The sequence below is a fragment of the Cetorhinus maximus genome, chromosome 33 (genome assembly GCF_964194155.1).
Source record: "Cetorhinus maximus chromosome 33, sCetMax3.hap1.1, whole genome shotgun sequence".
NCBI classification, from domain to species: domain Eukaryota; kingdom Metazoa; phylum Chordata; class Chondrichthyes; order Lamniformes; family Cetorhinidae; genus Cetorhinus; species Cetorhinus maximus.
Genome location: NC_135911.1, coordinates 7885107 through 7957195, shown reverse-complemented (window position 1 = coordinate 7957195; position 72089 = coordinate 7885107). Strand labels below are relative to the sequence as shown.

At 45.7% G+C, this 72089-nt stretch overlaps 2 protein-coding genes across 3 annotated transcripts in view; one reads left to right on the top strand and one right to left on the bottom strand.

Annotated features, from left to right (window-relative positions):
- The window catches only part of LOC144671548 (uncharacterized), a 48781-nt gene extending 46618 nt beyond the window's left edge, over window positions 1-2163 (top strand). Inside the window, exon 17 of the mRNA XM_078533501.1 lies at window positions 2094-2163. Coding sequence (XP_078389627.1) covers window positions 2094-2163 — 70 coding nt within the window. The remainder of the gene's footprint in view (window positions 1-2093) is intronic.
- A 28453-nt stretch (window positions 2164-30616) lies between these two features.
- LOC144671642 (cell adhesion molecule CEACAM5-like) lies at window positions 30617-70218 on the bottom strand. Of its 2 annotated transcripts, none has more exons than XM_078533646.1 (10): window positions 69642-70218; window positions 69042-69362; window positions 55517-55795; window positions 53778-54041; window positions 46783-47061; window positions 44605-44868; window positions 40452-40727; window positions 35201-35464; window positions 34457-34564; window positions 30617-31167 (listed from the first exon to the last, which is right to left on the bottom strand). In XM_078533646.1, exons 1-10 carry the CDS (start codon window positions 69691-69693, stop codon window positions 31160-31162), a joined length of 2115 nt encoding a protein of 704 aa, XP_078389772.1. In that variant the 5' UTR covers window positions 69694-70218; the 3' UTR covers window positions 30617-31159. The 2 variants fall into 2 exon arrangements, with proteins under 2 accessions (XP_078389772.1, XP_078389771.1); XM_078533645.1 differs by having other exon boundaries at window positions 40452-40730; window positions 69642-70215.
- Between the last annotated feature and the right edge of the window lie 1871 nt (window positions 70219-72089).

Below are 72089 nucleotides of genomic sequence, written 5' to 3'. Positions count from 1 at the left end.
GACTAAAGTTCCAGTGTAAATCTAGGCTCCACCTTAGTGTGTGGCACACCATCTTTAACTTGTTAGCAAGACTTTGCTCTGGATGTTTCCAACAACTTGGCTTTGATCCGCAGTTGTATAACATACAGGAAACTGTAGTGAGGCTTAACATAAGACCAATACTGTGCTTAACTACAGTAAAAGACACTTCATTATGTAGCCATTCTGTATATCTGACATCATTCCAATTATGTTGGCACCGTGCCTAATGTTTAATGTCCTGTAACCAGGGATAAGACGGATGGGGAGGAGCAGATGTCTCAGTGAGGAATGGGGTTAATTGACTCCCACAGCTACCTCGACTGCAACTCCTCACACCCCGCTTCCTGTAAGGACTCCATGCCATTTTCTCAGTTCGTTCACCTCCATCGCATCTATTCCGATGATGCCACTTTCCAAAACAACGCTTCTATCATGTCTTCCTTCTTGGGCACTCCTTCTGTAGTTAAGCACAGTATTGGTCTTATATTAAGCCTCACTACAGTTTCCCCTATGTCCTGCAACTGCTGATCAAAGCCAGATTGTTGGAAATGTCCAGAACAAAGTCTTCCTTCTTCCTTGACCGAGGTTTCCCACCCACGGTGGTTGACAGGGCCCCCAACCGTGTTCGACCCATCTCCCACGCCTCTGCCCTCACACCTTCCTCTCCCTCCCAGAACCATGATAGGGTCCCCCCTTGTCCTCACTTTTCACCCCACCAGCCTCCGTATTCAAAGGATTATCCTCCGCTATTTCCGCCAACTCTAGCATGATGCCACCACCAAACACATCTTCCCTTCACCCCATCCCGTCAGCATTCTGTAGGGACCGTTCCCTCCAGGACACCCTGGTCCACTCCTCCATCACCCCCTACACCTCAACCCCCTCCCACGGCACCTTCGCATGCAATTGCAGAAGGTGCAACACCTGCCCCTTTACTTCCCCCCTCCTCACCATCCAAGGGCCCAAACACTCCTTTCAAGTGAAGCAGCATTTCACTTACACTTCCCTCGATTTAGTCCACTGCATTCGCTGCTCCCAATGCGGTTTCCTCTACATTGGAGAGACCAAACGCAGACTGGGTGACCGCTTTGCGGAACACCTTCGGTCTGTCTGCCAGCATGACCCAGACCTGCCTGTCGCTTGCCATTTCAACACTCCACCCTGCTCTCATGCCCACATGTCTGTCCTTAGCCTGCTGCAATGTTCCAGTGAAGCTCAACGCAAACTGGAGGAACAGCACCTCATCTTCCAACTAGGCACTTTACAGCCTTCCGGACTGAATATTGAGTTCAACAACTTCAGATCATGAACTTTCTCCTCCATCCTCACCCGTTTTTGATCCCCTTTTTTCAAATATTTATTTTATAATTTTTATATATACATGTTTTTCCCATCTAGTTCTATTATTATTTTTTAAATTTATTTCCATTCGTTGTTTTATCCCCACCTTTTAGCCTATTTTGATCCTTGCTCCCACACTGCCCCCACCCCCCACCCCACCCCCACTAGGGCTATCTGTCACTAGCTCATCCTGCTTTCTCCTCTTAATGTCACCATTAGCACCTCCTTTAGCCAGTATCACCACCATCAACACCCCTTCGACCTTTTGTTTATGACATCTTTTGCAACCTCTCCTTTGCCTCCACCTATCGCTGGCCTTCTATCCAGCTTCACCTGTCCCACCACCCACCCCCACCTCCCACCACCCCCCTTAAACAGTAAATATTTCACCACATTTCTACTTCCCTGTAGTTCTGAAAAAGAGTCACCTGGACTCAACACGTTAACTCTGTCTTTCTCCCCACAGATGCGGTCAGACCTGCTGAGATTTTCCAGTTGTGTCTTTGTTTCAGATTTCCAGCATCTGCAGCATTTTGCTTTTATCTCGGGGTTAAGTGAAGTGCCTGGACGGCCAAGACAGAACAAATACCGATAGGCTTAATCCAGGCTGGCTTTTGGAAAATTTATATTATGCTGCACAGGTTGAAATAACAATGTCAGCCAAATTTTGGATTTAATTTGTTGTGCCTTTTATAATGGCCCAATACAATGTTAATCTCTTTGTTTTTCAGCCAAGTGAACATGCCAGCCACCATTCAGACCCGCAACATCCAGACACTGGCTCCAACATCCCCAGAGTAGCTTCTCCCAAAAGTGCAGTGGCCTCTGCCTCTATGAAGTTGTAACCACCAGGACATGTTTGCCAGTCATTATTAGCGCCATTTCTCTGTTATACCTTTTCACCTCTGAGTTTGCGCAATACTCCATCACGACGAGATGCTCTTGACTTTGATGTGTGAATGTCACTGGTATTTGTTCATCAGCATCTGCCACACCCTTGCCCTAACTACGAATGCACATCTCTCTGTGGTTTCGATTCTATCCCTACTCAGGCTCTCTCCAAGCTTATTCTGTCTGAGGCCCATCTCCTGCTCTCTTGGTCCTACCTCCACTAAACAGCTGACCATCCAACTTCTCTTCCTGTCTCTAACGCTAGGTAACATTGTAACCAGTCCCTCCTCCCTTGCTGCTGACCCCTGACTTTTAAGTGGGTGGTTACCAGACAATTATGCGGCAATCCATCCTTGACCCCTCCACCCAGTCCCTAACTACCCCATTCCTCCCAAATCTTTGAATGCGTTGCCCCCCTCCCAACTCCGTGCCCACCCATCTTTGTTGCAACTTGAGTTTGAATCCTTTTAATCAGCCAGTGCGCTGAAATGACTCTAATCAGAAGCAAATGACTTCCTTTGTGTCTCTGTGTATGTGTGTGTGATCATTGCAGCACTCCCCATGCCATCCTGCCCCACGACTCCCCTTATCCTTCTCAATGCTTTACAGTTTTTCACGCGATTGACAACAGCATCCAGCTCCAACACCTATCCTCTATGGTGTTACTGAATGTGCTTGCCCTTGCCTGGCTCCACCCTTACCCCTCAGGTCGTAGCCAGAAAATCTCATGTGGCGGCTTCTCCTCCCGATTACCTCAGGAGCCCCATCAGGATCTATCCTTGCCTTGGTGCACTCTTATTTCTTACACGTTGTCTGTCAGTGGTATCATCTCACCTCAGGTTCCACATGTACACTGACAGCACTCAGCTCTACCTCAACCGCTCTGAATCCCTCCACCTCTGTGTCTGCATGCTGAGCTGCAATTTCCTCCACTTAAATATTGGGAAGACTGAAGCCATTGCCTTCTGAGCTTGCCATAAATTCTATCCCCCACCCTGCCCCTCCCACCCCGCCAAACCCTACTGATTCCATCCTCCTCCCTAGACTCAGGTCTCAGGGTGAAGCAGACTGTTTGCAACCTCTCGTATCCTACTTGACCCTGAACTCAGCCTCCAGCCCCAATACCCTGCATCACAAAGACTTCCACTTCTGTAATATAGCCTGTGCCTGCCTCTTCAACACCCAATCTACAGCTGGAACCTTCAACTCTTCTCTTACAACCTCCAGACTAGAGCATTCCCAGACTCGCATACTTGCCATCCACGCCACCCGCTAACCCATCTTCCACTTCCCACAATCTCGATGTGAGAATGGATGTTACTTTTTAAAAAAGTTTTGCGGAATATTGTGTTAATCTGTAAAGAAGACTGCGTGCCTGTGTGTGATTTTAATTAAGCTGGGCAAGAGTTTGATAGGAGAGGTTGTCTGGGGGTTTGGAAACATGAAAAGGATAGAGGTGTTAAGTTGAGGCACAAGTGAAAAGGTTAGATCCAACATTTGCATTTTTAGATAAGTTGGGAGGTTGTTTGAATATCAAAGGGGAGTCAGAGGTCACAAGAAAAATGTTTGCATCTTGCAGGAGTTCATCGGTAAACAAGCAGTGGAGATATGATATTTTACTGATCCAAAAGCAAAGACAAGATGGAAATACGAAATATCTTATATTTGGAAGGGTTTGAGTTTCAAAGCGGTGTGTGAGAAAACTGGGAATGAGATGAAAGGGAAAAAAGGTATGTTAGAGGTACTGTGGAGAGCTGGACATCTATTGAGTTGGATAGCTGTTAAGCTGGAGATGGCTGGAGCTGTTTGAGCTGGTGAGGTCACTGGAGCTCTGTGCTGGAAGACGAATGCAATTGGAATCACCTATCCACTCAAGCCAGAAAAGTCTTGGGCTGCAGCAAGCAGATTTATTCTGGAGTGGATGCCACCATAAAATAGAAGCAGGTAAAAGATCACATGGTACAGCTTAATCAAAGCTATAGCAGTTTGCCTTGTATAATATTACTGGATTTCTTTCATATTTATATGCATCTATAGGGAAGCTGTTTATTTGTGGGTTTGCCCAAGTAGAGAGATTTTTGGGGAATGTTTTGTAAGACTGACCTTAATTGTGTGACTGTAATCTTGTGTGCTTAAGTTTTCTTTTACTTATTTTGTTAATAAAACTTTTACTTTTGATTTTTAAAAACCAAAACGTGTCACTGGACCTCTTACTGCTGAGATTGGTACATCGTCTTCTCGTTATCAGAATACAAAAAAAAAAGCTTCTTTTTTTTGCCAAGTTTCCCTCTAGGAGTTGGTTTGAGCAGCAATTAACACCGGCTGTGGTCTTAACACTGATCGCACCCAAAGTTATGTCCCCTATATCCTAACCTGTACCCAAGTCCCGTTCACTCATCAGCCCTGTACTGCCTTACGTTGGCTCTTGGTTAATCAACGCCTCGATTTTAAAATTCTCATCCTTGTGTTCAGATCTCTCCCTGCTCTCATAACTCCCTACCTGTGACCTCATCTAACCCTGTCTCTGTTCCTCCAACTCTGGCCCCTTCAGCATACCCTTTGACTCATCAATGGCTGCCTTGACCTCAGGAAATTAAGAACAAAATCTAGTCCATTGTCTAGAACCAAAACTCGAGAATAAACCTTGCTGTATCCCTATCTCTCTAAAGCCCTCTACACCACCCTAACTCGTCCTTTATGATCCTCCTTAAGAAGACCTATCTGTTTTTAAGTTTTTATTTACTCCCCTTTAACGTCTCCTCCTTTAACTTTGCATCAGGTTTTATTTTTGGTCTAATTGTTGCACTTGAGGAAGGAAATTTGGCCTGAGCCCCAGGAGACCTCCCTGCACTTCCTTCCATTGCTGCTGTGGGACCTTTAAAGGGTCTGACTTTAACCTTGAAATCCAGAGGATGGTTGATTGACCTGGGCCGTGTGCCCCTCAGTGCTGCACTGATTTCTCAACGCAGGTTATTAGCCCCTGGCCTGAATGGGCACCCACACACCTCACCTGGTTCTCTCAGCTGCCGGATTGGGTTACAGCAATGTTTTGTGCAACCGTTCATCCCGATTGGACAATAACCTGCGTTTTTGTCCCACGCCCTATTTATACCTATGCCTGTGCGTGCTTATGTCTATTCCTTCTTAACTGGTGTGACCTAATCTCAAAAACGAGCAGGAAAAATGGGGGAATTAACTTTAAAACGAAAACTAGCACATTCAGTGAAAGTTACATTTCAAATAAACAATGGACAATGTCGTTACATCCTGTGTTCCATCCGTTTGAACCATATTCAAAAGAAAACTTGGAATTCAGTGTCGCTGGTAAATTCATTCCCCGTGGCCTAGTGCCATTAAGAAGGTGGTGACGGGTCTTCCTGAATGGTTGCAGTCCACAGGCTGAAAGTGCTTTCCGGGATTTCGATCCACCGGCTCAGCGAAACTTGGAGAAAGAAACACTTTCTAATCCAGTACAGTGATGTCAAAGCAGAAATCTACACAAAATTAGTCATTTGGGAGTGCAGGACTTGAGTATTGCTGACAAAAGAGACACATTGAAGCTTTTCGTCTTGCACTCATCAGGACACTTCGCAAACAACAACTTATACTGTATGAGGAGAGAGTGCTTATTGGCAAGTGGATGCTGATTGGTAGAGGCATTGCCATGGAGGCACCATCGCTGGTGCATTCTCCTGCTTGGCAGTTAACTGTCAGTCACCATCGCTGTTGCAATCTCCCTGGCAATGCCTGGACAATCAGAGTCCATCTGCCAACCAATCAGCTCATACAGTATAAATTCCTTTTTATATCGGTATTCTTGCAAAGTGCCCTGATGAGTACAAGATGGAAGGCTTTGACATGTCTCCTTTTTCAGCACTACGCACAACGCCGGGTTAAGAGGTTCAGGCCCAGGGTGTGTGTGTGTGTTTTTTTTTATATCTTGTTCGTTAATGATCTGTGTTAAGAGGTTTGCTCTGTGTTTGACAGGGGTCATGCAACAACTTTCTGAATAGGTATTCCCCACTGTCGGGCTTCACATCCAACAGAAAGCTATAACCATGAACACGTAACAGACAAACTGGAACTGAATATTTGTACCTTAGCAGTGCTGCAGAGAAATATAATACCCTAATTCACCCTGCATTCTGAGGATATAACTCTTATGTTCAGATAGATTTTATTTCCCCTTCTCGTTATGCCCTGATGTGATTCACATTAGGCCACCTATGCACATGAAAATGGGGCAAAAACTAGCCCATTGTCCGAACGCTTTGGGCAGTTTCCTCCCACAATCGGTGCCTTTACACCCACCCCATGCACATGTCATGTTCTCTCGACTCTTTCCCCAAGTTCCCGTGCATCTTTGCACCCAAACGCAGTACTAATGGGTTACACTTCCTGCAACATCAACATCAGCCTCTTGGGCCTAAGTTCACATTCAGCCTGAGTGGGGTGGAAGGGGAGGGATGGCGGGCAGGAGACCTCTCCCTCCATCCACCAAGGTGGCCCTGCTAGAAGCTTGGGCAAGCTCACAGCAGAAGCAAAGGACCCTGCATTTCAAATCAAAAGGAAGCCGTGCATTCATATGGCATCTTCCAGAGCCTCGGGAAGCCCCAAAGCAGTTTACGGCCAATCGTGTACCTTTTGTTACTTACTGGCCCACAGACCTTGAGCGAGATACTTGGCACGGGGGGGCTGCGGCTCTTGGGAATGTCCCTGCTACACTGAGCTCAAACACTTCCTGGTTTGTGAGCCAGATCACATCTTGTTCACAATAAACTGGCTTGTGTTCTTTGGTTAATGCCTAGCCCGCGACAAAGCCAATGTCGGACATTCAGTGACAGTAACAGTGAAGACCCCTGACTCAAGATGGAGGCGAAAAGTGTGAAGTCAATGCTTCCTTGTTTGTTTGGCACTCAAACCAGGTTAGTGTGTCGGAGGGGAATATTGGGGAAAGCAATAAAGCAGGAAGGCAAATTCCCCATAAGTCAATGGCCATGAGGTTGTGACAGAGCAAATGCTGTTCTGCATTTTCGATTTCCTGATACATCCTACCAGAGAGACTCTTTCCTCTGATGTAGGGGTAATGCCCACTTTCTCCCTCCATTCCTCACTGAATTAAACTGGCCGTTCAATTAGAAACAAGGCTATCAGTTGCCTTAGCGTTATCATTTCTTTTTCATGCTTTCACGGAATGTGAGAGCCGATGGTGAGACCAGCGTCTGTTCCCCATCCCTTCCTGCCCTTGAGAGGGTGGCAGTGAGTTGTGTTCTTGAACCGCTGCAGTCCATCTGGTGTAGGGCACACTCACAAGGCTGTTAGGAAGGGAATTCCACATTTTTTGACCCAGTGACATGAACAGAATGGTAATTTGGTTTCAGTATGTAGTGTAGGATGGTGTGTGGCTTGGAGGGGAACTTGCAAGTAGGCAGTGGTGTCCACATATGTTTGCTGTCCTTGCCCTCCTGGGTGGTAAAGATCACGGGTTTGAAAGGTGACATTGAAGGAGATTTGGCAAGTCGCTGCAGTGCATCTTGTAGATGGTACACACTGCTGCCACTGTGCATCAATGGTGGAGGGAGTAAATGTTTAAGGTGGTGGATATGTTGCTGATCACAAGGACTGCTTTGTCCTGGGTGGTGTTGAGCTTCTTGAGTGTTGTTGGAGCTGCACTCATCCAGGCGCTTGAAGAGTATTCCATCACACTCCTCACTTGTGCCTTGTGGATGATGGACAAGCTTGGGGAGTCAGGAGGCGAGTTACTCACCTTGGAAATCGCAGTCCCTGACCTGCCCTTGTAGCCACAGTATTCACAGTCCAGTTCAGTTTCTGGTCAATGGTAACCCCCAGGATGTTGATAGTGGGGTATTCAGTGGTGGTAATACTGTTGAATATCAAGGGCAGATGGTAAGATTCTCTCTTGTTCTAATTGGTCATTGCCCATCACTTGTGTGGCACGAATGTTACTTGACATTTATCAGCCTAAGCTTAAATGTTGGCCAGTTCTGTTCTGCTCTCTAGATAAACCTTTACCATGGGGGCCGAATTTGCATTACAGTCACTATTGTGACTCTGTGTAGTTTTAACAAGAGAAAAAATGGGTGTATGGACGCTGACACGGGTACATTAACTATGCTGGACAGCTCCCACTATCTGCCTTCTCCCTGTTTATAATGCAATTTTTAATTATTTCTTAACTGCTCTCATGAACAGCTCCAATACTATAGTTGAACTGGAGTCTTTGTACATCAATATTGCGACTCTCAGTTATTCTTCAGTTCCTTTCGGTTAGATAATACTGACTTAGACTCCTGGCCATGTTTGCTTGAGTTAATATTTAATCTTGTTCATTGATCAGGGATTTCTGGCTGGTTTATCTCTACAACGGGACCAGCATTGCTCTGTCAGGATGGAGAGGGTCCAGCTCACTGCCCTGATTGTTTGGATATTTCTACTTGCTGGTGAGAGTGGATTTCTCATGCTGGTGTTGGGGATTAAACAGGAAGGGAGGATAAGTTAAATAGAGCTTCACTCATGTTATTAATATTGATACTGATTTCACAGTCTGCACTTTCCTGTCTCCATCCAATTTTCATTTAAACAAATTGGCTGGATATTCACAAAGGTGTCTTAACTTTTTTCCCTTTTCTAGTTGAATCTCAAACTCTGACCATCTCGGTGAGCGAGGGTCCTGTACATGCAGCAGCGGGAGACCCTGTGACCCTGTCAGCCAGACCGTCCGTGGAGGTGAGGAGTGGGAGCTGGAGACACAATGGGAGGGATGTCATAATGTGGATCGGGTCGACTGTAGAAATAGCAGGTCGTTACGCAGGACAGGCAGAGTTAGTCCATAATGTCTCCCTCTTGCTCAAGTCAGTGACTGTTTCACACAGTGGAGAGTACATTGTCACCATGACCACATTCTCTAACACAGCAGCAAGTGCGAGAATCAATCTTCTTGTGTTCAGTAAGTAACAGCCATATTTTGATTGTCCAAATCACGAGGAAACGATTAACCATAAACTCCATGATCACAGGCTGCGCGGAAGAAGTGAATTCTTGGTGGGTCAAAGTAGTTACATCAGCGATGGGCAACCTGGGCTTGTGAGTGGGCCGCATGAATGGCCCTCCTTCATCTCAGTGAGCCGCAAGGTTGCAATTGGGCGTGTGCGCTAACCATGACCCCATGAATGAGATGTTTAGTACACGCCAAACATTTCACAGCGAGTTATAGAAAATGCTTAATCATTCACGTGAGAGGAATGGCGTTTTTCATAAAGTCCCTTAATGTTGTATTTTTTTGGAACTGATATCGCCTCATTGCAAATTAAGCAAAGCCCTGTCCAACAACAAAATAATCCAGCTCCCAACTCTCTCTTACCATCCTGCCCTCATTACTGGCTTTCCTCTTTTTGGCTACTTCCTCTTCCTCTGTACTTTGTGATTTTGTCCTTGATGCTCCTTCTTCATCACACTACTTGGACACAAAACGATCCATTATATAATTAGGGGCAAATTAAATTACCAGCAAAAGTAACATTAAAAAAGCGCAACCTCCCATGTCCATGGGTGTTGTAGCCAAGATAGTCTCCCGGCCGAGGGTAATTTTGCTAGCTGTGCTTGCGTACCTAGAGTTTGCGGGGTGCGCCAGTTGAACCAGCTTTGATTGGCTGCAGAGCCTGGCTCTCACAGTCAATGTTGTGCGCCATCAGCACACCCTTTGCTTCACGTGCCCTTGTGTTGCTTGCATATCGCTTTAGTAATACCACGTGGACAGGAACCAGCTGAATTTGACAACCCTGCGCGTGGGCATTGTGTCAACAAAATGTCTCGCACCCAGAGGCCTGATGGGCCACGTGGGGCCTGTGGGCCAGAGGTTGCCCACCACTGATTTACATCATGAATTTAGCAGGTCGGATTCTGACAGAGGGGGTGGGGCGACTGATAACGCACGTGTTGGTCCAAGTGTGGAGCAGAGTCCAAACGGAAATGGGATCAATGCTTCAGAATAAATGCTGGGCCAATGGGAAAAGGTAGGTGGAGTAATCTTACAAATTGGTTAAAGGGCCATTTCATGCTCCGAGGTAGAGCAAATGTGATTTACACACTTACCGCTGATATCTCCCAAAGATCAATCTTTGGCCTCTTCCTATTTCTCATCTATACGCTGCCCCTCAATGACATAAATAAAAGCAAAACATTGCTGATGCTGGAAATCGAAAATAACAATAGAAAATGCTGGAAAAACTCAGCAGGTCTGGCAGCATCTGCGGAGAAACACAGAGTTGACGTTTCGAGTCCGTATGACTCTTCATCGTCTGTCACAATCTGGAAACACAGCATCACAGTTTCCACATCTCTACCTGCCTTGACTTTTTTTCAAGTTGAGCTGGTATAAGACACAGGTTGAGAGAGCGGGTAATAAAGCAGACAGTATCCTGGGCTTTATTAATAGGGACAGAGAGTACAAGAGCAGGGAGGGTATGTTGAGCTGGTATAAGACACAGGTTGAGAGAGCGGGTAATAAAGCAGACAGTATCCTGGGCTTTATTAATAGGGACAGAGAGTACAAGAGCAGGGAGGGTGTGTTGAGCTGGTATAAGACAGGTTGAGAGAGCGGGTAATAATCTTACAAATTGCTGAGTGGTTAAAGGGCCATTTCATGCTCCAAGGTAGAGCAAATGTGATTTAAGTTCAAGTGAGGCCCCACATGACACTGAAGCACAATGCATTGAGACTCATTAGAGGGGACCTCGCCACTGCTCTGTGCCTGAGGCTCAGTTTGTATCTTAACACCAGGCCGAGTGGTGCCAGAGAGCAGAAGGACTGCAAATGTTACACCCCTGTTCGAAGAAAAGAAGGACAGATGAAGCTCATAAACTACAGTTCAACATCAGTCGTAGCAAAACTACTAGAGCCCATTGTCAATGACAAAAATGAATTTTAACTTGGAGAAACATGCTATAATAAGAGACAACCAGCAAGGGCTTTCTTAAGGGCAAATAATGCCCGACCAACCCGATTGAGTTATTTGACGATGTCACGGAGAGAGTTGATGAAGGTGGTGGCAGATGGGGTACATTTGGACTTGCACAAGGCGTTTAATAAAGTATCATAGCAGAGACATATTCGAAAAATAAAAGCACATGAGTTTAAATGGACAGCGGTAACTTGGATATGCTGGTTAAGTGATATGAAGTAGAGATTAGTGGTAACTGGATGGTTTTTGTTTTGACTGGAGAGATACATGGTATATTTCCCAGGGCTCAGTATTAGGGTCATTGTTTCTCTGGGTCAATATAAATGACCTGCTCTCGGGATTACAATCTTGAAGTTTACGAATGTTTACAAAACTTGGCAATAGAGTCAAAAGGGTAGCAGCAGGTTTGAGGCGGATTTGGATGAAGGGCTGAAATGGACAGATACATGCCAGATGCAATGTAGTGCGGATAAATATAACTGATACAATTTGAGATGAACATCATGGGGAGGTAGTATAACCTGAATGGCTGTATTTTTGGTGCAAGTACAGATGGGCCTGGGGTGCATATTCACATTGCATAGAACATGGCAGGGCAAGTTTCTAAGGTGGTTAAGGATACTCAGCTTTGTGAAAAGGGGCAATGAATAGATAAGAACAAAGAAACCATGCTAAACCTCTACAAATCACCCATTCTGCCTCAACTGGTGTATTGTGTACAATTCTAGGCATCATTTTTAGGAAGAATATCAAGAGCTTTCAGAGCGTTGCGAGGAAGTTTACTAGAATGGTACCAGGGATGAGAGGTTTTCAATTATGCAGAGAGATTGGAGAAGGTGGGACTTTTTTTAACTCTGGGGAGAGAAGGTAAAGGGAGACCTAATAGAGGGTTTCAAAATCTTGAGGTGTTTTGATAGAGCATGGAGTGAAGCAGAGTTTTTGAATATTTTATAAGGCAGAGGGAGATAGATTCCTGATAAAGCAAGGGGGTGAAAGGTTATCGAAAGGAGGCAGGAATGTGGAGTTGAGGTTCCAATCAGATCAGCCATGGTCTTATTGAATGGTGGAGCAGGCTCGAAGGGCCGAATGGCCTACTCCTGCTCCTAATTCATGTGTTTGTATGTTGGTGCAATGGGCTGAAAGGTCTCATTCTGTGTTGTAAGATTCAATGTTGCAGCACAAACCTGAGAGGTACCAAACATGCAATGCAAAATCTTAGTTTTGATACCACATGGTGTGGATTTGCTTATTGGTCTTAAAGTACTCAGATTTCATACCTTTCTGTGTTGTATTATATTATCAGAGCTCAACTATGAATTAGCAATTGGGTCTATGGGATCTTTATTTCCAAGTAACAGCCAGCTAGATATTAACTGGACATTGACTGAGTAGTGAAAGAAAATAGCGTTGAATCGCAGAGTAGGCCCGAGGACCCAAACAGCCTACTCCTGCTCCTAGTTCTTATGTTCCTATGTTCCAACACTGTAGCTTTGCCTCAGTACCTGTTAACCTAATGCCATTGGTCATTGCGAACAAAAGTTGCGAATTACCAACACGAATGCAGCTTGGAAAGTGATAGTCAAGGTAGCTTCAGATGGCGCAGAACCTGCTAATAATTCTTACATGAGCAGAATTATGGCTAATGTGATTGCATGAAGCCATTTAAAGCAAAATGGGGAGAGAGAATGCTCAATAGTCTTCAGCTAGCTTCTGGGTGAACTGGAGAAGGAGTAGGGAGAAACTGAAAAAGAGGGTCTTCCAATACGCAGAGATGGGCCTGTTAAAGACCGAATTCCTTAACACAGAAGAGAATTGCAGGCCAAGGATGTCAATGCAATTAAGAGCAAATCACCCCTATCACAAAGTTAATAAAATATTACAATACGCTCTGAATGACACTGTGACTTCCGGGCATAGTTAATTTCAGCAAACACATGCATGAGCAAATGTAAAGTTGGCAATTGTGGATCATTCTGTCTGTTGTACACATGACCTGATTTTTCATTTGTTCTGGTGGGAGTGAATATCAGGTGATTTCTATAACTGGCAGTTGATCCACAAGGTCAGGTTTTACACCAGCTGGCAAGCTGAAAATCTACCCCATGACATCCCTGAGTAAGAGGGACATTTAAAAGCTCATTAAGCAGTACTAGTCCAACTTTTAGAGAAATTAACATACTAGGTTGACATTTGTCATGTTACTGACAATGGACTTGTTAGTGTTGATAAAGCTCTTTATAAAAGGGCGCTACATGAGATGAACCCCATGGGACACCACCACCTGGAAGTTCCCCTTCAAGTCACTCACCATCCTGACTTGGAAATAGATCGCCGTTTGTTCACCGTCACCCGTTACATCACGGGTCAAAATCCTGGAACTCCCTCCCTAACAGCACTGTGGGTGTACCTACACCACATGGACTGCAGCGGTTCAAGAAGGCAGCTCACCACCACCTTCCCGAGGGTGACTAGGGATGGGCAATAATTGCTGGCCCAGCCAGCGACGCCCACACTCCGTGAATGAATGAGAAAAACTAGTCCTGGGTAAAAGTTAGAAGATGGTCAGATATCAGTCTCAAGAGGAAGCAGTCAATTCTAGTTAGGAAGTGATGTTGAACATGAACAAAACAGTGGAATGCCACAAGGAATTTTGCTGTAACGCCTCTTGTTCCCCATCTATACAGGTATCCTACATGCAAAAAAACTTGAAGACAGAGGAATGTAGTGAAGCAGTCCAGAAGTTGTAAGGTCCCAGAAGTCGCCAACAATCCATTGCTGATTTTTTAATTGTGATGGCTGGGCGAGTGAGGAAATGAAGCCAACACACATTCCTGTCCACTTTCACATTCATATGACTCCCATCAGCAGCGAAAGATGATGATCAATATCTCCGTCCATGTATGGTAACCCTTTTAGATTGACTTTCGCAGTTGTATGTCAGCTGATGGATTATCCACCATTTGGCACGTAGCAAAACTTTGCAGTGTAATCGATTGCAGAGTCTATGCGTCAGATTTTAATATTTTCGGTTGCTATCACATCACATTGCCACTAGAAATAACTGGCTCTTTAGCAGAAGCCAATCAGTGCGCTAAAGATATTGAAATGACTGAGGGGCTGGAAGATCAGGTGGAGTCAGAGGCTCATCTGTCTGGTGGAGAGAGTTTCTGTTATTCTGCAGATGTAACAACATTTTGCAGAACAGAGAGAGATCTGGATTGATATTTTCAAATGAGCAGAATTGTGGCTCCTGTAATAATGTGAAGACTTACCCATTGAAAGCAAAATGGGGAAAGAGATTGTTCAATAGCCTTCAGCTGGCTTCTGGGGTCCTGAGGGGCCTTGGCAGGGTGGATGTGGAGATGATGTTTCCTCTTGTGGGAGAATCTAGAACTAGGGGGTCACTGTTTAAAAATAAGGGGTTACTCATTGAAGATAGAGCTGAGGGGAATTTTTTTCTCTCAGAGGGTCGCGAGTCTTTGGGACTCTCTCCCTCAAAAGGTGGCAGAAGAAGAGCATTCGAATATTTTTAAGGCAGAGCTGGGTAGATTCTTGATTAACAAGGGGGTGAAAGGTTACCGGGGGTAGGCAGGAATGTGGGGTTAAGGTTACAATCAGATCAGCCATGATCTTATTATAAGGCAGAGCAGGCTCGAGGGGCTGATTGGCCTCCTCCTGCTCCTTGTTTGTATATGTTCATAGGGCAATTTTAGAGCTTTGGTAGTTATATTGCAGCCAGTGTAATGTCAAGAAAAGTGTGTATCTAGGGATGAGAGTGTAATATAGAAAATAACAAAGGAACACATAAGAAACCATTAACAGTTCCATAAAGGGAATGCAAATAAAACTTGCAACTAGCATAAAAGCCAATAGTGAAATATTTTATTAATTTATTAAGAGCAAGAGGCTGAGAATTTTGCAGAGAGTAACTCACCTCCTGACTCCCCAAAGCTTGTCCACCGTCTACAATGCACAAGTTAGGAGTGTGATGGAATACTCCCCACTTGCCTGGATGAGTGTAGCTCCAACAACACTCAAGAAGCTCAACACTGTCCAGGACAAAGCAGCCCATTTGATTGGCACCCCATCCACAAACATTCACTCCCTCCACCACTGACGCACAGTATCAGCTGCCAGGAAAAATATAATAATTTTCATAATATCATTGTGATTTATTGTAAAATTGGTTTAATGGTGAGATTTGGATTAGTTTCTGTGTGTGTTTGTGTGCTTTATGGGGGGGTGGGGGTTGGATTTAATTGAATTGGAGACATCTGGTCTGCAGCTTTTGAATTATCAAAAGGGAAGGTAGGTTTGAAATGCTAAATATGTAAACATGGCTGAAGTTTTACAATGTGAGGTGTGAGGAAGATTTGCATTTTTGGATAAATTAGGTTAGTTTAAATTTCAAAGTGATGGTAAGATGTTACACCTAGCCATAAGAAGCTAAGCCAAACAGTGTGTTTATTTTTCCCAAAGGTTATTGATAGTATGGGTACTATGAAAGATGTATATTATGAGAAAAGTAAAGTTGCAAAGATATATTGGAACAATGGGATTTGCATTAAAAAGGGGAAAACATGCATAAAGGAGATGAGGTTATGTGTAAGGGAGAAGACATCCTAAGATCTAACACAAGTGTGAAAAGCCTCCAGCCTCTATGCATTTGGGAACTGAAGCTGAGAAAACTCATTTTGAATTCTCCTATCAGGGTGTTGTGTTGCTTTGCCTGGGGCTTTTTAAATCTATTTGTTTTTTTTGCCATTGCCTTAACGTAGTTGTAACTGGGAATCAGATTAATTAGGGGAGTTAGCAATTAGTATAGTAGTAATTTGTAGATCTTTGTATGTACTTAAAATCTTTTCTTCTAATAGTGAATGTTTAATTTAGTTTTGTAAAAAACCTCTATGTCTCGGCAGACTTATTACTGCTGAATTCAAGGCAGGCATCTCCAAATAAAATACAAATTACAAAACAGTTGTGGCATCTGTTTCAAGTTTCCCTCTGGAATTTGAACAGCCCAGCATTTACCATCTGCTGTGCAGTGTGTACCATCTACAAGATGCATTGTAGCAACTTGCCAAGCCTCCTTCAACAGCACCTTCCAAACCCACGACCTCTAACACCTAGAAGGACAAGGGCAGCAGATGCATGGGAACACCACCACCTGCAAGTTCCCCTCCAAGCCACTCACCATTCTGACTTGGAACTATATGGCTGTTCCTTTACTGTCGCTGGGTCAAAATCCTGGAACTCCCTCCCTAAGGGCAATTAGGAAGGGGCAAAAAAAAAATGCTGGCCTAGTCAGCGATGCCCACGTCCCTTGAAAGAATAAAAAAAAGAGTGACTAAAGAAAAGGGCTCCGTAAAGACAGGCACAAGTAACACTGTAATAGAGAACAAGTTAACAACAGATTTCTTAAACAAATGCTTTCTTTATGCATTTACTAAGCAGAGTAAGAGGATAACGTCCATGTTGGAAACAAAACTAAAACACAAAAGGAAGTTATTGTACTCAATATTAGTTTAACAATGGTGATGGGGAAAATAATAGGGCTTATCATAGATAAACTTGCAGGCCCTAATGATTACCAGGTTGGGTACAAAGACAAGAAGGTGATCAAATTGAATAGCGTTTGTTACAGAAGTCCAAAACTCTCTTTGTTAGGGAATTGTGCCATTGCTCTGCAAAATGGCTATAGTCGCTCCACTTTTTCAAGAACAGTGGTACGTCAGAAGATTAAGTGAGTGGGCAAAACTATGACAAATAGACTTTAATATGGGCAAGTGTGGAGTCATTCCAGTTTGAACTACATAGAGATAAATCAGATTTATTTTCCAAATGATAAACTAAGAACTGTATAAATGCAAATAGATGTGGAAGTCCCAGTAGCCTTGGCCGAACACCTTCTGGAGTACTGCCTTCAGTTCTGGGCACTGCACAACATAGGTATTGACCTTAAAGAGGTGCAGCACCAATTCACCACAATGCTAGAGCTTAAGTTATGAGGACTGGTTGCCTTAACATGACTGGTATTCCCTTGAGTATAGAAGATTGATCTTGAACTGTATGATTCCCATTGAATGTGCAGGTTATCACAATTATATTGAAGCACCTCAGGGTGCAACATCATCTATGCAGACAGCTTAAATACCTTTGCACTTTCTGTCACGGCCATTCTGTAATGTTCCTTTGATTGTATTGAAGCACCTCAGGGTGCAACATGATCCACTTGGAAAACTTGAATATTATTGCACTGTCTGTGATGGCCATTTTGAAATGTTTTGTAATGTTCTTTCAGATCTTTTACGAATAAAGTGTATTTTTGCAAATGAAAAGAGTATAGAAGATTGAGGCACGAGCCATCAAATTGTTCGTCTGCCTTGGCGAATTTTGTTTTTATGGTTATAAAGATGAGCTGTTTCCTCTGATGGGGGATGGGGGGGTGGTTCAGGACAAGGGGACACGTTGTCAGATTGGAGTTAGGCCCACCCAGAAGTTAAGACAAGAAGGACCTCTTCACACAAAGGCTAGTGGGGATCGTAAACTCGCTCTGTCAACAAACCGGGGTTCAATAGTTATTTTCAAAAGTAGGAATGACAAACTTTGGTTTGGCAAGCGATCTGAGAGAAAGGCGGGTAAACGGAGTTGAGTTACAGACCAGACGTACCCTCATTCAGTGTCTCAGTTTGTGACCCCACCGGGGCGGGGGGGGCGTCGGGACCCACAATTTGGGAAGCCCGGCTCCAATTTAATGAAGGAACAGGCTCAAGGGGCTGAATGGGCCACTCCTGTCCCTGTACCCCTGAGTTTAATACGGGACTAAACACAACTCCTGGGTCACAATGGATCACCCTGTGCGGTAGCTGTGGAAACTGTCATCTCGTCGTCAATATTGGACAGTCCAATTCAAAGTGAGCAAGGGGGAATAATCAGCGCATCAATTTACGTGGGCCTAATGCCATTGTATGTTTTGTAGGCTCCACCCCAGATGCTGAAAGCTGCAATAGCAACAAATGGACAGCAACTGTGGCAGTTTTGGGAGCTATCTCAGCTGCAGCTCTGATCACTGTCAGCATTTTAGCCTTCAAAGTGCGGGAAATGGCACAAAACGAAGCATCAGGTGAGTTAACTGTGCAATAAAAAATGCTTTGTTCTCTCTGAGCACTGGGCACCTACTGATACTGATTGTGCCATCACTATCATCAGCTGGGGAGATCTTCAGGGAGGAAGGTGTTCGTCTGTTAGATAATTAAGTTCATCTATCAGATAGATACCCCTGTGCCTGGTAAGTCTGTATTCAATGCTCACGAAAGTTTCCTTTGTTCAGTAGTTCTGGGGAACAGTTTCCAATTGAAAATGTTTCAAGAGTTTCACTCATAAAGAGAGGGGATATTGCTGGTAATTTTCTACCTGTAAGCAGTCCACTACAGTGAACATAGCAATGGTTGTATAAATTATTAGAGAGCTCTACCAGCAACCTGGCCAAAACACTTACCAGGCTGCTACAGGTAAGTTTAAGTTTCGTCCTCTGTGTTCGTAAAACAGGACTCTTTAACGTGTTGTCAACTCCCCAAGCCTCCTTAGACAGCTCCTTCCAAACTCGCGACCTCTACCATCTTGAAGGACAAGGGCAGCAGACACATGGGAACACCACCACCTGGAAGATCCCCTCCAAGCCACTCACCATCCTGACTTGGAAGTATATCGGCCGTTCCTTCACTGTTGCTGGGTCAAAACCCTGGAACTCCCTCCCTGACAGCGCTGTGGGTGTACCTACACCACATGGACTGCAGCGGTTCAAGAAGGCAGCTCACCACCACCTTCTCAAGGGGCAACTAGGGATGGGCAATAAATGCTGGCCTAGCTAGCGACGCCCACATCCCATGAATGAATAAAAGAAAAACGACTGATCATCCCTGTTTGAACCATTAAATTCAAAAGGAGAAATATTGCACCAAACCCGGAGCACATTCATAATCTGCTGACATAAATCACAAATCCCAGGCTTCACAAAGCAAAGGAAGTTTTATTCCCAAACTCTCAAACTTCCTACTGAGTTTAATTGGCACCAGTTGAATTGTTTTGTGCAATGGCACATAATTTATACTCTGCTCGGTCTCATTTCGATTTCTTTAGCCTGCAGCATTGGCTACACTTGTTTAATGCTGAAATAACATTTGGGACAGTGGCCAAATTGGATGATGGTCTTTTTTGCACTCTTTCTAAAACAATACCTACTGAGCAGAGTTCAATCGGGACAGTTGGCACAGGACCCTTCTAGGCTGACGTGCACAATGTTATTTTGCAACTTTCGCTGTTGAAACAAACATGCGTGTCAGAGTCACAGGATGGCAGAACGGCTTCAGCACTGACGGAGGCCATTCGGCCCGTCGGGTCTGCGCCTGCTCTGCAAAAGAGCAATTCACCTCGTGCCACTCCCCTGCCTTCTCCCCGTATCCCTGCGCTTGCTTCCTTTTCATATAATCGCCCAATTCCCTTTTTGAAAGCCGCGATTGAGCCAGTTTCCGCAACGCCCTCAGGCAGTGCATTCCAGATCCCAATCGCTCGCCGCGGGAAGGTTTGTCCTCGTGCCGCGTTGCTTCTTTTTGCCGGCCGCCTTAAAGCGGTTGTCCCTGGTTTGTGACCTTTCCGCCAGTGGGAAGAGTTTCCCCCTCTATCTATTCTGTCCAGGCCCCCCCCCTGATGATGAGGTGTCAGCTGTGGCTCAGTTCATAGCACCCTCGCCTTTGAATCAGAAGGTTGTGGGTTCATGTCCCACTCCTGGAAAACCAAGAACTGTGAATGTACTCGAAAGAGTTACAATCTGTGACTGTTGATAACTCGAAAGAGTTACCCCTCGTGATGATTTTGAACACCCTTCTCAAATCTGAAGATCATTTCTTGTGTGTTTGATGCGATTTCAGAACACTTTGCTCTTGCTACCGTAAGCGATACACTCAACACTATGTCACCATATGAAAACTGGATGCCTTCAGTAAACGGAGAGGTAAGCACTTGTGTTAATCCTATTGTTCTTTGTATCTGTTGAACAAGGAAGGTTACAACTGCACTGTTGGCATCCCAAAAAAAATAATAAAATTAGACCTGTGGAAAAACTGTTTCCAATGGTAACGAAGGTCAGGCCAGACATTTTCTTTTTTTGCAAAAATATACTTTATTTATAAAATACCTGAAAGAACATTACAAAGCATTTCATCACAGAAAGTGCAATTATATTTAAGTTTTCTACCTAGATCATGTTGCACCCTGAGGTGCACCAAGACAATCAAAGGAACCTGACAGATGTTTCAAAATGGTCAATACAGACAGTCAGACAGTGCAATGGTATTTGTCTCTATAGATCATGTTGCACTCTGAGATGCTTCAAAATAATTGTGATACATGCGATGTTCGCCGCATGCATTCAGTGTGAGTCATACAGCCCGAGGGGGGTCTATACAATTCCCAGGCCCTAGGTACACTGTGGCAGAAAGGTCTTAGACAGCGACCATTCCCCATTGCACCTTTGTGTCGGCTGCCCCAAGCTTTAGTGCGTCCCTCAGCACGTAGTCCTGGACCTTGGAATGTGCCAGTCTGCAACACTCGGTCGGGGACAACTCTTTGTGTGGGCGGATGATCCGGAGGGATGGGGGTGGGCAGGGATGATTCCAGCGGACTGGTCTGATAATGATAGGCTGGTGTATTACAATAAGGTTCCCGACATCCAATGGAGGAGAACGCAACCCACCATCGGCAGGCTGAGCGGACGATCGCAAACTAGTTTCTCGCCATTGTGAAACCAATCGCGCCGTGTTGTCCACTCACGCCACTGAACGCGCCCGACACCGACGGGCAGGGAAAATCCCAGCCAATGAGTGTTTTTGAAGCCTCCGTGTCATGCATCCCAGGGGGAGTGGGCAGGGAAAGGCTGGTGTGCAAAACATGCCTAAGCAACAATACCATTGGGTGGGGTAAGTGGCAGAAAAACTTGTGAACCATGGAAAAGCAGCAGAGCGAGAGGTAGGACAGGTTAAATTCAACAATAGGAAAGCATAGCCACATGGTGCCTGAATTATTCCAGCTCATCCATTCTCCCACTGGACCCAGCTTGAATCCATCCCAGGCGGATGGGATTGAACATCAGTTTTCCTGTCATAATGGCACAGAAGGAGGCGCAGGGGGAGGTGGTGTAGTGGTATTGACACTGGACTAGTATTCCAATGACCCAGGGTAATCCTCTGACAAACCCCAGTTCAAATCCCACCATGTCAGATGGTGAAATTTAAGTTCAATAGAAATCTGAATGATTATGAAACCATTACCAGTTAATGTAAAAGCCCATCTGGTTCACTAGGAGAAGGAAATGTAACCCCATTTAACTAATAAACCTGGAATATAAAATTAGTCTCAGTAGTGGTGACCATGCCAACTGTAAGTGCTTTGTGAAAACCCCATTCTAGTTCACTTAATGCCCTTTAAGAGAAATCTGGCCTACATGTGACTGTAGACCTACTGCACTGTGAGCAAGCCACTCAGATCAAGGGCACATAGTGATGGGCAGAAAAGGCTGGCAACACCCACATCCACAAAAGAATAAAAGGGATAAAAAGTCTCTTGTGCACCTCGATCAGGTCTCCTCACTTCCTTTGCTCCAAGGAGAACAACTCCTGCTGACCATAAGTGCCTTTATCTGGGAAAAGAGTTGTTAGCTTCAGTTTGTTTATTCATGGATGGGATGTGGGCCTCAATGTCTCAGCCAACATTTTTTGCCCATCCCCGATTGCCCCTGTTCAGAGGACATTTTTTTTTTTTAAGAGTCAACCACATTGCTGTGGATCTGGAGTCACATGTAGGCCAGACCAGGTAAGGACAGCAGATGTCCTTCCCCGCACGGACATTAGCACTAAACCCGATGTTGTGGATCAAAACCAAGTGGAAAAGGAAATTCGGGCGGTTTCTATAACAGGCAGCAGATTTGCATGGCCAGTTGTACACCCAGCGCAAATTCAAATTTCTGTCCTTTCAATTTCTAACATCCCTCTGTCTGCTTTTTGAGCTCAGGCAGCAATTAGATAGAAAACCTACACTGTTCGCACACTTTAATCCAGACATCCATAACGCCAGTTGTATGCTATTTTTAAATAGCTGTTAACCCTATTTGGAACATTCCCAGAGGGAAAATTAAACCTCCAGTAACTTTGGACCGAGACTGTGATGACTCAAGAGTGCAAAGCTATGGCCTAATGCTGCAGGCATCGCCACTTGTGCGAATACATGTTTGCAAGGTCTTATCGTGAACTGTGCAGATATTCCTCATCCAGGGCTGGTGGTTAGTCCCCTCCAATTTTCCTCAACCTGTTCATGGCTGGAGATGCAATAGCGACAGGCAGACCGACAGGAAGATCTCCCTAATGTGGCCAATCCTCTGGTGCGGTGCTCTCCAAAGAGTAGCAGAGTTCAAAAGGGATTGTTCGCTGCACCGATTGTTCACCTCCATCCATTTCGCTTGATGGGGCATTAGTATCTTGGGTACAAATAGTCGTTTGGTAACCCAGAACTTGATTATTGCTGGAAAAAAATGGACATGTCGAAGCTTTTCGACTTGCACTCATCAGGACACTTGGCAAGAATACCAATATAAGGGTAAAACAACAATTTATACTGGATGAGAAGACAGTACTGATTGGTTGGCAAGTGGACTGTGATTGGTCGAGGCGTTGCCATGGAGAATGCACCAGTGATTGGGACTGACAGTCAACTGCCAAGCATTGTTTGAAATTTAAACCAGACAGCTTGGCCCTGGTTGGTTCAGGCATTACCCTAAGGAATGAGTCACTTATTTTGTTTAGCTGAAACATGTGTGTGCGTGTTCTTTCCGTCTGCAAAGAACAGGGCCCCGTGCATTAATATATGTAGCTTCTTAGCAAACGCAAATGCGTCACACTACGAGTCTGAATGACAATCTTAAATTGGCTGCCAGCGTAATTCTTAGCACACTGAGCACACGCCTCTACCGATCAGAGTCCACTTGCCAACCAATCAGCACTCTCTTCCCATGCAGTACAAATAGTTGTTTCCCCTTATATTGGTATTCTCACAAAGTGTCCTGATGAGTGCAAGACAAAAAGCTTCGGCGTGTCTCTTTTTTCAGCAATATCTTGGATACCTGTGGGTTTTGGGGCCAGAAGCCTCCTGGAATGGTTGCCCTACACTGGAAGCCCTTTCATTTCAGCATTAATGCTCTGAATGTTTACACTGTAAAATCAAAGTTCCCAAGAGTTGTACCTGAAAATATTGCACCCCTTGTTACTTTTTCCTTTTGCAATGTTTATGTATCTTTACAGAACGAGTGCAGAGATCAGGACCAGACCAATTCAAACTACATGGTACGTTTCTACTTACTTCATTCATTTCAGACGCCTTTATGGGTGAAACCAATAGAAATGGATTTTTTTGACTCTCTTCCCAAAGGCCCTGCAGTTCAACAACGTGTCCGTTTACGAGCAGCTTGACAGGTACGTTCATTGTCACGGCCCCCAAATAATTGAATAAAATGACGTTTAACTAGTTGCTCGGCAGCGCTGGAGAGAGAGACATGCTGTTGAACCTTTGCATCTTGCACCCACCAGGACAGATTCACGGGAATGACAAATGTAAAGGGGACAACAATTCATAGTCGTTGACAATGTATTTTGGGATTCTTGTGAAGGGCGCTATATAAATGCAAGCCTTTCTTCCTTCACCTGTCAGCTGAACTCAGTTGGAAGGGACGGCTGCAGCTGCCTGGACACACAAGGCGCAAAGGCCTATTCTAGGCTGCTAGAGTGGAAATTCACTGGGAAGGCACAGCATTGAAGTCGTGTCCCTTGATGTCTGCAATTACCAGCCGACCCTAGCTCTGACTGAAACTACCCTGCCCCAGCGGAAACAGACAGCCCGGGGATATGGGCGCATCATCCTGGTGTCCCATCAGCTAATGGGGTCGGGATCAGAGTTATACTGTCGCTACTCTGTTCTAGCCAACCTGAGGGTTGGCACTGCTCACTGCTGTTCGTCATGTTGGAGTTGTATAGAACCTTGGTGAGGCCACAGTTGGAGTACTGTGTGCAGTTCTGGTCGCCACATTATAGGAAGGATGTGATTGCACTGGAGGGGGTGCAGAGGAGATTCACCAGGATGTTGCCTGGGATGAAACATTTAAGTTATGAAGAGAGGTTGGATAGACTTGGGTTGTTTTCGTTGGAGCAGAGAAGACTGAGGGGCGACCTGATCGAGGTGTACAAGATTATGAGGGACATGGACAGGGTGGATAGGGAGCAGCTGTTCCCCTTAGTTGAAGGGTCAGTCACAAGGGGACACAAGTTCAAGATGAGGGGCAGGAGGTTTAGGGGGGGATGTGAGGAAAAACTTTTTTACCCAGAGGGTGGTGACGGTCTGGAATGCGCTGCCTGGGAGGGGAGGTGGAGACGGGTTGCCTCACATCCTTTAAAAAGTACCTGGATGAGCACTTGACACATCATAACATTCAAGGCTATGGGCCAAGTGCTGGTAAATGGGATTAGGTAGGTAGGTCAGGTGTTTCTCACGTGTCGGTGCAGACTCGATGGGCCGAAGGGCCTCTTCTGCACAGTGTGGTTCTGCGATTCTGTTTCAAGTTTTAAAAGATGATGATGAAGGCGTTCCTAACAGAGCATTTGAAATTGAATCACGATGATTATTTAATAAAATGATCATGCACCTATAGTAATATTTTTATTTACCCCTGATGTTTAAATGCCAGCTTGTATTATTTCATTTTCTAGGTTGTAAATGGGTTGCTAAAAGACCGTGTGTGATTGGTTGCTCAGGTTAAAATCTCCAGAACACGACCTCTGCTGAAGGATTAAACAGAGCTCCCATTGGCCGAGGAGGTGATGGCGTAGTGGTATTGTCAGTGGACTAGTAATCTAGGGATCCAAGGTAATGGTCTGGGGACTGGGGTTTGAATGCTGCTACAGCAGATGGTAGAATCTGAATATATCAATAAAAATCTGGAATTAAAAGTCTAATGATGACCATGAAACCATTGTCGATTGTTGTAAAAACCCATCTGGCTCAATAATGTCCTTTAGGGGAGGAAATCTGCCGTCCTTTCCTGCTCTGGCCTACATGTGACTCCAGACCCACAGCAATGTGGTTGCCTCACATCCTTTAAAAAAGTACCTGGATGAGCACTTGGCACCTCATAACATTCAAGGTTATGGGCCAAGTGCTGAGGTAAATGGGGTTAGGTAGGTGGGTCAGGTGTTTCTCACGTGTCGGTGCAGACTCGATGGGCCGAAGGGCCTCTTCTGGATTCTATGACTCTTAAATGCCCTCTGGACAAGGGCAATTTGGGATGGGCAATAAATGCTGGCCTAGACAGTGACGCCCACATCCCACGAATGAATTTTAGAAAAAAGATACAATGGGCCGAGTGGCCCTCCTACTGTACGAGTTCTGTGATACCCATCGTTTAGAGTGCTTGAGAGCTACGACATAATGCCTGCTCACACCCACGGGCAAATCTTTGGGACGGTTAGATTTTAAAGTTCCTGAAAAAGCCCTTCTTTGAGCTCGTACGTAAACCAATCAAAAATCAGCCCAGCGGGCGCGAACATCCTTCCTTCCATACAAAGCGATTTGCTCGTTCCGTTTCTCCTTTGCTGGAATGGAGGGAAGGTTTTGGATTAGCAGGTGGATTGTGAACCTATTGAAAAAGCATTGCGAAGACCCTGTCTGGTAACCGGCAAGTCCTGGCATGGGACTTGAACCCACAATTTCCAGTTGGGAGGGAGAGAGATGCCAACCACTAAACCACAAGGTCCACTCATCAAAGGGTGCACCGGCAGTTTAAAGGGAATCGGAAATCTGGCGTCACACTCCTGTCACTACTGCATCGAGGATTGGGAATGCACTTCGCTGTTAAAGTTTTCGTTTAATGTAAAAGAAAAATACTGCGGATGCTGAAATAAAAACAGAAAATGCTGGAAAAACTCAGCAGGTCTGGCAGTGTCTGTGGAAAGAGCAGCAGATTTAATGTTTCGAGTCCGTATGACTCTTCTTCAGAGCTTTTTTCCAAGGTGTTTCTACCAGACCAGTTACACCTGAACTACCATCATTATTTGTCCATAATTAACAGACACTCCTTAACATTTTTATTTACCCCCTAGCCTATAATTGCTGTTCGTTATTATTCCATTTTTTCGGGCTTAAGCAGATTCCTGATAAAGGACCCGCTTGTTATAGGTTTAAGGTGATTGGTAGACGGATTAGAGGGGACATGAGGAAAATCTTTTGCACCCAGAGGGTGGTGGGCATCTGGGATTCGCTGGCTAAGTTGGTGATTGAGGCTGAAATGCTCAACTCCTTTAAAAGGTACCTGGATCTGCATCTTAAGTACTGGAACCTGCAAAGCTACGGACCAGGTGCTGGAAAGTGGGATTAAAATGAGCGGCTAGTCTCTTTTTTTGGCCAGCGCAGATACGATGGGCTGAATGGCCTCTTTCTGCACTGTAACTTTTCTATGGTTCCACGATCATTCTGATTAAATTCTCCAGAACTGGAGTTTCTGACTGCACGAACCGATATTTATTTTTAAACTTTCCAAACTTACCTAAGCTCTCATTTATATTAAAAGCTACTGACAATAGCGTACACTATGTAAACAATGATGTAGCACATATAATTCCAACTGAGGAAAGCTGGGTTCCAATCCAGTCTGCACTGAGCCTCCACAGTCCTCCTGAGTAGTGAGAAATACAAAGATTCACCACCCTCTGAGTGAAGAAATCTCCCCTCATCTCAGTCCTAAATGGCCTGCCCCTTATTCTGAGACTGTACCCCCTGGTCCTAGAAACTCCCCCCAACCAGGGGAAACATCCTCCCTGCATCTGCCCTGTAAGAAGTCTGTATGCTTAAATGAGATCACCTCTCATTCTTATAAACTCCAGAGAATAAAGGCCCGGCCCTTTTAAAAATATGATTCCAAACTTTCATTTATTCATCGCTTCTGTTGCACGCTGGGTGCACTAATCTCTCCGTGCTATAGTAACTTGGGGATACAGACTGCAGGTGGATAAGTCCATTGAGGGGCGAATAGGATACTGGCCTTACACAATGATGTACTGCATGCAACACCTATATCAGAAAGAGGGCTGACTGGGGCCTGGTTTAGCGCCTAATCTGAAAGATTGCATCTCCGACAGCCCGGCACTCCCTCAGCGCTGCACTGGGGTTTCAGAGCCGCTTTTGTGTTCAAGGTATGCAGTGGCTTTTCGGGAACCCTTGCCTTGATGCAGAAGTGCTGCTACTGTCCCACTTCTGGCCACCAGAGGGTGTCAGCAACCTGCCCCGTTGAAATGGGAACAGTGGTGCAAAACAAATCAGTTGGGCCTGACGGTAAGCGACCGTTTGAGTAAAGACGCTTCTTTAATATTCACTCCTGTGAAAGTTCAAGTCATTGCATAAGAAACGATTGAACATTGTGTTGCCAATGTGCCCAGAACGGAAAAATAATAAAGACTGGGAAATAAGGGCACTGGTCCAAACTGGTCTTGTATAGTTTAAGATGGAACAAACTGGGAAATAAGAGTCTTGGCCCAAACTGGTCTTGTATAGCTTAAAATGGAGCAAACTGGGAAATAAGAGTACTAGTCCAAACTGGTCTAGCATAGCTTAAAATGGAGCAAACTGGGAAATAAGAGTACAAGTCCAAACTGGTCTAGAATAACTTAAAATGGAGAGAACTGGGAAATAAGAGTACTAGTCCAAACTGGTCTTGAATAGCTTAAAATGGAGAGAACTGGGAAATAAGAGTACGAGTCCAAACTGGTCTTGAATAGCTTAAAATGGAGCGAATTGGGAAATAAGGGTACGAGTCCAAACTGGTCTTGAATAGCTTAAAATGGAACAAACTGGGAAATAAGAACACTAGTCCAAACTGGTCTTGAATAGCTTAAGGTGGAACACTAGTAAAAACTGGAGAATAAGGATACTGGTCCAAACTGGTCTTGTATAGCTTAAAATGGAACAAACTGGGAAATAAGGACACTGGTCCAAACTGGTCTTGTGTAGCTTAAAATGGAGAGAACTGGGAAATAAGGGCACTAGTCCAAACTGGTCTTGTATAGCTTAAAATGGAACAAACTGGGAAATAAGGACACTGGTCCAAACTGGTCTTGTATAGCTTAAAATGGAGCAAACTGGGAAATAAGAGTACGAGTCCAAACTGGTCTTGTATAGCTTAAGATGGAACAAACTGGGAAATAAGAGTCTTGGCCCAAACTGGTCTTGTATAGCTTAAAATGGAGCGAACTGGGAAATAAGAGTACTAGTCCAAACTGGTCTTGTATAGCTTAAGATGGAGCGAACTGGGAAATAAGAGTACTAGTCCAAACTGGTCTTGTATAGCTTAAAATGGAGTGAACTGGGAAATAAGGACACTGGTCCAAACTGGTCTTGTATAGCTTAAGATGGAACACCAGTAAAAGCTGGGAAATGAGAGCACTGGTCAGAACTATTTGAGATTAGAAATGTACTTAAATTTGTCTAAGTTTTATTCTCTGTGCTTTACAAAAGTCAAAGAGTTGCCACCTCTAATGCAGTGTGGGGGTGGGTTAGCTCTGTTAGCTACAGTGTGGTGCAGAACGAGACCACTGCGGGGGTTTAATCCCCCTACTGGTTGCGGTAGTTCACGAGGAGCTGCCCCCTAGTCTTGATGTGGAGTGGTGCCCCTCGAGCTATCTAGCCGATTGTCTTTCCCCTATGGACTGTGGCTAATTAATCTTACCTCTGAGTCAGCGGATTTCGTTCTGGCCAGCTGGGAACATCTGTGTGTGTTATGGATTGACGTCCGGTCAGCGTGAATTCCGCCCTCTTCATCATATGAGTTGGGTTAGCCCATAAAACTCTCCCACTGCATGGAATGAACCATTTTACTGGCATGCATGAGAGAACCTCACTCGTCTGAACAAGAGTCAAGCGGACTTGAAATCTTAACTCTGTTTCTCCCTCCACAGATGCTGCTAGACCTATTGAGTTTTCCCAGCATTTTCTGTATTTATTTCAGATTTCCAGCATCCGCAGTATTTTTCTTTTATAATCTCTCACTCAACTTTTGACATTTCTAAACCCCGCAAAGGATTATCAATCTTTCTTTCTGCTTATGCCTCCAGGGGTCAACTTTAGGAATTTTAAAATGGCAACCAACTTTAAAATGACAATCAAGCTGCTAATGCATGAAAATTACTGCAATTTGATGAGGCACTTAATTACTGACTTGCCATGTTCTTTGATGTTATATTCTGTAAGAACTGTAATATGTATTAACAGTATATCTATGTGCATCATTCTCCCCTCTCTATGGAGCTGTCACTAAGATTTGGGGGTAAAAACTAAATGTCCTGGCTGGTTACATTGAACCAGTGGTAGTACATAGTCCAGCTGTTGTTTTATTCATTCATGGGATGTGAACATCGCTGGCTAGGCCAGCATTTATTGCCCATCCCTAATTGCCCCTTGAGAAGGTGGGGGTGAGCTGCCTTCTTGAACCGCTGCAGTCCATGTGGTGTAGGTACACCCACAGTGCTGTTAGGGAGGGAGTTCCAGGATTTTGACCCAGTGACAATGAAGGAACGGCCGATATATTTCCAAGTCAGGATGGTGGGTGGCTTGGAGGGAAACTTCCAGGTGGTGGTGTTCCCATCTATCTGCTGCCCTTGTCCTTCTAGGCGGTACAGGTGAGTTTGGAAGGTGCTGTCGAAGGAGCCTTGGCGAGTTGCTGCAGTGCATCTTGTAGGTGGTACACACACTGCTGCTACTGTGTGTCAGAGGCGGAGGGAGTTAATGTTTAATGTGATGGATAGGGTGCCAATCAAGTGGGCTGCATTGTTCTGGATGGAGTCGAGCTTCTTGAGTGTTGTGGGAGCTGCACTCATCCAGGCAAGTGGGGAGTATTCCATCACACTCCTGACTTGGACTTGGTAGATGGTGGACAGGCTTTTGGGGGGTCAGGAGGTGAGTTACTCATCACACGATTCCTAGCCTCTGACCTGCTCTTGTAGCCACAGTATTTATATGGCTAGTCCAGTTTTGTTTCTGGTCAATGTTAACCTCCAAGATGTTGATAGTGGGGGATTCAGTGATGGTAATGCCATTGAATGTCAAGGGAGGATGATTGGGTTCTCTCTCGTTGGAGATGGCCATTGCCTGGCATTTGTGTGGCGCGAATGTTACTTGCCACTGGTCAGCCCAAGCCTGGATATTGTCCAGGTCTTGCTGCACACGGACGCGGACTGCTTCAGTCTCTGAGGAACGGTGCTGTACATTGCACAGGACAGACACTTGAAACACTGGACTCAGTTGGTTACAAAGACGACAATTTATTTTAATGTCGGAGAGGAAGCAGGTTAAGTGCATATTGAAGCAAACATTCCCAGGGACCACGCGCCAGTCAGAAGCCATTTCGTGAGTGTCAACTCGAGAATACCCGTAATCCTTCGTGATTCAGCAGTGTGTATTTCTTATTTCGGTGACTGATAACTTTTCGGTTAAGCAGTAAGGCAGGAGTTAAAAGTCGGTAACTGGTATAAATTAGAATAGCACTATCACAAAACTCTAATGTAAGCCTATCATTGTTGTGATCTTCCCCCTTTGAAAATAAGCCACCATGATAAATGTTCATTGGCCGGGCTTTTAAAGTCGAGGTGGACCCCATGCCGTCCCGGCCTCTATAAGGTTGCAGCTGCAAAGATTCGTTTTTTTCAGGACGCAAGCGGCGTTTGCCCACAGGATTTCAGCAGTTAATTGACATCCCAGAGAGAGAGAGAACTTGTCAGCATCGGCCTTCTGATAGTTCCTTCGTGGAGGCTGCCACCTCAGAGAGATGCCCCCTCCCGCCATATCTTAGCTGCCTGTCCAATGCAAAGGGGACAACGTTAACCGAGAAACAAGCGTCAGCGTCAATCCTTTGGCGGAAGAGGGAATCTTAAGGAAACCCGTGCGCCCACACACACACACACAAACACACACACACACACAAAGACATTCGGGGGATGCGGGTGAACACACTGGTCATAATTACACACTCGTCATTCTCGAACTGGGGGGAACGCGGTTGAAAGTGCGCCTCTGAATTGAACCTCGCTTCCCTCCGTTCACACCTACGTGGAAATACATAGGCGTGCGGGGGAGGAAGAGGGGGTGGGGGGATCTGCAGAACGCTTTCAGGCCAAGCAGTGCACCTCCAAGCCACCACATTGTCCCAAGCATGTTCGCTCAGTTCATAGCACCCTCGCCTTTGAATCAGAAGGTTGTGGGCTCATGTCCCACTCCCAGAAACCAAGAACTGTGAATGTACTCGAAAGAGTTACACCACTTCTTTCAGTAAGCATTCCCACCCAGTACTCCAGTGACTCTTACTCGTATGTCTGACAAATCCACCTAATTCCATTTCCCCCTCTGGTTCAAATACACCTGCCCAAGAAGGGGCCTGGAGAAGATGTTTTGCCCTGAAATGTGCCCTGGTGTCAAAAAAATTCACTTTTCAATGATAAAGCAGCCCATTTGATTGGCACCACATCCACAAATATTCACGCCCTCCACCACCGACGCACAGTAGCAGCAGTGTGTGTACCATCTACAAGATGCACTGCAGCAACTCACCAAGGCTCCTTAGACAGCATCTTCCAAACCCACGACCGCTACCATCTAGAAGGACAAGGGCAGCAGACACATGGGGAACACCACCACCTGGAAGTTCCCCTCCAAGTCACTCACCATCCTGACTTGGAAATATATCGGTCGTTCCTTCACTCTCGCTGGGTCAAAATCCTGGAACTGCCTCCCTAACAGCACTATGGGTGTACCTACATCACAGGGACTGCAGCGGTTCAAGAAGTCGGCTCACCACCACCTTCTCAAGGGGGCAATTAGGGATGGGCAATAAATGCTGGGCCCAGCCAGCGAAGCCCACATCCTGTGAGTGAATAATTTTTAAAAATGAGCTCAGTTTGTCAGCTCAAGTTTAGAGTCTCAAACACAGCTCGAATAAACGGCTCATTTCTTTGACAGTTTCACTTCGTTTTGGTTTTCTCTGTAACTTAAAAATATTCGTGTTCGACTTTTCTCATGAATTACTGCAGGTGTCGTCCAACTGGTGGCTGTGGTTATTTTCAATTCTCCCCCAGCAGTGTTCAGCCAAAATCTGGCATGTCATAAACAGTGAAATAAGTGAAACATTAAACAGAATAGGGAAGAGCTCCAAAACATAAAGGGAACGAATTATAATGCTTGTTGCAAAACAAGTATCCTCCTTTTTAAAAATTAATTCACAGGGTGTGGGCTTCGCTGGCTAGACCAGCATTTATTTCCCATCCCTGAAAAACCTCGAGAAGGTGGTGGTGAGCTGCCTTCTTGAACCGCTGCAGTCCCTGTGGTGTAACTCTTGTCGAGTTAAAACAATTAACTAAATTAACAAAATAAGGGATCCCCGTGGTGTAACTCTTTCGAGTTATCAACAGTCACAGATCGTAACTCTTTCGAGTACATTCACAGTTCTTGGTTTCCGGGAGTGGGACATGAACCCACAACCTTTTGATTCAATCCCTGTGGTGTAGGTGCACCCACAGTGCTTGTTAGGGAGGGAGTTCCAGGGTTTTGACTGATAAGTTATCCGCGGCGTCAACCACCATCGTTTTAATGTCCGTCATGTTTCTCAATACAACAGAGACATTTGAGGAATTCATTCTGAGGCGCCGCCTATTTACTGGCAAATTGGCCGTTGCTAAAGGCAGAAAAATCTGACCGTAAATCGGTTGCGGGCAGGAATACGAGCGTGGGAGATTGTTTCGACACCATTGGGTTGCCTGGATAAAGAGCTGGGGGTTTGAACTTGTAAATAATGTCCCAGTTGCTGCACCACTGCTAGAAGTGAAATATTCTTTAGTGCCGCGTCAAATAAATGCTTCTTCTCGGCTAATCACTCCCACTTGCCCTTTCGTTGTCGTGTGTTTACAATCAACAACCTGCCTTCCGAGGTCCATTAAGCTGCTTGAGAAGATAACACAAGCTCACCGGATACATGGCACAGAAAAAAATACCAGTCGCCCCAAGCAATCCTTGCTCCACACCAGCCTGGAGCGATTATGCTGCACTCGAATTTCCTCCCATCTTTCCTCATCTAAATCTATCATCGTGACCCTCTATTACTTTCTCCCTCACATACTTGTCAATTTTTTTGCCTTTGAACACTCCTTGTGAAGGTCTGGGAAAGTTTCGGGTATATTTTTTACTGTATGCAGGAACTTGTCATTTCGTTAGTTTGTTTCAGGGCAGAAGTGAAAGACTAATTAACAAATCTTAGGGAGCAAATCTCTACTTTGTACTATATTACAAAACGCTTGATTGTGGAAGGAGTTGACCGTTCTGCATCTTTCCCTGTTTTTAAATATATATATATTTTATTGTCCTTTGCAATCAATGGAGGTAAAATGTCCCACAGGCCTAGAAAACATGTCTCAGGTTGGCTATCACCTGCTATTGCACCAAGTCAACTCACCCCCGATGACTGCACTGCTCATTGCGTACAGAGATGTGAATCAGAACACCACGGCCCACTCATGCTAACCTTCATTCTGCTAAACGTGGCTGATTGGGAGCACTCTCCCCGCCGGTGACAGAAGGATTCACTCAAGAACCTGGATCGCAACATCTAGGCTGACACTCCAGTGCAATGATGAGGGTGTGCTTCACTGTCCAAGGTGCGTTTTTTTTTAAAAGATAAAACATTAAACCCAGGCTTTGTATGCCAACTCAGGTGTATTTGAAAGAATAGAGGGCACCATTTTCAAAAAGTGCATGATAATCCTCCCTCGGTTTCCTGGCCAATATTCATCCCTCAGTCAACAAGACTGAAAATAGGTTATCTGCTCATTAGCAGAATGATGTGTGTCAGATCTTGCTATGTGCAAATTGGCTGCTGCATTTCTTACACTATAACAATGGCTACACTTTGATTGGCTGAAACCCACTTTGAGGTAACCTGAGGTCATGAAAAGAGCTATATAAATGCTATTCCCTTAATGGCCACAATCTTAATTGATATATTCGAATATTCTGGCAAGAGTTGGTACCTCATTAGCTCAGGAAGTTATTTTGTGCAGCATGTTGTCGGGTGAAAGTGAGCAACTTAAAATCATATACCTCGCTGCTTGAAGATTACACAAGCGCAGATGGCAATAAGGACCAGAACACCAACAACAGCAGCAGCGATCCAGGACTTGTTCTTATAATCTTCTAGATCGTCTCTTACTGAAAGAAAGGGGGAAAAAAAATTGACACAATTCTGCCAACAAAATAAGTACAAATAGTCATTTGGTAATCCAGAACTTTTGTACTGCTGAATAAAGAGACATGCTGTCAAATCTTGCACTCATCAGGACAATTCACAAGAATACCAATTGTCTCGGGAACAACAATTAATGCTGCATGAGAAGAGAGTGCTGATTGGTTGGCAATCAGAGTCCTTTTGCCAACCAATTAGCACTCTCTTCTCATGCAGTGTTAATTGTTGTTCCCTTTAAGTCCATTTTGATGTCTTGTTTCTGACAGTCAAGCTGAGTGCCGCTGGCAATCGGTCACAGAGCAACCAAGAGCCAGGGGCGGTTTTTAAATGAGCCTACGGTCTAAGAATCGCTGATGCCCTGGCGGAGTGGCAGGCCAGCTCCAAATGGGACATCCCAAAAATGTCATAAATAGTAGAGGAGTGTTACATCAGGATTAGGGAGAGAGTCGACAGCAGGGTCTAATGGTGAGCGCCCTGTGGGTCTCCAGAGGCTGTGTCTAATGTACCTGTAATGTTTTTCTCCTTCTCCGTGAACGTGAACGTGAACGTGCCCATATTTTGCAAGAGTGACGAACAGAAATGTTACAAAATAGTCTACTTACCCGACACAGATATTTGCCTTGTTTTTTGCTGGGTGAGTTTTGTCTTCTCGTTGTAGGTTTCACACGTGTAATTGCTGGAGTTACTCTGGGTAATGTTGCTGATGGTCAAGTGCTCGTCACTAACTGGCAACTGGACCCCATTATGGTACCATCTAAATTTAGAATGTGGAAATGACTCCACTTGGCATGTGAGGGTAACATTAGATCCAGGGGAAATTGCTTGATTTTCTGGGGCCATTATTACCTGGGGTTCATCAGGTCCATCTGCAATAGGCCAGCATATTAGTGAATCAAAATAATTGTAGATACAAATGTAATAATTGGACAATAAGAGATTTTAAAATTATACCTCTATGGAACTGCTGCTGGAGAATAATATTTAATTTCTTTAATCTGCTTACTGTACGTAAAACATACATTGTAACCAAACAGTCAATCGACCCAAGAATTCTATGAACTAATCGGATTGTTAATCTCAACCAGTCTTGCTATCTATCAGATAAGTAGTTGAAGAATAACCCAATCAACCAGTTAGCAGTCGATCACATGGTCAATCAATCTATCAGTTTGTTCACAGGAACATAGCAACATAGGACTTAGGAGCAGGAGTAGGCCATTTGGCCTTTCTAGCCTGCTCCGCCATTGGATAAGACCATGGCTGATCTGCTTGTGGCCTCAACTGCACTTTCCTATCTGCCCCCCTCTCCCCAGCCCCACCCCATCCCATCCCTCATCCCGCCCAGTCCCCCGTCCCCCCCCAATCAGCCTTGACTTCCTTGTCTAACTAATTGTCTAACAGGTCTAACTCTGGCTTGAACATATCCAGTGGCCCAGCCTCCACTGCTCTCTGTGGAAGAGAATTCCAAAGAGTACCAACACCTTGAAAGAGAAAGAAAAAAATTCTCCTCATCTCCATCTTAAACAGTAGACCGTTTCCCCCTTCTATCTACTTCATTGAAAAGGGAAATTGGACAGGAAGTATTATTGGATTTAATTTGGTGTTATCCATTATTCATAGTCGCCCCAAATTGGATAGAGTCCGAGGAACTGCATGGTCCACCTGACATGAAACTTGTCCAATTTTTAATCCATCACTGCGTTGGAACAAAAATCCAGTTTAACATCAGCAGCTGAGGAATGAAATTTGACACAGATGCAGTGCAAGTCAGTGTCACATCGATCATCTACTGTACCCTCTGTCTTACGTTCAGTTCAATCGACTGCAATAGAACTGAATATCAAGTGTATCACAAGAAACTCAGCAAGGCAACATGCCGGCACAGCAAGCAATTGGGCACTGATTGGTTAGAAGGGTTCGAACAAGTGACTGGCATGGGGTAAAATATCAGACCCTGGAAATAATGTACATTAATGAGTGCGCGGAAACAAGGTGGGGGGCAATCTTTGTCCAGCAGCCACCTTCTTCAGATGGAAGATGTACCAGGAAGATCGGGGGAAGAGTTCCCAAACTCTTCAGCTGGGGAGAACAGATTGCTGCCATCACAAGCCACAGAGATCAGCATACTCTGTGCCAACCATCCTTTTTGTTTCTCCTCTTTTGTCCTGTTTGTCCTCTGGGATCAGCGAACCACTTTCCACTGTCATGGGTCATCTACTTCTCCTGTCTTTTTAGCTAATCGGACCATATCTAAACCATGTCTTCATAATAAACTTAACAAACTACCTTAAAATTACTTACGAATACTCGATTGTCTATCTGAGGTATCTCTGGCTCCCGAACTCAAAATTGTACAGATTGGCCTCAGGAGTGGGACCCACAGTAGTCGGGGTATCATTGGTTTGAAATTTGAGGTTGTAGTTAATCGCATGTGGAATACTTATTAAGTGAAACCAGGAGTCACAATGGCATTAGCATATGCCAGGGAATGACTGATAAAGAGTCTGACTGAGATAAGAGTCACACCTGGAGTGAGAGATATCCTGGGAGGTGTAAAAGAGTGCGATGGAGATCATGAGTGTATCCTTGGTCAGCTTTCTAAAGAGGTTAGGAAAAGAAAGATTAAGTTAGGTCCATAATAAGTTGGCCCAGGATGTGCATGTGAGTACAAGGAGCTTAGGAAATGAGGAGATAAGTTGCAGAAGGAAAGTGATAGTTGGCAGGAGGGCATTGCAAAGCAAGTTTAAAATGGAAAACAAAAACAAAAATACCTGGAAAAACTCAGCAGGTCTGGCAGCATCGGTGGAGAAGAGCACAGTTGACGTTTCGAGTCCTCATGACTCTTCAACAGTTCTCGTTCTGTTGAAGGGTCATGAGGACTCGAAACATCAACTGTGTTCTTCTCCACCGATGCTGCCAGACCTGCTGAGTTTTTCCAGGTATTTTTGTTTTTGTTTTTTGTTTTGGATTTCCAGCATCCGCAGTTCTTTGCTTTTATCTCTAAGTTTAAAATGGAGTTTGGTTCCTTTTGATCGGGGAGATTTTCTTAAAGTTACTTAAAGTGACAGAACACCAACCATCCCCCAACCCCCATGCACATCTGCTGAAGCATGTTTCAAATGAAGAGAGGAATGTGATCAGGTTGTGCACTGTTGTCAAAATTATTCAGCCTGTACACGGGCAAATATTCAGAGAATTAGATGTGTTCCCAAGGGGGTAAAATTCGAAGGCAAGAACATAACAAACTTTTGGTGTGCTGATGACAGAGCTCCACTTGCAAGATCAGAAGCGGCCCTACAAAAAATGGTAGATGAAGTAAAATGGAGAAGTTTACTATATGGATTGAGTATGAACCACCAAAAGCACAGAAACAATGGTAGACAGAAGGAATGCGTTTGAAGATTAGAGTGAAGGTTGAAGTGGATGGTGTAGCACTGCAACAGGTAAATGGATTTGTCTGTTTAGGTCAAATGATAACATACGAACATGCAAATTAGGAGCAGGAGTAGACCGTTCACCTGCTCCTCCATTTGATAAGATGATGGCTGATCTGAGTGTGGCTTCAAGCCCACATTCTGCCTACCCCCGACAACCTTTGACTCCCTAGGTAAGAATCTATCTACCTCTGCCTTTAAAATATTCATTGACCCTGCCTCCACCCGCCCTCCAAGGAAGAGAGTTCCAAAGATTCGCAACGCTCTGAGGGAAAATAATTCTTCTCACCTCCGTCTTAAATGGGAGACCCCTTATATTTAAAGTGCGTCCCCTAGTTCTAGTCCACACCCCCACCATTGAAAACTGTGTCCACCCTGTCAAGCCCCCTCAGGATCTTATACGTTTCAGTAAGATCACCTCCGATTCTCCTCAACTCCAGTGGATATAGGCCCAGCCTCTCCCACCTTTCCTCTTAAGATAACCCCCCACCACCACCCTCCAATCCCAGGTATTGGTGAAGTGAACCTCCTCTGAACTGCATTTAGATCCTTTCTTGAATAAGGAGACCAAAACTGTACACAGTACTGTTGTTGCAGTCTCGCCAATGACTGTGGCAAAAGATGGTAGGTACAACGCTGAAATTATAAGAAGAATAGAGGCAGCCAGAAGTAATTTTGCGAAGATGTAAGATGTGTCCACAGCAAGGAAACTCAAGTTTGTAACAAGGGAAAAATCTCAAAAACATTTTAAAAACGAATTCACGGGGGTGTGGGCATCGCTGACCATTTATTGACGGTCCCTAATTGCCCCTTGAGAGGGTGGTGGTGAGCTGCCTTCTTGAACCGCTGCAGTCTCTGTGGCCTAGGTACACCCCCTCAGTGAGGTGTCAGCTGTGGCTCAGTTCATAGCACCCTCACCTTTGAATCAGAAGGTTGTGGATTCGTGTCCCACTCCCGGAAAGACAAAAGAACTGTGAATGTACTCGAAAGAGTTACACCCCCTCAGTGCTGTTAGGGAGGATGCTACATTCTATCCACCCTCCTGTATGCCTAAAACGCCGGGGCAATGAATAAAGATCTGCGTAATGAATTTAGAGGCCTTTTTTTTTTAATGTGGACGATATGGCTTATGTTAAAAATCCCACATGCAGACGATACGACAAATGAAGAGGTGCATGAAATCGCAAAGACCAAAGGAATCCCCTGAAATTCACATGCAGAAAATAAAATGTCAGCAGGGTGAAGCCTTGCCTTTCGGGGAGGTTATGATCCCGTAAAGCCTCACAAACGGTGAAATCGCGAAGTGGGGGGGGGACACGCTTTTGAATGGGACTCAGTTGGAACAGTCCCAACCACGCGAGAGCAACTTAGACTTGGGCGGTTACAGCGCTCCACAATGTCCCTTCACTGAAGTTGTTGGACCTGCTGTGAATGCTACGTATTTTAGCCTTTTGTTTCCAATTACCAGCACTGGCTTCATTCCCAACCCATTTACAAATCGCGGTCAGTGAGAAAGAGGGAAACCCAGAGCCAACAAGGGGTAGAATGTACCCTGGGAAAATCCCACTCTCATTCTGCCCCCACCCCTCCCCAACCTCAGGTCACCGAAGCCAGCCAAAGTGCTCACATGAACCAAGGATTTGCAAAGATTTATAAAGACACTTTTATGGGATCTCTGTCCTTGACAGGAACCAGTCCAGTTCCCTCCGAAAGTATTCGGAGAGTCAGCACCTACCACACCAGCCTGTATTGTATTCCAGAGCCTCTGATAAAAGACACACCGCCTAATATTCAGTCCACCCTTACACCCTCATAGTAAACTAACCGGCCCCACACACTGGAACTGTGCTCAAAAGGTGCACCCACACTCGAACTGTGCTCAAAAGGTGCACCCACACTCGAACTGTGCTCAGAAGGTGCACCCACACTCGAACTGTGCTCAAAAGGTGCATGACCCTTCAACATGAGGACTCGAAACGTCAACTGTGCTCTTCTCCGCCGATGCTGCCAGAGCTGCTGAGATTTTCCAGGTATTTCTGTTTCTGTTTTGGGACTTTACTGTGTTTCGGGCACTTCACCAGAACTGTAAAGCTACACAGATCCCTTACAGAGGGCAAAGTGGAAGGCGGCTGGACGAGGGGCGCACCTAGGAGGAGTTGGGTGATGGTTGTCACAGCCGACAAGCTACAGCGGGTGTGTGAGGACGGTGCAGGACAAACTAGCCTGACGTCACCGCGACAGCAGACACCCTCTTGGTGTCAGCAGCAGCAGCAGCAGCAACAGCGTCCGCCGAGTTTGCGCTTCCCAGCCGGGCGCAAGTTTCCAAATGCACACGGCTACGGATTAGACCACACGATTGAAAAATAGTACCGTGCAATTGGTTTTTTTTTGTTGCCAAAACAGACTGTCCAGTACTCACAGTAAACGGTTAGCTTGAACAGGTCACTCTCTTTGGTTATGGTCGGGGTCTCTGCCCTACAGGTGTAGTTCCCCGCATCCGATCTGTCCACCGCACTGATTGTTAATGTCTTGTTCCCCTTCGAAAGTTTCATATTCCCACTGCCCGGGAGCACCTGCTGATTCTTTTCCCATCTCAGTGCTTGCCAATGGCCGGATACATCACAGGTCAGAGTCACGGTGTCATTATGTTCCACCAGATATGAAGCATTGGCAGTAATTTTTGGTTCGGTGATACCTTCTAAGACAGAAAAAAAAAAGACAGTTTTATTCATGGAAAGATAATGCTGTTTATTTTGCACCTTAATTAGAACTGGGTTTTTCAAGGGACTCGAAGCATCTTGTTAAACAAGGAGATGAACGACGATCACTTTTCACTTAATATAAATAACAAACTCATTGTGACAGTTGCACCTTGCATGGAATATACTTTGTAAATAAGCCTGTAAGGTCAGAGGAACACAACACTGGTCAACATAAAGCAATTTTTAAAAAAAATATTCGTTCATGGGATTTGGGTATCACTGGCTACACCAGCATTTATTGCCCATCCCTAATTGCCCCTTGAGAAGGTGGTGGTGAGCTGCCTTCTTGAGCTGCTGCAGTCCATGTGGTGTAGGTACACCCACAGTGCTGTTAGGGAGGGAGTTCCAGGATTTTGACCCAGCGACAGTGAAGGAACGGCCGATATATTTCCAAGTCAGGGTGGTGTGTGGCTTGGAGGGGAACTTCCAGGTGGTGGTGTTCCCCATGTGTCTGCTGCCCTTGTCCATCTAGGTGGTAAAGGTCACAGGTTTGGAAGGTGCTGCCAAAGGAGCCTTGATGACTCGCTGCAGTGCATCTTGTAGATGGTGCACACTGCTGTCACTGTACGTCGATGGTGGAGGGAGTCAATGTTTAAGATGGTGGATGGGGTGCCAATCAAGTGGGCTGCTTTGTCCGGAATGGTGTTGAGCTCCCCGAGAGTTGCTGGAGCTGCACTCATCCACACAAGTGGAGAGTATTCCATCACACTCCTGACTTGTGCCTTGTAGGCTTTGGGGAGTCAGGAGGTGAGTTACTCTCTGCAGAATTCCCAGCTTCTGACCTGCTCTTGTAGCCACCGTATATAGCTATATATTTCAACATTTGAAGAAAGAAAAATCAACCTGGGGCCAATTAAAGAACTGGTAATGAAGAACATGCCAATCTCAGGTGCCTTATTTAACACTGTGGGCCATGCAGAAAGTGATAGATCAACTGTTAGTTGAGTCCTAATTAATATTCCATTTGCCTAATAATATTGCACCAATTAATCCTGAACTGAACCATTGTGGCATAATAACTCTACTTATCATGATAAGTTTATTTATTACTTCCAGTTGACTGGACAATGCCTACCACCAACCTCCCCCCGACCCCCCAACACCCCCATTCCACACCCCCCGCCCCCCCCCCACCCCGCCCAATCCCACCAATAAATGCTATCCTGCATTAAAGGGGAGGGAAACACAATTGATGGCTGGGGGGACTTCATCACTGCACAGAACTGCCTTGAATAATGTCTAACATGGCCTCAAGCGCCCAATCAGCCCTCCCTTTCTCTTTCGAAGCCTGGTTGAAAGTCATGCGCCAAGATCACGTCCACGTGCAGTTGAAAGCACCTTCGTTTCTCCCGTGAGATCAATCGACGCCTGGGGTAGATTTTCGACTTTAGACCCGGGCGTGTGGCTGGTTCAACGGAGCTTCAACCCGTTACAGAATATGCCCTGTCTTTGTCTCCACCGCAGAGTGCGGGTTGAGCGGGGTTCCGGGAGGATGCTAATTTTAAGGCAAATTATCAAGTGGGAAGTTAACATAACCACATCCATCACCCATGTAGTACAGCACCGTACTCAAGGGGAGATGTAGGGGTAGTTGTAATGTCGCTGGCCTGGTAATCCAGAGGCCCAGTTTAATTCCACTAGGGACATGGGTTCGAATCCCACCACAGTGGCTGGTAGAACTTAAATTCAATTCGTGAATGTGGGTTTATCGGTGAGCATGACAACAACTAAAAGCCCCCTTCAGGTGGACATTACCACCATATGACTCCAAACCCACAACACTGGCTGAGCAAGCCACTCAGTTTGAGGGCAATTAGGGGTGGGTAAGAGCTGCTGGCCTAGCCAGCGATGCCCACATCCATTCAAAGGATTTTTAACAGAACTCACCAGATGAAGTAACATAGCTAAAACAGAATTACCTGGAAAAACTCAGCAGGTCTGGCAGCATCGGTGGAGAAGAAATCAGTTAACGTTTCGAGTCTTCACGACCCTTCGGCAGAGAAGCCTGCCAAAGGGTCTTGAAGACTCGAAACGTTAACTGATTTCTTCTCCACCGATGCTGCCAGACCTGCTGAGTTTTTCCAGGTAATTCTGTTTTTGTTTTGGGTTTCCAGCATCCGCAGTAGCTTTTAGCTTTTTGTTTTTATCGAAGTAACATAGCTAATGGCTTACATTCACTTAAATAAGAAATACCAGCTGTTCTGTTGCAAATATTGAGGGCAAAACCTGACTGAGTATGTACTCTGGGCGTTGTGTTGTGGTTGATTCTCATGTGGGTAGTCTTTCTGACCCAACTTGGTGTTCTGTTGTACAGCAAATCACTGGAATGTGAGATTGTGGCTTTGGAAATACTTACTGAAAGGGAGCCAAAAAAAAACAGCTGGAAATACACACCATAACCACAAACATCTGGCAGAGAATCTTATCTTGGTAGAACAAATGTTCGTTGTTCCTTTTATAGATTTCAACAAACATTTCGACATAGTGCCCGAGGGGATGTTAGGGAAAATGTACACTTAGGTCTGTATCAAGATGAAAAAAGATAAAAGCCCAGTTTCCCCATGATGTGGTGCTGAGAGGCAACAGTTTGGAACGGACAGATGTGATGCTACAGCAAGAGGGGCAACTTGCCAAGTGTACAGATGATACATATTACGCGAATCACAATTGTGTTGAAGCACCTCAGAGTGCAACATGATCTATGTAGATAATTGGAATACCATTGCACTGTCTGTAGCGGCCGTTTTGAAATATTTGTAATGTCCCTTCTTGTTGTGCTGAGGGGTGGGGCAGGGTGGGGGAGGTGGGGGTGGGGCGGGGGAGGTGGGTGTGGGGTGGGGGGGTAGGGTGTGGGAGGGGGGGGCGGGGAGGGGGTGCAGTGAGGTTCACTGTTGCCAGATTAGTGCAGCAAGCAAATTCAAATGTCTGACAATTTGTAGGGCCTGACAACCTTCAGATGCAGAGCATGTGTGTGTGTGTGGGGCAGGGAGGGGGGTGTATTTTAGGGCAAGATATGTTTCTGTGTAGATAAAGTCCTCTGTATTAAAACTTGGATTACAAATACCACTCCCCCCACCACTCTCTGTTTCAGGCACTGAATGAGGCACTATTTATTTCTGCAACATTCTATTTTGATATTAGTGATCGCAATATTTCACCCACTAACTAATGCCAGTGATGTGTGACTCCCTGATTGGCCACTTTTATCTCCTCCCTCTCTACCTCTTTTAATTTCTACAGGAGGTCAGCCTTGTTGAGTAATTAAAAACCCCACTTCCACCTGAGAAATGAACTGTTAATATATCATTATGCAAATACTGATGAAGGAGCCCAGTGAGTGGATAATAGTCACTTGCTTCTGCGCTAATTCGCAGGGCACCTTCCATTGCAACCTCCCAAATGCACTTTAAATAACGTGAGGTGCTATTAGCACTGAATCCTCGTGTACACCCTGAATTCTGGATAAAAGCAAAAAAAAACTGCGGATGCTGGAAATCCAAAACAAAAACAGAAACACCTGGAAAAACTCAGCAGGTCTGACAGCATCTGCGGAGAGGAGCACAGTTAACGTTTCGAGTCCGAATGACCCTTCAACAGAACTAAGTAAAAATAGAAGAGAGGTGAAATAGAAGAGGTGAAATTAAGGGGGACCACCCCCCCCCTTTAAACTAGCTTATATTTCACCTCTCTTCTATTTTTACTTAGTTCTGTTGAAGGGTCATTCGGACTCGAAACGTTAACTGAATTCTGGAGCTTTGCAAAAGGCACATTCCCCACCCTTGAATCAGAAAGGCAGGTTTAATTCCTTACCGACCAGGGAGATTTCCTTTGTTGCCTCCGCGTGTGAATCGGTGCGATTATTATGAGCCTTGCAGGTGTAATTCCCACAGTCGGACTTGGTGATACTGACAAGGGTGAGCTTTTTGCCTGTCTTCCCAAGAGGTTTGCCATTTAGTAGCCATTCAAATGTTGCTGGTGGAACAGAATCCGCGGAACACCAGAGCGTAATATTAGATTCAGGGGCATACACTTCTTCCTCGTCCTCAATGGTTAGCTGAGGTGTGTCCGGTCCATCTGGAATAAGACAATGTAGCGCTATAGGTAATGGAACACATAACTAAACCAAACCGGGTTCACAACGATACAATCATAACGATGAACCAACTGGCTAAAAGCAAGCCCGTGATTTCAGGAAAAGACCCTGGTCATAAGAGATGTTACAGGGATTACACAATAAATGGGAATATACTAAGAGGGGTAGATGAAGTGAGAGGTCTTGGCATACAAGTACACAGGTCCCTGAAGGCAGCAGGTCAAGTAGACAAGGTTGTAAAGAAGGCCTATGGAATGCTCTCCTTCATTGGCAGAGGTATAGAATATAAAAGTAAGCATGTAATGTTGGAATTGTATAAAACACTGGTGAGGCCACAACTGGAGCATTGTGTGCAGTTCTGGTCACCACATTACAGGAAGGACGTAATAGCTCTGGAGAGAGTGCAGAGGAGGTTTACAAGAATGTTGCCAGGGTTAGAAAAGTGTAGCTACGAGGAGAGATTGGATAGGTTGGGGTTATTTTTCTTAGAACAAAGAAGGCTGAGAGGTGACTTGACTGAGGTGTACAAAATTATGAGGGGAATAGATAGAGTGGACAGGATAAAATTGTTTCCCTTGGTGGGGAATTCTAGAACCAGGGGACATAGATTCAAGAGAAGTGGCAGAAGGTGTAGGGGGTACATGAGGAGGAACTTTTTTACGCAGAGAGTGGTGGGTGTGTGGAATCAGTTCATCTTTAAAAGCTTTGGTGCAGGTGCATTACAGAATTGTTATGGTGCAGAAGGAGGCCATTCGGCCCATCGTGTCTGCATGGGCTCTCCGAATGAGCATTATGACTCAGTGGCCAATCTCCTTCCTTTTCCACGTAACCCTTGCACAGTGTTTCTATTCAACAAATAGTCTAATGGCCTCTTGAATGCCTTGATTGACCTTGCCTCCACTGCACAACCAGGCAGTGCATTCCAGATTCCAAACACCTCATTGTGTGGAGAAGTTTTTCTCACATCATTGGATAGGCTTGGGTTGTTTTCCTTAGAGCAGAGAAGGCTGAGGGGGGAACCTGATAGAGATATACGAAAGGTCGCAGATAGGGTAGATAGGAAGAAACTTTTCCCCTTAGCGGAAGTGTCAATAACCAGGGGACATCGATTTGAGGTAAGAGGCAGAAGATTTAGAGGGAGTATGAGGAAAGACCTTTTAACCCAGAGGGTGGTTGGAATCTGGAACACACTGTCTGAGGGGGTGGTAGAGGTAGGAACCCTCACAACATTTAAGAAGAATTTAGATGAGATCTTGAAACGCCATAGCACACAAGTGCTGGAGAATGGGGTTAGCATAGATAGGTGCTTGATGACTGGCACGGGCATGATGGGCCAAAGGGCCACTTTCTGTGCTGTCTAACTCTATGGCGCATTTGCTTCTTTTGCTAATCACTTTAAATCTCACTTTTTACCTATATCTTCTGACAAGGCAGGATAACTTGCAAATGTAAAGCGGAGTGAGGCGGTATGTATAATGTGCGGTCAGTCTGCTATTGGGGTCCTGAGGACCAGCAGACCAGACCGACAAAGTCAAGCATCATGGCTTTGCTTTTCCAATAACCCGTTCCAATTGAGCATTAGAACATTAGGCACAGGGTTCGGTGTCTGAATGAGCTGTTATCTTGTTTGTTCAATACTATCCATTAATGGATTAAAGGTCCAACCAGCCAGTTTGACCGACTTCGTGGATTGACTGCCCGCTATAGAAATGATTTTCCTATCATTAAGTTCAATTTGCGCAACATCCAAACACATTCTCTTAAGCGATATTTTAATCATTGGCTGACACAATAATGCTGGTAGTGGTACTTCCTTAATTTGAATAAAGTATTCCAATAGGTATAAGTAGGGCTTGTCTTACAACACTAACCCGCCATCACTGGTCTGTACTTACAGGAAACGCCCAGTGAAAATGGATCGCTTTCTTCATTATTGGTGTGGCCCCATGCCTGGCACATGTAGTCGCCTGTATCAGACCTATTCACTGATGCTATCGTCAGTGTCACATTGTCCAGTGATAATGTCATCCTCTCCTCATTCTGAATGCTCTGGTTGGTCTTAATCCAGTAAATGAATCTTACATCGCCAGTGACATGACAAGTCAAGGCCACAGTGTCTTTCTGTTCAATAGGGTGTGAAATATTCGCAGAGATGTTTGGCTTGGAAACTGGCTCTGGATAAAAGAGAAAGCACCAGATTATTTATCCTACAGTTGTATATTCATTGATTCCATTGTACACAATGCATCAGCACTTGAGTCATATGAGGGACAAGCGTTATGTTTCAAAAGATCTTTCTCTAATGCAATTTTTGAAACTATCAAACTTGAAGCATGTTATATTGACCTGATATTTTCTATTAATATCGGAATTTTATATCTGCATGAGCAGGAACATAGGAACACAGGAGCAGAAGTCGGCCATCCAGCAGTGCAAACTTGCTCCAAAGTTCAATAAGGTCATGGTTGATCTGGCTACAGTCTCAGCTCCACTTTCCTGTCTGCAACCGCGCCCCCATGCACCCCCATAACCCTTAACTCCTTTCAGATTAGGGCTTTTTTGGGCCTGGATATACTCCAGGAGTAGGATTTTCTGCTTCTCGGGCCTGACCCGGCCGAACTAAAATGACGTTGGGCGGGCGCCTGATGCCATCCACGCCCTCGCGCGATATTTTGGTCGTTGGGTGCGTGCCAGAGTCAGCAGCACAGCCGCCGACAGCTAAAAGGCCTCTTAAGGCCATTAAAAGGGTAATTGGATGACATTTTTCGCTGCCCCGTCCAGCCTTGCGGTTGGCGGAGCAGGCGAAAAGGCCAAGCGGCCTTTGCACTTTTTAGGAAACCTCATCCACGGGCGGAATGGGGTTTCCCACAGCAAACGAAATAAGATTTTTAAAAATGTAAAATTTAACTAATAGCAAACGTGTCTGCTCAGTCGCATGAGGGGACATGTTTTATAACATTTTAGTAATCTTTATTTTCGAATTTTCGAAACTGTTCGTCTCCCTCTGTGCCCCAGGGAGTTTCCCCAGTGTGTACTCCCCGTGCATGCGCAATGTTTTGCACTTGACCTCCTCTCCCCCACCCCGCACAGGCAGCGCTGCAGCGCACCTTTCACGCCGGGCTGGCCAGTGTGAAATCGCGGTCCCACCTTGACCACGGGTGGCAGTCGGCTTCCTGGCCGTCCCCTGCCAAACCCACCCGACAACGGGGAAAAACCCTGTCCCAGGTAACAAGAGAGACGTCGCTAATTCCAGCCTCGCTGTTTCACACCAGCCTGTTGCTTCGGCTCACTAGTGTAGCCAAAATGGGGGCTGAATTTTACACTCCACCTGATATTCAGTTCCACTGAAGTCAGTGGAGAAGAATACAGGTGAGCCCCCAGAATGGTACCTCTCGCCTTGCGTTGTGACCCTAGGCCAATATGTGCCTGTATCAAAGGTTATTGGGGCACAAATTCACCTTGTACAGGGATGCAGAACAGGTTGGTACCCAGCGCTCACTATAGGCTCTCCCCAAAATGAAGTTCAACTGAAATCAATCGGACTGAATATTGAGCCGGGCGTCGGGCGCATTTCTGCTCGTTTTGCGCTCTTTTGCAATTCCCATTTCGAATTGTTAGGTGATTTCTCAAGGCTTCAGCGCTCCTGACTCCCCAAAGCCTGTCCGCTATCTACGAGTCACAGGTCAGGAGTGTGATGGAATACGCTCCACTTGCCTGGATGAGTGAAGCTCCCACAACGCTCAAGAAGCTCGACACCATCAGGACAAAAGCAGCCCCGCTTGATTGGCACCCCATCCATAAACATTCACTCCCTCCACCACTGACGCACAGTAGCAGCAGTGTGTGTACCATCTACAAGATGCACTGCAGGAACTCACCAAGCCTCCTTAGACAGCACCTTCCAAACCAACGACGGCTACAATGTATGAGGACAAGGGCAGCAGACACATGGGGAACACCACCACCTGGAAGTTTCCCTCCAAGCCACTCACCATCCTGGCTTGGAAGTATATCATTGTTCCTTCATTAATGCTGGTTCAAAAGCCTGGAACACCCTAACCTCACCGTGGGTGTACTGGCACCACACGGACTGCAGCAGTTCAAGAAGGCAGCTTCTACAACCTTCTCAAGGGCAACTAGGGATGGGTAATAAATGCTGGCCCAGCCAGCGAAGCCCACATCCCCTGAATGAATAAAGAAAAGTTACCCAGTTCCTCCTTTGCACATACGAGGGATGGGAACTTTACAGATAGTAAGGAACTACATCGCCGTTCCTTCACTGTCGCTGGGTCAAAATCCTGGAACTCACTCCCGAACAGCGCTGTGGGTGTACCCACACCACAGGGACTGGCAGCGGTTCAAGAAGGCAGCTCACCACCACCTTCTCAAGGGACAATTAGGGATGGGCAATAAATGCTGGCCCAGCCAGCGACGCCCACATCCCGTGAAAGAATAAGAAAAGAGGGCTTGCTATCGGTCAAAATATTCTGTAACAAAATCCATTTGCTGTTCATTTAGCGCCAGAAATAAACACTTAGCGTTTGGTGTTTGTTCCTTCCATAAAATTTGTGTCCATTCGGCAATTCACTGTGCTTGTGGACGACACTTTTAGACCTTGCTCTGAATTACCTGCCCAGGCAGGTACACACTTCCTTTGTGCGGACTGCAGATAAGTGACTATAGCCAGCAGAACTGCCTGTCCTTTTAGCAAGCACCAAGCTTATTGGAAAATCGCAGCTGCACTGTCTGCGTTTTTGTGACGTATACATGTCAATCGAGGCGCCCAACCCCACCCCCACCCCAGCCTCTTCCTTTCTTACCCAAGACGAAGAACTTCCAGCAAAGGCTTTGACCTTTGAAACATCTGCTGATTCCCTCAAAGTGCAGATAGAGATTAGAATGGGGATTCTTTTAAGCTGCAGTAAATGGCGGGTGAGGGGGGGTGTCGGTGGGGGGGTGGCGGTTAGCGGGGACAAATCACAATAAAAGCAAATTACTGCAGATGCTGGAAATCTGAAGTAAAAACAGAGAAAGCTGGACAAACTCAGCAGGTCTGGCCGCGTCTGTGGAGGGAGAAACTGAGTTAGCGTTTCAAGTCTGTGTGACTCCTCTTCAGAGCTAAAGAGAAGCAGACATGTGATGAATTTTAAACTTTGAGGATGGAGCAGGCAGAGCTAGATAGAAGGTCAGGGATAGGTGGGAGCTAAGGAGAAATTTGACAAAGATGTTATGGGCACCGGACAAAAGGAGTGTTAGTGGTAGTGTTAAAGACTAAAGAAGGTGATGATAATGGCATAAGGGTAGGAGAGCAGAATGTGATGGGTGTGAAACCCGCTTTTCACAGAATCACAGAATCACACAGTGCAGAAGAGGCCCTTCGGCCCATCGAGTCTGCACCGACACGTGAGAAACACCTGACCTACCTACCTAACCCCATTTACCAGCACTTGGCCCATAGCCTTGAATGTTATGACGTGCCAAGTGCTCATCCAGGTACTTTTTAAAGGATGTGAGGCAACCCGCCTCCACCACCCTCCCAGGCAGCGCATTCCAGACCGTCACCACCCTCTGGGTAAAAAATGTTTTTCCTCACATCCCCCCTAAACCTCCTGCCCCTCACCTTGAACTTATGCCTCCTTGTGACTGACCCTTCAACTAAGGGGAACAGCTGCTCCCTATCCACCCTGTCCATGCCCCTTATAATCTTGTACACCTCGATCAGGTCACCCCTCAGTCTTCTCTGCCCCAATGAAAACAACCCAAGTCTATCCAACCTCTCTCCATAACTTAAATGTTTCATCCCAGGCAACATCCTGGTGAATCTCCTCTGCACCCCGTCCAGTGCAATCACATCCTTCCTATAATGTGGTGACCAGAACTGCTCACAGTACTCCAGCTGTGGCCTCATCAAGGTTCTATACAACTCCAACATCACCTCCCTACTTTTGTAATCTATGCCTCGATTGATAAAGGCAAGTATCCCATATGCCTTTTTCACCACCCCACTAACGTGCCCCTCTGCCTTCAGAGATCTATGGACACACACGCCAAGGTCCCTTTGTTCCTCAGAACTTCCTAGTGCCATGCCGTTTATTGAATACTTCCTTCTCAAATTACTCCTTCCAAAGTGTATCACCTCACACTTTTCAGGGTTAAATTCCATCTGCTACTTATCTGCCCATTTGACCATCCCGTCTATATCTTCCTATAGCCTGAGACACTCAACCTCACTGTTAACCACCCGGTCAATCTTTGTGTCATCCGCAAACTTTTACTAACCCTACCCGCCACATAGTCATCTATGTCGTTTATATAAATGACAAATAATAGGGGACCGAGCACAGTTCTCTGTGGTACGCCACTGGACACTGGCTTCCAGTCACTGGCTTTTGACCCGACCCCACCAGTTTTCTGCTGGGCAATATTAAAATAATCAGCAGTGTATGATACACTGGTGACAGTTATACTTGTGGGGACCAAGCAGCAAACTGGGTTGGTTGATTGACCATCGAATTGACCACCCATCCTTACTTAAGGATCTAAATGCATTGGAGGTGGTTCAAAGGAGCTTTACCAGACTGATACCTAGAATGAGTTGTCTTATGAGGAAAAGTTGCACAGACTGGGTTTGTTTCCACTGGAGTTTAGAAGAGGGGTGATTTGATTGATGTATACAAGATCCTGATTGACCTTGGCAAGGTGGATGTGGGTGAGTCCAGAACTAGGGGGCACTATTTTAAAATTAGGAGTCGCCCTTTTAGGACAGAGATGAGGAGAATGTTTTTCTCTCAGACAGTTGTGCGACTTTGGAACTCTCTACCTCAGAAGGTCGTGGAGGTGGGGTCATTGAATATTTTTAAGGCAGAGGTAGATAGACTCTTGTTAGGCAAGATAATCAAAGCTTATCGGGAGTAGATGGCAATGTGGAAATCGAAACACAAACAGGTCAGCCATGATCTTATTGAATAGCAGAGCAGACTTGAGGGACCGAATGGTCTATTCCTGTTCCCATTTCTTATGCTCTGATGTGATACGGGACATACCTGAGCTTCCTTTCCACAGCATATATCCACAAATCAGTAAAGCGATTGTGTTGAAGAAAATGATGAATGGAAATGCTGGCCTTTTATCTACAGAGAGTTGGAATTGAGGATCTGTCGCTTCAGCTGTACAGACATGATCGAAACCCAGCTAGAGGGGTGTGTTCTGTTTTGGTCACCACATCTCCGGAAGAATGTGTTGGACTTGAAGGCGATATAGTGCACCATCATCGGAATGCCCTTTAGAGAAGAGCACAAGAACGAATGTCCTTGTGGGGAGGAAATCTGCAGCTCTCACCTGGTCCGGCCTACATGTGGCTCCAGACCCACAGCAATGCGGTTGACTCTTAACTGCCCTCTGAAATGGCCACTCAGCTCAAAGGCAATTAGGGTGGGCAACAAGTGCTGGCCTTGCCAGCGATGCTCACATTCCATGAATGAATAAATAATAATAATTTTTAAATGACGCCACCATCGCTTAAAGGGCATAATTGTGACAACAGGGCTAAATTATGATGATGGTAGCATGAACCTATGTGCGTTTGTGGTTGAATATTCATTGGTTAATTCATTGCCACAGGAGGCTGTGGAAGCCAGGTCATTGGGTGTATTTAAGACCGAGATAGATAGGTTCTTGATTGGTAAGGGGATCAAAAGTTACGGGGAGAAGGCGGGAGAATGGGGTTGAGAAACTTATCAGCCATGATTGAATGGTGGAGCAAACTCGATGGGCCAAATGGCCTAATTTCTGCTCCTATGTCTTATGGTCTAATATTCCCATAATTTGAACGTGAGCCTTTTCCTCTGTATAAAGCAATGCCCACTCTTCACTGGGTCAAAACCCTGGCACTCCTTCCCCAACAGCACTGCGAGTGCACCTACGCCACATGGTTCATGAGATTTTAGCCTTGAAGCGAAATAGATTTTGCAGTTAAAAGGAGTCTTCTGAACCAAAACAGAGTGAGGCCATCATCCAGCAATTTCCTTGCACCACAGTGAAAGTCACGGTTAAAATCCCCCAGTTTTCAGAGACTGTGTTTGGCTTTCTGGCGGCTGTTTCATTTGCAAGCACTCCCTTTGGCGTAGAGGTCCACTCGAGGGTCTGAGTCAACAGAGGGAGCTACTTCCTCTGGTGCGAGGAGGCCAGCAGAGGAAAGCGCAATCTTCTAAAATTAGAATTAGGCCAGTGAAGAATGGAAGAAGACAACTTTTAGCCAGTCTTGCTGGCTAAAGGCTGGAGATGGTGCATGGCTTGAAATTTCTACTAGTCATAGGGGCTCCATGATGGTTGGACACCTGTCTACTGCCCGGTGTGCAAGCTTGACATCATCCTCATGGGACAGCACTCATGCTGTGTGGCAACTGGTTTCTCTGTTGAAGCCCACCCTATGTTTAAAGCGGCGATACAGAAGGATGTTTACCAGCCATGCCCTTTCAGTGTAAGCAATACCTGCACCATTTCTATCTGGAGCCCATCCTTCTGCATATACGTTACAGGTTTTGAATTTCTACTGTTGCTGAAGGGCGCAGGTTTACAGTTAACCGAAATAAAAATGGGGAATGTTGGAAAAGAAAAACTCAGCATCTGTGGAGAGAGAAACAGAGCTAATGTTCTGAGCCCATTTGACTCTTCCTCAGGGCTGAAGGGAGGTAGGAATATGATGTGTTGATGTGGTTGAAGGGAAAGGGTGGAGCAAAATAGAAGGTCAGGGATAGGTTGGATCTCAGGAGAGATTAATTGACAGATGTCATGGACATAAGCCGAAGGGAGTGGTAATGACAGAGTTAAGGACGAAAGCAGGTGTTAATAGTGGCACACAGGTCAGAACGAATTGAGCTTGTTTTCTCACCTACAACATGTATTGCTTCTGTTACATGGGTGTAATTCCTGGTCATGTTGTTATAGGCCTGACACATGTAATTGCCGCTATGACTTGGGACAATGCTGACAAGGGTCATCACTTGTCCTGTTTGGTTCAGGGGGACACCATTGAAAAACCACTCAAATTCCGAAGGTGGAACCGAACGCACGGAACATGTGAAAGTGACATTTGATCCTAGAGTAATGTCTCCTTTGTCTGGATCAATGGCTATTTGAGGTTCTTCTGGTCCATCTGTAATGGGTAAATGGTACAAGTGTTAATATCGACTTTGCAGAAACGAAGAGAAACAAAAGGTATACAAATGAGGCCCACATAACCTTGGAAGGAAGAACGAGATGAATGGAACCATGTGAATTATGAAAGTGTAAATTGGGATTATGAATTATTATTATCTTTCACATTTGCAACATTAAAAATGAATTAGGCAGATTAATTGGAATTACTGATGTATTTCACTTTCATTGTGAATATGCACGACAGATTAGCAGTTTCCAATCTTGGGAATTTCCTGCAAGGGACAACGCCTTTTCATTTTTTTTTCTGTACACAGCAGCAGCTGCATTGCTGAGATAAGCTCCAGCCCATTTTGAGAAGCTTAGAGCGCTGTAAATTCAAGCCTGAGAACAGAATTCCCAGGGGACGTGATACAGAGGCCATAGTGCATCTCTCTCCCAGGTATTATTATCACATTACCAAGTTAACAGGAATGTTGATAAGACATGTTTGGGAAGAATACATGTGGGAAAAATCCTTTGAAATCATCATTCACTCTGGCAGGCAATTTTTCAGTTTATATATAGATGGGTATTTGAAAGATTTGGATTTGAATTGAGGCTGCCACCCACTCCAAATGCAGTACACAGTTAGACAGAGAGACAGACAGATAGGTGGATAGAGAGAGACAGACAGAGAGACGGACAGACAGAGAGACGGACAGACAGAGAGTCAGAGAGATGGACAGACAGAGAGATAGGTACATAAAGAGACAGACAAAGAGACAGAGAAATGGACAGAGGGACAGACAAACAGACCGATAGATAGGTAGATAGAGAGACAAGCAGAGACAGAGAGATGGACAGACAGAGGGACAGACAGACAGACAGATAAGAGATTGATAGGTAGACAGACAGACAGATAGATAGAGATAGATAGGTAGACAGACAGGCAGAGAGACAAACAGGCAAACAGATAGATAGAGGTAGATAGGTAGACAGACAGACAGATAGATAGATAGAGATAAATAGGTAGACAGACAGGCAGAGAGAGACAGACAGACAGCTAGACATAGACAGACAGACAGATAGAGGTGGACAGGTCGACAGACAGACAGACAGGCAGATAGAGATAGATAGGTTGACAGACAGGCAGAGAGAGACAGACAGACAGATAGCTAGACATAGACAGACAGACAGATAGAGGTGGACAGGTAGACGGACAGACAGACAGGCAGATAGAGATAGATAGGTAGACAGACAGACAGGCAGATAGATATAGATAGGTAGACAGACAGATGGATAGATCGACAGACAGAGAGATAGATAGGCAGACAGAGGCACAGATAGACAGTCAGTCAGGCAAATAGATAGACAGACAAACAGACAGATAGGCCGACAGGGGTACAAATACACAGACAGATAGTTAGACAGACAAGACAGGCAGTTCGAACAGATGAGTAGGTAGACAGATAGATCAATATTCATACTTACAGTAAACTATCAGAAAAAATGCGTCACTTGTTTTGTTACTGACAGTGTTGTAAGCCTCGCACTGATAGTTCCCAGAATCAGACCTATTCACTGCTGTAATTGTTAGTGTATGGTTGTCCAGTGACACATTCATCCTGTCAATATACTGAAGGTAGAGGCCGTCTTTGATCCACCGAATGGAAGGGGAATCACCAGACACGTTGCAGTTCAGGGTGACGGTCCCATTGGACTCTAAGGTTTCTGAAACGCTTGGGACAACTTCAGGCTCAGAAACAGGTTCTGCAAAATATAATCGATAGAGCTACCGAGCACCACGTTAAATTCAAACGATCATCACCTAGAACTTCTCGTTCGTCGCATGTAAATCTTCCCATGACATAAATCTGTATTGGCCCCATTCGCTTTGTTAGTGCCCCTATGATGATTCTATGCTTTTAGCCTAAAATAAGTGCTTTGCTCACATTGTTTAGGAATCTACAACACTACACAGTGAAGGCTTGCACAGAAACGCTAAACATCCGTTCTTAGCAAACATTAAGCAGTGCACCACACACCAAACAAAAAACCCTGGGGCAACTTAAACAGCATGAGAGCTGTGTTTGAAAATATAATTAGTTCGTGTGGGAAAAATGGGCCATTGTTACATGTTTATTGCCACAAGCCATATGCTGTGCAAACACATGGCTTTTAATGAAGGGAAATAACAAATTGTCTCATTGTTCAGCCTTTGTCTGCGAACAATTGATTGTCCTGCCCTGTACTTAGTAGAAGTCGCTAGGGAGTGAGTATTAAGTGGGTTTCTGCATCCGTTTGCTCTGAAATGAAACTGACGTGGGTGAAATGCAGACTTGTGACAAGTTGTGGGCCAAGGGTAGCTCCGACCGCCATCAAAAACGGCAATGTTTACACCCATTCTGAACCATGCAACGCTTTCAATGCCCAGAGATAGCACTGTTACCAGTCAGGCAGTAGACTGTGGTCCTGGGCTGAAGCCCCACTCCAAAACATCACCATAAAATCCAGACTGTCGTTACAGTGCAGTACTGAAAAGATCCAGGGCAGGGCGAAGCTTGGGGAGGGGGGCGTGTTGGGGGGCTTCAGTCTGGTGAAATGTGGGGTTGAGGTTACAATCAAATCAGCCACGGTCTTATTGAATGGCACAGCAGGCTCGAGGGGCCGAATGGCCTACTCCCGCTCCTAATTCGTCTAACATGATGAACCCGGATCTTGCCATCTCTTTCAGATGGACATAGGAACGTAGAAAGAGGGTTATGCCATTCTGTCCTCAGTTTCTTTCCCCCACCCCTCCTCCCCGATCATTCAAGTCGATTATGGCCCTCAACTCCATTTACTCGTCTTTGCCCCCTATCCCTTGATACTCTTTCGAGTTATCAACAGTCACAGATTGCAACTCTTTTGAGTACAATCACAGTCCTTGGTTTCCCGGGAGTGGGACATGAACCCACAACCCTCTGATTCAAAGGCGAGGGTGCTATGAACCGAGCCACAGCTGACACCTCCCCTATCCCTTGATAGTGAACAAAAATCTATCAATCTCAACCGTGAACATTCCAGTTAATGCACCATCCATCCCCCGAGCTCTCCTCGTGTTCTTGTCAATGTGTATGCCTTAACCAAGGTCATTAACAACAGCTTAACTGTTCACTGGTCCCATGTCCTGTTCATGGGATCTTAAGCATGTAGAATGAGACCTTATTTTCCCGCATTACAATAGTGACTACTGTTCAAAATTAGGCCGTTGGCTCGAAAGCATTTTGGATTTCCAAAAAGGCGTTCCATAAAAGGTTCCAGGGGGTTAATCTTGTTGGGGGATTTGGGGCGGTGGGGTTGGGGGTGGGGTGGGTTTGGTGATGTGTTAGGATGGATGGAGGACCAGATAACTAACTGGAAACAGAGATTCGGGGTAACTGAATCACTTTCAGGTTGGCAAACTGTAACCAGTGGAGCCCCGAGCTCTCAAGGGCTTACAATCTACATTCACGACTAATGAAGGTACCGATGGTATTGCAACCACATCCGCTGATGACACGAAGATAAGTGGGAAAGCAAGTTGTTATCAGGCTGTTTAAAAAAAAAATATCTGCAAAGGGATGTAGATAGGTTAAGCGAGGAGGCAAAAATTTGGCAGATGGTGTATTTTGTGGGAAAATGTGAGGTTGTGACAGGAAGAGTGGAAAAGTGGAATATAATTTAAATGTTATTGTTTGTTTTATTATTATTTAAATCGGAAGAGACTGCAGAATGCTGCAATGCGAAGGGTGTACACGAGTCACAATAAGTCAGTATGCAGGCAGAGCAAGTTATTAGGAAGGCAAATGGAATGTTAGCCTTCATGTCAAGGGGTTGAGACCACACCTAGAGTGCAGTGTACAGTGTTGGTCACCTAACTTAAAGAAGGGTATACTTTCATTGGAATAGAAGCTCCTTTGATAGGAGCTTTGCTAAACGGAGTCCTGGGATGAAAGGGTTTGACTCATGAGGAAATATTGGGCAGGATGGGCCTGTACTCATCGGAGTTTAGGAGAGTGAATGTGACTTTTTTTGTTAATGGGATGCGGGTGTCGCTGGCAAGGCCAGCATTTGTTGCCCATCCCTAAATACCCTTGACCTGAATGGTTTGCTCAGCACTTAAGAGTCAACCACATTGCTGTGGGCCCGGAGTCACTTGCAGGCCGGAACAGGTAAGGGAGGGCAGATTTCCTTCCCTAAAGGACAATTAAGAAACCAGATGGGTTTTTACAACAACTGACAATGGTTTTATGGTCACTCTATTAATTGAATTTGCATTCCCCCAGCTTCCCCAGCGCATTAACCTGGGTCTCGGGATTACTGGTCCAATGGCATTACCACCATGCCATCGTCTCTCCTTATTGAAGCATATAAGATTCTGAGGGAGCTTGACAGGGTTGATGCTGGGAGGATATTTAGCCTCGAGGGGGAATCTACAACTAGGGGGCACAGTTTGAAAAGAAGTGACTTCCCACATATGACGGGAATGAAGACGAATTTCTTCTCTCAGAGGGCCTTTGGAATTCTCTTTCCCAGGAAGCTGGGCTATCGGACAAATTCAAGGCTTAGTTGGACAGATTCTCGATTGACAAGGGGGTCAAGAGTTATTGGGGAAAGGCAAGAACGTGGAGTTCAGGCCACAATCAGACCAGCCATGGTCTTGTGGAATGGTGCAGCAGGCTTGATGGGCCAAATGGCCTACTCCTACTCCTGTTCCTTTTGATCTTATTATAATCACATATTTAGCCCTATAAACATATCCTTCTATTATTTTCTGCCTCATGTGCCATCTAGATTCTCCTGAAGTACCTCTCTTCTATTAGTTTGAAGGCATCTTACGGCAATGAAAAATATTTAAAATATTTACAATATTAGACAATAAGCTTCCATATTACTTGTCATCATGATTTATTCTTCAGTTTTTGCCTATCAGTTTGCTTTGTATATCAGGTGCAATAGATTAAAAAATCCTCCTAAATTTGTGTTCATGTCCAACAAAGTGTGCTGCACATAGGTACAGGATTCATGGGGTTTTCTGGGAGCATTGCTGCAAACATATTTAGTTCCTTAGCTGATGCCCAGATAGCTTTTGAATACCACAATATGTCCTCTCATCACACACTGAAGCAGTCCATACCCAAAAGCAGCAAGACGTGGACAACATCCAGACTTGGGCTGAAATGTGGCAAGTAACATTTGCGCCACACAAGTGCCAGGCAATGACCATCTCCAACAAGCGAGAATCTAACCATCGCCCCTTGGCGTTCAATGGCATTACCATTGCTGAATCCCCCACTGTCAACATCCTGGGGGGTTTACCATTCACCAGACACAAGACTGGACAAGCCATTTAAATACTGTTGTTACAAGAGCAGGTCAGAGGCTAGGAATCCTGCGACGAGGCACAAGTCAGGAGTGTGATGGAATACTCCCCACTTGCCTGGATGACTGCAGCTCCAACAACACTCAAGAAGCTCGACACCATCCAGGACAAAGCCGCCCGCTTGATTGACACCCCATCCACAAACATTCACTCCCTCCACCACCGACCCACAGTAGCAGCAGTGTGTGTATCATCTACAAGATGCACTGCAGAAACTCACCAAGGCTACTTAGGCAGCACCTTCCAAACCCACAACCGCTACCATCTAGAAGGACAAGGGCAGCAGATACATGGGAACACCAATACCTGGAAGTTCCCCTCCAAGCCACTCACCAACCTGACTTGGAAATATATCGGCCGTTCCTTCACTGTCGCTGGGTCAAAATCCTGGGACTCTCTCCCTAACAGCACTGTGGGTGTACCCACACCTCAGGGACTGCAGCGGTTCAAGAAGGCAGCTCACCCACCACCTTCTCAAGGGGGAATTAGGGATGGGCAATAAATGCTGGCCTGGCCAGTGAAGCCCACATCCCATAAATGAATTTTAAAAAAAGAATGATTTTGGCAACTGGTAGAATCTCAAATTATGTTTTTGTTGGATTGCCCCCAGTTTGCATGTCAATCTTTTATTTTTATGATATTTATTCTTCTTCTAGAACTTCATAGTGTTTCTTCTCTAAAGAGACGCACCCATAATCCAGTAGAGTCATGTTAGCCCAACCCCACTGCTTCACCGGTCAGGACTTAAAAAGGACCATTTCATGTTGTGAAAATGTTAGTGCTAACATTTCCTCTCTTCATTCCCCTGAGTTCATCCATATCTAAATCCATCTATTGTATACAGGCTCAACTCTCGATATAATTAGTTCTAGTGTTGTCAGAAACAGTCAATTTTCTATCTGCCAGAGAGTGGGGAGGCTGTGGCATAGTGGTATTGTTACTGGACCAGTAATCCAGATACCCAGGGTAATGACCTGGGGACCCATGTTCAGCAGATGGTGACATTTGAATTCAATAATAATAAAAAAAATATGGAATTAAGGGCTGAATTTTACGTTCGTCGGGCAGGAGCATGCTGATGTCAACGCGCACTCTCGTGATCTGTCAGTTTGCGGGCACGCGCGAGAGTCAGCAGCGCGCTCGCTGACACTTAAGAGGGCTATTAAGGCTCTTAAACGATTAATTAAGTTGCACTTTTTGCTGCCCACTCAACCTTTCAGTTGGCGGGGGCGAATAGACCAGGCGGCCTGTGCATTTTTTTACAAAACCTCATCCTCCGGCAGGATGAGGTTTCCAACGGTAAGTAAAAAAATGCAAAAAAATGTTTCCACTTCGTTTTAAACATGTCCGTCTTCATGCGGCCGAGTCACATGTGGGGGACATGTTTATATCATTCATCAAATCTTTATGTTCCTTATGTCCAAATCTTCAGCTCCCTGAGGCAGCTCTATGCCCTCAGGGAGCTGTCAGCTGGTGCTCCCCTGGGCATGCACAGACTTCCACGCTCACCCTTCTCCCACCGCCCCCCTGCACCCCGGCAGCTCTGAGCATTTCAGCGCGCCTCTCACACTAGCTGGCCGTTAATTGGCCAGCCAGCATGAATTCTCGGGGGCCAATTGTGGGGGGCGGACCTTCTCCCAGCTGCTCTGGGATCCTGGCCACCGCGCCCACTCGACAACCTCAAAATTCAGCCCTAAAAGCCTAATGATGACTTTGAAACCATTGTTGTAATCCAGCTGGTTCACTAATGTCCTTTAGAGAAGGAAATCTGCCGACCTTAACTGACTCCAGACCCACAGCAATGCGGTTTGATTCTGAAAATGCCTGGCAAGCCACTCAGTTCTCAAGGGCAATTAGGGATGGGCAATAAATGCCCACATCCCGGGAGCAAATACAAGAAAATTGTATCAACAGCAATTCTAAAGAAAAGTATTGCTAGAAAACTCTAAGCCTGTGTCATTCACATATGTCACAGGCAGCAGGCATCACAGATGAATCCTTATCAATTTCTGTTTGTTAATATCTGTTATATTCTATTGTTGGGTCGCTTTGCCCACAAACACAGTTTCACACCCATCTACCAGCGGGTGAGTTGGCAGCAATATACTGCAGACGCAGAGACCAATATAAGATGAAGCGTTTCCTGTTCATTTACCAGATAACAGACCACCAACACAACGTGTGCATCTCCAACCAAACCCTATTTTAAACTACTGATCAACATTTGTAGCTCTCGTTACACAGCCATTGAGTCTTACAGTCAGGTCAATCTCCTCACATTCTCTGAAAGGCATTTAGCACCTCAGATTACTACAATATTCTTTAAAGCAAAGCAGTTTCCATGCATTATGTTGGCAAGCAAATTCTGAGGTTCCCCGAGCAGACTGTTAAAGTCATTTTGGCAGAATACCTCAGCGCCAGAGCTTTCCAACAAAGCACCAAGATGTAGCTTGGCTGGTGATGAGAAAGGCCCTCCCTGTCAGATCCTTCCTACATGCCAGAAGTCTCACTCCCTCTCAGGAATTCATGTCCACCACTAGTTTCCTAACACTTTCTTGACAAGTCCCAGTTGCCTCTTACAGAACTTCCGACACTTCCTCGTGGTGGGGAAGAGACCATTGTTCACCTCCGTGTGGAATGTGCCTTTGCAAAGAAGGTCTGGAGGGAGATGCAGTGGTTTTTGTCGAGGTTCATCCTGAGCTGCCTTCTTGACCCGCTGCAGTCCCTGTGGTGCAGGTACCCCGCCCCCAGCGCTGTTAGGGAATGAGTTCCAGGATTTTGACCGAGCGACATCTTTGGGTTTTCCTTTATTTTTGTTACCAATATTTTTCATGACTGCTCTTTGCTTTCTTAATTTCCTCTAAAATTTGTGCTCCTGACCCTTGTAGGCTTCCTGCAGTATTGTGCCCCCAGTATCTTGCATAAGCTTTCCTTATTTTTTGTCCTATCCTACCATGTATGTCCCTTGACATCCATGGGGGATTTAGATTTGAGAGTCCAACCCATTTCCGCTGTGGGAGTATACTTGATCTGAATTCTCACTATCTCCTTCTGGAATTGCTCTCATTGCTCTGACGCTGATTTACCTTTGATGGACTGGTGTAGGTCGTTCAAAGGTGTCACCAGCCCGACAACTTGTGAATGTGGAACTGAGCCACAGACTATGCAACATCTCCTGCAACGCCTATCGCTAGAGGAACCCTGCACTGTTGCAGATCTTGCCGAATTCAACAACAAGCCGCAAAAATGTGTCCAGTTCTGGCTGGGCCATGTATAGACTGTCCGTGGACATGATAAGAAGACCTTTGATGGAATGACACCTAACCTCCTACCCTCGCATATTTCTGATACATAGATGATGTGTTTACTATTTGTCCACTTCTGCTAAATTATATCTCAGCTGAGTAGAAACTGGCCTTTCCAACCGAGAACCTTTACTCCTTTTCTAACGTTACCATACTCCATAATGGCACCAAACCTAACTGAATTATTATTACAGCCACCAACTTGTTCTCTCACTGATACCCCTTGCACCTGCCCACATTAATTCCCTAAAAATAAGCCCAAAGCATCACTTTCACTTGTTGGGCTTGCCATATGCTGACCAAAAAGAAAAGCTCTCTAAAACACCATTTTAAAACTTCTGTGCCTTGCTGAAAAAAGAGAAATGTCGAAGATTTTCATCTTGCACTCATCAGGACACTCGCCTGAATACCAATATAAGGGGGGAAAGAACAATTTATACTGTATGTGAAGAGCATGCTGATTGGTTGGCAAGTGTTGCCATGGCAAAATCACTACTGATGGCGACTGGCAGTAACTGCTAAGCGTTGTTTGGAATTTAAACCTGGCAGCCTGACTGATTGGTCAAGGCATTGTCCTGAGGAATGAGTCAGTGAATGGCTGTCACTTATTTTGTTTAGCTGAAATGGGCGTAATGTCTGTCTGCAAAGAACAGGGCCCTGTGTATTAATATGCGTAGCTCCCAGCGCGTGCAAATGCATCACATGGCGAACCCGACTGACAATCTTAAATTGGTTGCCGGCGTAATTCTTAGCACATTGAGGATTATTAAGCAAGTGTTGTCCAATCTCTGAGTCACATCTAGTGTTGGACACTGTGTTTTGAGTTTTGCAAGCACGGGCTGGTTGGGTACAGTCTGTACCCTGCCCGTTGCGAACAGCAGCTGGGACATGCTGTTTGTGACAGTCCACCAGTCTTTGGGACGTACAGCCTACATACCTAGCATCACCACTGACACACAAGGTCATATGCCACATTAGTCATTTGTGTGACAGGAAATGAACATCTTCTTGGCTTGACGTCAACATTCTGTCAGTGGTGAATACCGTTGGTGTTGCTACTGCATGGCAGCAATGTGGAACACAAATATTTGAGACACCTTGCCCTTCCGGGGGTAATTTGAGGTAGACGGGGCACTTTTCAGGGCTGAAAGTGATGGCCTTAGGCCCGTTCATGAGTTGGTGTGATGCACAGGGTGAAATGGTCTGAGCAGGGTAGCCATTATCCTACAGGGTGCCTTTGTCAGCATCCAGCTTGCATGGTGAGCAAATGGCTCACAAGGTTGTGGATAACTCAAATCTTATAGCGCGTGGAGCTGTAGGAATCCCAACGCACACACTGACCAGTGAAGGTCGGCCCGCGGTAGACTGTGGTAGAGAACCCCCTGGCAGGTTTCTCAACTAGTTCGCCAAGGAAAGGGAGTTCATTTGACCGCTCCATTTCATTGGTGAACTTGAGCGCAGGATGGAGCCCATTAAGACATGTAAGGCAAGTGCTACATGCAGCTGCAGATATAAATATAGTCAATGTATCATGCACGTATCAGAAATATGCGAGGGTAGGAGGTTAGGTGTCATCCCATCCAAGATGTGTTTCATGTGGAACCCAATCTTTGCGTCCTTTTACACTGTTACTGGATACTTGTAGACCAGTCATGGGCAACCTAGGCTTGTGAGTGGGCTGAATGAGCAGCCCTCCTTCATCTCATTGGGCCGCAAGCTTGAACTGGGGAATGGGCACTAACCATGATCCGCAAAACTCCCAGTAAAAGTAACATTAAAAAGTCCAACCTCCCGCGTCCACCAGCATCGTAGCCAAGATGGCCTCCCAGGACAGGGCAATTTTGCTAACTGCGCTTGCCTGCCTAGAATTTGCCGGGGAGGGGTGGGGGGGTGAGGGGGCGCCGATTGAACCATAGCAGCATTTCGATTGGGCGCAGAGGGAGCGCGCAGCTCCCACGGTCGATGTTGTGCGCAATCAGCTTCGCATGCCCCTGCTTTGTGCGCGCATCACTTTAGTAACGCCGGTAGGGGGAGAAGAAAACTACGCGGACAGGAAACTAACGCAATCTGGCGAACATGCGCCTGGGCAACGTGTCAGCGAAATGCCTCATGAGCTGCACTCAGAGCTCGAAGGGGCTGCATGTGTTCCATGGGCTGCAGGTTGCCCAGCACCGTGCCAAACAGTGATTTAATCTCTGTTTGTGAGGTTGTGCTTGTTTTCAGACGTAGTAAGCATTTTTCTCTACACAATGGCTTTAAATAGACGCGTGAAGAGAGGTAAGGGTATTTTATTTTGGGGAAGGAATGCAAATGCAATCTAATGCACAAATTCAAGACGAGAAGGTTGAAAAATATGGACAAAAAGAGAAGGCGTAAGCCAAGAGGACATGGATTCGATACAGCGGTGGATTCTCCAATAAAGAGGGTAAACAGCTTATCCTGAGACCTGAAGTTGCCAATTGTGCCCGGGTTGGGCAAATAATGGAATGGATGGGGAGAGATCCAAAATGGGGGAGGAAAGAGACTCATCACTGCCACTTGAGATTCTATTGCCTAAAACCCTTCTTAACCTCCCTAAACCCGCCTTCTCCAAATTTGGGTGTCACCATATCTCTGTTTTGACTTAATGTTTGACCGTGAGGCCAGTACAGCTGTGCCCAGCTTTGGCCTTCACACATGTTGGGGTCTTCGGAGGCTTTGGAAAGGGTCTGGGGGAGGTGAGGGCAAGTATTAATTCCCAGTTCATGACATCTTAGCTGCCTAGATAGACCCACAGAGTCACGTGGACCGCTAAACTTTGGAGAAGTACAAACTCAGTGGTGATTTGATGACGTTTTATAACGTAATGACGTGGTTAGGGTTCCTTGTGTCGGAAAATTGTTTCAGCTGAATGTCGTGGGCGTGATCATGGCCGCACGCTCAAGTTATTTAAGGGACGAGCTAGTCCACAGTAACCTGGTTGACTCTTAACTGCCCTGTAAACAGGGGCAATAACTGCTGGCTGAACCAGCGGTGCCCACATCCCCTGAACGAAAAAGAAATATCATGTCAGCAACTTAGCATTCGTACCGCTTTCCCAATTTGCCCCCTTGGGCCTGTCCACTCAAGCTGTGAGGTGGTAAAATCTCTCATGACTTTAAGGCAATGATATTGTTAACTCTGCATTTGGCCACAGGATGTGGTTGTCGTCCATCACAGTTACTAGTTAGTAATCTTTCATCACTATATTTACTTAGCTCTATTCACATTGATGTAATATTAACCCCTTTTACTGCTCTATCACCCCTATGTAGAGCTATTATATGATTCGACATTGAGTAAATAAGATAACTCCTCCACCCGTTGTCTGTAAGATTATAGTATTTTACAGGCCAGGAGGGAATTCGGCCCATCGTGTCCATGCTGCCTGTCACATTCATATATCCAATGACTCCCACTGCCCTTCTCTTCACCATGACCAATGCAATAGTCTTCCTCTCCCTGTACACATCCAATTGTGTTTGAAGTTCATTATGGGATTTGTCTGAGCTGCCCTTTGAGGGGGTGCACCCTGGATCGTGAAAGAAATATCCGCGTGGGAATACAGGAAACGGGAGTCGGCCACTCGGCCCCTCAAGCCTGATCTCCTACCTCGACATCATTCTCCCGCACTATCCCCATTTCTCTTGACCTCTTTAATATCTATAAATCTATCCATCCCTGCCTTGAACATGCTCAGTGACTGAGCCTCCACAGCCCTCTGGAGTAGAGAAATCCAAAGATTCACCACCGTCTGAGTGAAGAAATTCCCCCTCATCTCGGGCCTAAATGATATCCCTCATAATTCCGAGATGGTGTCCCCCCCCTCTCCCCGCACCCCAGTTCTAGGGAAAAAAGGAACACTAAAAAATATATAGACAATCTTGTCTTCATCTACCCCATGAGTAATTTTGGAAATGATCACTAAACTGTGTCCGACAATCCTGCTAGTGAAAAACATACTTCACTCATTTACTCCATTGGAACCATCATCATTTTGAATTTAGTCTCTCAACCTTCTCTGCTCTTTGGGAGAGCAGCCCCCAGCTTCCCACAGCACTGAAGCCCCTCATTCCTGCACCCGCTCCGGTAAAGCCCCCCTGTACCCTCTGCCAGGCTTTGATGCTCTTCCTAAGATGTGGGGTTTGGGATTCGGCTCTAACTGAGCCTGAATCAGTGCTTTATAACAGTTTTCTGATCCATCTTTGCAGCTGCACCCTACAAACAAAGGGAAAATGTATTCCCACCAGCTCTGAGCCATTCTCTGTTGCCATCCGTACTTCAAAGCTACAACCTAAACCAATATTTCGAACTATGAAAGCCCCCTAACTCCAATATTTTGACCGCTTTGCAGAACACCTTCGGTCTGTCCACAAGCATTACCCAGACCTCCCTGTCGCTTGCCATTTCAACACTCCACCCTGCTCTCATGCCCACATGTCCGTCCTTGGCCTGCTGCAATGTTCCAGTGAAGCTCAACGCAAACTGGAGGAACAGCACCTCATCTTCCGACTAGGCACTTTACAGCCTTCCGGACTTAACATTGAGTTCAACAACTTTAGATCTTGAACTCTCTCCTCCATCCCCACCCCCTTTTCCAATAATTTATAATTTTTAAAATATATTTTTCTTTTCCCACCCATTTCCATTATTTTACAATTTATTTCCATCCATTGTTTTATCTCTACCTTTTAGCCTATTTCGATCCCTTCCCCCCACCCCACCCCCACTAGGGCTATCTGTACCTTGCTCGTCCTGCTTTCTACCCTTAATGTCACCATTAGCATATTCCTGAGCTAATATCACCACATTCAACACCCCTTTGTCATTTTGTCTATGACATGTTTGGCAATCTCTTCTTTGCCTCTACCTATCACTGGCCCTCTAACCAGCTCTACCTGTTCCACTCCCCTTCACCCAGCTTATATTTCTATATTTCTTAGTTCTGATGAAGAGTCATTCAGACTCGAAATGTTAACTGTGTTCCTCTCTGCAGATGCTGTCAGACCTGTTGAGTTTTTCCAGCTATTTTTGTTTTGGTTCCAATATTTTAACCCTCGTCACTCTTTGAGGACAGTCCCATCAACACAGTGTTTCCCTCCCTTTATTTTCCTACATCTTTCTGTCATCATTACTAATTCCCTTTGGTTAAAAAGCATCGACCGCCACACCCACAGTTACCCCTATCTGCACTCAGCCTTGCATGAGTTATTTATTCCTGACTCTTTCATGGGGTGTGGGCATCGCTTGCAAGGCCAGCATTTGTTGCCCATCCCTAATTGCCCTTCAACTGAGTGACTTTGTCTCAGAGGGCCCACCACGTTGCAGTGGAAGGATGTGATTGCACTGGAGGGGGTGCAGAGGAGATTCACCTGGATGTTGTCTGGGATGAAACATTTAAGTTATGAAGAGAGGTTGGATAGACTTGGGTTGTTTCCGTTGGAGCAGAGGAGACTGAGGGGCGACCTGATCGAGGTGTACAAGATTATAAGGGGCATGGACAGGGTGGATAGGGAGCAGCTGTTCCCCTTAGTTGAAGGGTCAGTCACAAGGGGGCATCAGTTCAAGGTGAGGGGCAGGAGGTTTAGGGGGGAGGTAAGGAAAAACTTTTTTACCCAGAGGGTGGTGACGATCGGGACTGTGCTGCCTGGGGAGGGTGGTGGAGGCGGATTGCCTCACACCCTTTAAAAAGTACCTGGATGAGCATTTGGCACGTCATAAACATTCAAGGCTATGGGCCAAGTGCTGGTAAATGGGATGAGGTAGGTAGGTCAGGTATTTCTCACGTGTGGGTGCAGACTCGATGGGCTGAAGGGCCTCTTCTGGACTGTGTGATTCTGGAGTCAGGAGTAGGCCAGACCGGGTAAGGACAGCAGATTTCCCTCCCTAAAGGGGGACCAGTGAACCAGATGGGTTTCTTTTCTTTTTTAACCACAACCGATGTGAGTTCAGCCTTTCTTGCCCGTCCCTAATTGCCCTTGAACTGGGTGTTGTTGCAAATGGTGTGTTGGCCTTCATAGCCAGAGGATTGGAGTACAGGAGCAGGGATGTCTTGCTGCAATTGTCTCAGAGGGCCCACCACATTGCAGTGGAAGGATGTGATTTGCACTGGAGGGGGTGCAGAGGAGATTCACCCGGATGAGAGTTCATCATGACTGAGGCTGGCTTCATGTCCCAGCTTTATCAAGTGAAGTTGAATCCCACTTATCTGCCCCACTGGGATTTGAATCCTCCCTCCCTCAGAACATTATTCCACCCAGGAGAAATGAATGCACCATTCGCTACTTACCAATCACCCTCAGGTCGATGAGCGATGTGGCCGAAAGGTTAGAGGACACAGGGTTCATGGTGATCAAGTACTCCCCGCTGTCATTGACTGTCAGCGATTTCAGCGAGAGGGACCCGTCCGTCAATAGCTCGGCTCGGTCCCAATAGGCGTTGTTCACGTCCGTCATGTTGCCAATCCAGAGGGCTAGGTCCCGGCACTTAAACCTCCAACTGCCGCTCCTGACTCCCGACCGTGTCCAGGGCTTGAGGACGATTTGAGCCCCCGCGGCCACATCCAGTTGCTGTTGCTCCTCTCCCGTGAGGATGAAGTTCTGAGATCGGGCTGGAAAACAAATAAACGAGCCAGCCAGTGAAGGAATGAGGGGGTCAACTTTGTCAAAAAACCCACCTGCCTGGGCGAGTGCATTATAAATACGCAGGGCATCGCAATTTTGTATTGAATCACCTCAAGAGAGCAACATGCTGCACCACCACTAGACAGTTAAACTTTTCCATCACACTCTCTGTGAGGTGCCTTTTGACAGGCACATCTGCAAAATTTTAAGGATGAGTTGTGTTCGTCAACAAGGACAAATCACCCTACAAGACCAGCAATGCTTACCCGAAGAAATGAGCACAGCCCAGAAGAGAAGGAGCAATTCGTGGCTTCTCATCTTGTGGGGAGCAGGGGTGGGGTGGGGGAGAAGTTGTTGTTCTGGCTTCTCTCTCTCTCTCTCTCTCCAGGCTCCACCTTCTGTCGTGGTTCAGCGATGTAAAAGTGAAACAGGGGAACACACACACACACACACACAACACGCACGGGCACACATATACGCACACCAAGACACACACACACACACACAACGCACAACACACAAGACAAAATCTGAGCTGTGGTCTCTGCCCGAAAGATTTTGTTCTCGTCACAGCTGGAACACACTGCGGGCAGTCAAAACAATTTCTCATTAAAAAAAAAAGGGCAGGAAATCTCGGGGCTAGGACAATCGTCTGTCACTTCCTTCCACAAGCTCTGATCGTTTAGATTGGCATTTTGCATGGGTTGAGTGTACAGAGATGGTCTGTGGCTATAAGCGTCCTTCTACACCGCCCCAGAATCAACTGCTTTCGAATTGTGGTTAAAAATATAGTCAACGGCCAGAAGCAGACTGGATTGATAAACAGTCTACATGCAGAAAATTCCTTGCCTACTGACCTCATCTGAGTTACTTTTCTCTCTCTCTCTCTCTCTCTCTCTCTCTGTTTTCCATTTGCAGGAACATTTTTTACCAGCACCCAGAATTCTTAACTCGCTCCCTGCCAAATTCATACTTCATATGGTATACAATCAACTCAGGGAGAGAGAGAAAGAAAACCCCTGGCGACTGTCGTCCACTGACAGTTCATTTCGCAAGCTTTTTGGAGTTTACTTTGGCAGCCTCTGTGATTAAACCGAGCCCCTTGCATTCTTTCCCCTGTGAGTAACACATGAGAGGGGAAGGATATCAAAAGTCGGTCACTCCCTTACAGTTATTTCTTTCTCTCTCGTTCTTTAACGGGGGTTTGGGCGTTGCCAGCAAGACCCAGCACTTGTTGCCCATTGTGAGGGCATTTAAACACAGAAACATAGAAACTAGGAGCAGGAGTAGGCCATTCGGCCCTTCGAGTCTGCTCCGCCATTCATTCTGATCGTGGCTGATCATCCAACTCAATAGCCTGCTCCCGCTTTCTCCCCATGCCCTTTGATCCCTTTCGCCCCAAGAGCTATATCTAACTCCCCTTCTTGAAAACATACAATGTTTTAGCCTCAACTACTTTATGTGGTAATGAATTCCACAGGCTCACCACTCTCTGGGTGAAGACATTTCTCCTCATCGCAGTCCTAAATGGTCTACCCCGTATCCTCAGGCTGTGACCCCCTGGTTCTGGGCTCCCCCAACATTGGGGACATCCTTCCTGCATCTACCCTGTCTAGTCCTGTTAGAATTTTATAGGTTTCTATGACATCCCCCCTCTTTCTTCTGAACTCCAGCGAATATAATCCTAATCGACTCAATCTCTCTTCATATGTCAGTCCCGCCATCCCAGGAATCAGTCGGGTAAACCTTCGCTGCACTCCCTCTATAGCAAGTACATCCTCCCTCAGATAAGGAGACCAAAACTGCACACAATATTCCAGGTGTGGTCTCACCCTGTACAATTGCAGCAAGACATCCCTGCTCCCGCACTCGAATCCTCTGGCTATGAAGGTCGACATACCATGTGCCTTAAGTGTGGTTAAGAGTCAACCACATTGTTGTGAGGACCTGGAGTCACATGTAGGCCAGGCCAAATAAAGACAGCAGATTTCCTTCCCCATTAGTGAACCAAGGCTTTTTTTTCACAACAACCAACAAGAATTTTAAGTCTACTATTACTTTAATTCCAGATTTTATTAGTTGAATTTAATTAATTAAAGCTGCCATGGTGGGGTTTGAACTTGTAGCCCCCAGAGCTTTTGCCTGCATTTCTGGATTACTGGCCCAGTACCACTAAGCCATCACCTCCCGCCTCCCCACCCCCCTCAATCGGTTACGGAGTGCAGCACTGGCTGTGAAAATCAGCCAGACTGCGAATATCGAAATTTTACTGGCCGTTGGGGAGGCCATTCAGCCCATCATGTCTGTTCCGGCTGAATAAAGAGTCCTCCAGCTTCATCCCACACCCAGCGGATTCATTAGGTCAGTGCTCTGCCCAGATTGGCTCTTTCCATGGGTCAGGGCATTGCGGGAGGGTGCAACCAAAAGGCAGGGGCATTACCATTAAACCTATGTTTCTCATGTGTCGGTGCACACTCGATGGGCCGAAGGGCCTCTTCTGCACTGTGTGATTCTGTGATTCTGTGATATGTTCCAAGATAGAAAGAAATTATGTTGGATACTATTCGCTTTCTATGGAAGAGAAATTGATATGTTTACGTGTTTAACATTGCCCCTCATTTCCTATTCTCCCAAAAACCTACTTTGTTTATAACGTTTGTAGAAGTGCAGTGGTGTAGTGGTAATGTCGTGGACTCATAACCCAAAAACCCAGG

Coding starts and splice junctions, on each gene's coding strand:
- LOC144671642 (XM_078533645.1), bottom strand. CDS start 69,693: ATGAGAAGCCACGAATTGCTCCTTCTCTTCTGGGCTGTGCTCATTTCT. Junction 69,363..69,641: donor GGCTGTGCTCATTTCTTCGG/GTAAGCATTGCT, acceptor TTTGTTTTCCAG/CCCGATCTCAGAACTTCATC. Junction 55,796..69,041: donor CATCGACCTGAGGGTGATTG/GTAAGTAGCGAA, acceptor TATATTTTGCAG/AACCTGTTTCTGAGCCTGAA.